The sequence below is a fragment of the Toxotes jaculatrix genome, chromosome 8 (genome assembly GCF_017976425.1).
Source record: "Toxotes jaculatrix isolate fToxJac2 chromosome 8, fToxJac2.pri, whole genome shotgun sequence".
NCBI lineage: Eukaryota > Metazoa > Chordata > Actinopteri > Toxotidae > Toxotes > Toxotes jaculatrix.
The window spans coordinates 5025160-5079538 of NC_054401.1; the positions used below are offsets into that span (position 1 = coordinate 5025160).

The 54379-nt window shown below is 40.8% G+C and overlaps 5 protein-coding genes and 1 long non-coding RNA gene across 15 annotated transcripts; 5 read left to right on the forward strand and 1 right to left on the reverse strand.

Annotated features, from left to right (window-relative positions):
• The first annotated feature begins 2354 nt into the window (after positions 1–2354).
• LOC121185374 lies at positions 2355–5619 on the forward strand. Of its 2 annotated transcripts, none has more exons than XM_041043420.1 (4): positions 2355–2988; positions 3439–3738; positions 4113–4203; positions 4631–5619. In XM_041043420.1, the coding sequence occupies exons 1-4, from the start codon at positions 2601–2603 to the stop codon at positions 5013–5015; spliced, it is 1164 nt and encodes a 387-aa protein (XP_040899354.1). In that variant the 5' UTR covers positions 2355–2600; the 3' UTR covers positions 5016–5619. The 2 variants fall into 2 exon arrangements, with proteins under 2 accessions (XP_040899354.1, XP_040899355.1); XM_041043421.1 differs by having other exon boundaries at positions 3442–3738.
• A 278-nt stretch (positions 5620–5897) lies between these two features.
• Positions 5898–15986, reverse strand: LOC121186110. Its single transcript, XR_005894405.1, has 5 exons — positions 15768–15986; positions 15030–15144; positions 9237–9304; positions 8271–8397; positions 5898–6024 (listed from the first exon to the last, which is right to left on the reverse strand). It is a non-coding gene; the product is annotated as an uncharacterized LOC121186110 (long non-coding RNA).
• On the forward strand, positions 6674–13493 carry LOC121186109 (protein rapunzel-like). 2 transcript variants are annotated; one of them, XM_041044741.1, is made up of 3 exons: positions 6674–6692; positions 7915–7992; positions 10885–13493. In XM_041044741.1, exon 3 carries the CDS (start codon positions 10924–10926, stop codon positions 11635–11637), a length of 714 nt encoding a protein of 237 aa, XP_040900675.1. In that variant the 5' UTR covers positions 6674–6692; positions 7915–7992; positions 10885–10923; the 3' UTR covers positions 11638–13493. The 2 variants fall into 2 exon arrangements, with proteins under 2 accessions (XP_040900675.1, XP_040900674.1); XM_041044740.1 differs by lacking the exon at positions 6674–6692 and adding an exon at positions 7011–7029.
• A 208-nt stretch (positions 15987–16194) lies between the features above and the next one.
• Positions 16195–18505, forward strand: LOC121186355 (protein rapunzel-like). Its single transcript, XM_041045046.1, has 3 exons — positions 16195–16246; positions 17138–17634; positions 17815–18505. The coding sequence occupies exons 2-3, from the start codon at positions 17141–17143 to the stop codon at positions 18503–18505; spliced, it is 1185 nt and encodes a 394-aa protein (XP_040900980.1). The 5' UTR covers positions 16195–16246; positions 17138–17140.
• A 13146-nt stretch (positions 18506–31651) lies between these two features.
• On the forward strand, positions 31652–53161 carry LOC121185427 (protein rapunzel-like). 7 transcript variants are annotated; one of them, XM_041043501.1, is made up of 4 exons: positions 34653–35662; positions 38743–38806; positions 38908–39542; positions 52285–53161. In XM_041043501.1, exons 3-4 carry the CDS (start codon positions 38934–38936, stop codon positions 52672–52674), a joined length of 999 nt encoding a protein of 332 aa, XP_040899435.1. In that variant the 5' UTR covers positions 34653–35662; positions 38743–38806; positions 38908–38933; the 3' UTR covers positions 52675–53161. The 7 variants fall into 7 exon arrangements, with proteins under 7 accessions (XP_040899432.1, XP_040899428.1, XP_040899434.1 ...); XM_041043498.1 differs by lacking the exons at positions 38743–38806; positions 38908–39542; positions 52285–53161 and adding exons at positions 31652–31761; positions 47055–47630 and having other exon boundaries at positions 33407–34690; XM_041043500.1 differs by lacking the exons at positions 34653–35662; positions 52285–53161 and adding an exon at positions 31655–31761 and having other exon boundaries at positions 38908–41572.
• LOC121185428 (protein rapunzel-like) lies at positions 50108–52346 on the forward strand. 2 transcript variants are annotated; one of them, XM_041043502.1, is made up of 2 exons: positions 50108–50229; positions 50331–52346. In XM_041043502.1, exon 2 carries the CDS (start codon positions 50357–50359, stop codon positions 51530–51532), a length of 1176 nt encoding a protein of 391 aa, XP_040899436.1. In that variant the 5' UTR covers positions 50108–50229; positions 50331–50356; the 3' UTR covers positions 51533–52346. The 2 variants fall into 2 exon arrangements, with proteins under 2 accessions (XP_040899436.1, XP_040899437.1); XM_041043503.1 differs by having other exon boundaries at positions 50156–50234; positions 50328–52346.
• Positions 53162–54379: the final 1218 nt, after the last annotated feature.

Below are 54379 nucleotides of genomic sequence, written 5' to 3' on the forward strand. Positions count from 1 at the left end.
ATCCTTCAGTGTAGAAACATTGAGCAGTATTGGCCAACATGCATCCTCATGGTTCTCTGGATCAGCAGCTCCTCCATCCTGCACAACACACAAAGAAAAAGTCAACATTAGCCATAGGTACTAGACAAGTCAAAAATCTTGTGTAGTATCATGTTGAATCTTACAATTCAACATGCAGCAAGTGGCCTACCTAGGCTTATGTGCTTTCTCTTACCCTCTGATGATCCTCTGCAGCAGCTCATCCTTCCTGCAGAGAAGGAACCCACCCACACACAGGCTTTGGATATTAAACCTGGAATTTTAAAACTTCAAACAACAACAACTCCCACAATTACACCTGACAACAGACACACAACTCAACCCATGCTGCCAACAGGCTTCCACATATACACAGTTGTGTCCGGATCACAACTGCATATATGTTTCCACCGACAACACTGACAAAACGGCCCAGCAACAGCGCGCTCCAAATCGATGCAGGCCCGAGTGCCTTCCACACACTGAACCCATCCACAACTAAGCCATGCCAACACTCGGCCAGTCCCAAATTACAAGGCGGCTATACTGGTTACAAAGCCCATCTCAACCGAGCTAAAGACACAAGCCTGCACCTCCAACACTCAGCGCTCTGGCGCGCTCTCTCGCTCGCCCTCTCTCTCTATCCGCTGCTCCGCTGAATCCCTTCCACTGTCCTGCGGAAACCCGCCACTTAATCGAGCACGTTAGCCTCTGGTCACAAATCAACTCAAGCGTTGCATTTTAAGCGTTCTGCGTGGGCCTTACCTGGCCTCCATGTCGGCTATTTTTCCTCTGGATTGCTCCGGATACGTGAACCGCCTGTCTCCAGCAAACGCCGCGGTTCCAGCGCCACTCGGCCTGAATCGTCTCTCTGCTCTCAGCCACAGCTTTCACTGTACACCAGAAAGTACAATGACAAATAACCCGTTAAACATGAACACACAGGCTTCATCTGTCTACAGGTAACGACTTCAGTTCAATCCACTTACCAGAAAAAGAGCTTGGACAAAGCAGAACGTTACCGACGAATCTCGTATTCCACGGGAGACTCGACGGAGCGTCCCCCGACGCCTTATAAACCGCGCCGGAAAATTTTGCCCTGCTATTGGCTGAGCCCCTCTCCTCCCCGGTCACATGGTTTTGATTAGCGCATGGGCAACAGGTGCGACTGATTTTTGGCGCGGCTCAAACTGGACTCTGATTGGACGGGACTCATGAATGAAGTGGTAGAAGGGACCTGCGGTGACTGCCCTCATAAAGCAGCAGTAACGTTTGAATAGGGGTGCAACACAGAACAGGTGTTTGAAATGATCACAAATTGCCAGGGGTTCACTTTCAGTCTGACTCCATGGCTTTATGCATTAAAGACTTAAATCAGAATCAGTTTTATTGGCCAAATTTATGCATACAAACAAGGAATTTGACTTCGGTTTTCCTTTGCTCTCAGGCACTACAGAGCAACAACACAACCAAAAGAACATCTATTTTTTTTCCCACAAATACCAATAGTGCAGTGGTGCAATGGGTCAGTCTGAATCTGGATAATGCAAACTATATACATATATATTTATGTCATATATATATATGACATAAATATATATGTATATATATATATATATATATATATATATATATATATATATATATATATATTTATTTATGTCATATAAGGTGTGTTCAAAAGCAAACAAAGTCAACCAGTGAATCTGCTGTTGTCTTCCAACATATAGATGCACAAGCACACAGAACTACACTTACTCTTCTTTTCTTTTTTTTTTTAATCAATTTTGACTCTTGGATGTAAAGTAGGTACAGACTGACACAAACAAAACCCTAATATATGTACAGTTCATTTCCAAAATATAATTAATTGCAAGGGTTGCACGATTTCTATGATTGCTGTTGTTTTCATTGTTCATTATTCAATGGACTTGACTTTAATCTTTAATCATATTTTAATATTAGTTTATAATGCTTTTGTCAGTCGTATTTATTTTTAGTCCAGGGAATGTATTAATTGGATTCACTGATGAATTGCAGGCAGTTTGTTGTAAGAGCTGTTAAATTGGTGGTGCCAATAAAATCACCTTTGTCATTTTTTTTATCCATTGTCCCCTTTTTTTTATTATTTTATCTTTCTTTAGTGTAGATTACAGGTCTGAAAATAATAGGGATAATAGGGGTCTTTTAAAAGCCAGTATGAACAGAGGAATCATTCCCTCTGTTCATCAGAAGTAAGAAAAAAATGGTTTTGTGTAAGTGGTCCTATTAGCCACCAGGTGGCGCTGTGGCCACCAAACAAACATCCGCTGACAACCGGCTGTACCGAAGAAGTCGGCGACGCAGGAAGCTAACCTGCAACTCCTGTGTAGTAGATCAAGCGTCCGTTAAATGTCTCACTACGTTTTGTTTGGAGTTGTTCTATTTTACGGGAAAGCGTTGGATTCGTGTGCTAAATGCGACTTTTATTTTTGACGAGCGTGTGCGCGGGTTGGTGTCTTCAGTGAGCCGCAGCGTCCGATAGCCTAGCGTCCTTAGCTAGTCCGTTAGCTTGCTTGCATCACAATAGGTCCATTTCAAAGATGAATTTGGCCAAAAACAGAACTTTGCACCCTCACCTGCGCGACGAGGAAACTCTGCTGGTGGAAAACGCCATCCGACTGGCGATAGACTCGATAATAAACGTGCTGTACGGTGTCAACAGCTCCAGGACCTACGAGTACCAGCGGATGGTGACGGACAGGGACAAAGAGATCCAGCGGCTGGAGTGCAGGCTGAGGGAGATAGAGCACGAACTGCAGGTGCTCCGTCGACAGGGATGCACCTGCGGGTTGTTTGGAAACGACCACAGCCTCGCCGGGTCACAGGCTTCCAGTGACCGGCAGAAGGGAGAGCAGGGTGGGTTTGAACCAGCTTGCATGGACGCTGAGATGACAGCAGGGCAGCCAGAGAGTGAAATGAGCATTCCCTGTAAGTAAGCATGACTTCTTTTGACTCTTTCTTTACATCGTTGTTATTTTGAGCCTCACAGTTAAGTTGACTAAGTATAAGTCACTTCAAGAGAATAAGTGTGTGAATGATGGATGAATGACAAACCTAAGTAGTTGTTATTTCTGGAGCTGAAGCTGAAGTGGCCCATCAATACTATCCTCAGACAAATTTGATGGACATTCACATTTTTAGAGTTTATATCTGCTGATGTAGTCTATGATTATTTGTACATTTATTTATTGGCCTGGACTGATGACAGTGAGGCACCTGAACTCTGTCATTCATCTGAAATTGTCTGTTTTTGCACAATCACAAAGTAGTACTCAAAATTTACAAGTACACAAAAAGCAGCTTTATTAACAGTAATGAGAGTAGATTTAATTTACTTTTGCCCCTGAGAATGCTGTTTGTTCTCTCATTCCTCCACAGTAGATCTTTTTGCAAGACCCCCCTCGCATGTCTCCTCCCAAAGCCAGGAGTCAGTTCTTCCATCATCCCCCAGCAGAATGTGCCTGGACCAGACCTGCGCCTCCCACTCCTCAGAGACTTCAGGTGTATCAGAGGCAGCCAGAAATCTGCCTACGTCTCCCAGCAGCCTCGTAGTCAAAGAAGAGCCGTGTGATATCGACGCAGTCTTAATCAAGTGGGAAATGAGCGAGGAGAGATTTGGAGAGCATCAGGAGAGCACATGCAGTCCATGTCAGGACAAAGAGAGCCTCAGTGTACAAAGTAATGTATCCTACTTTTAATTCCTGCTTTACAAAAATATTAACAACCGTAAAGGAACATAAGGATCTAGTTATTTAAGTGTATTCTTCTGTTGCACAGGTGGCTTGTCTTGGTCGTATTATTGGGCTTGTTTACTAATTCTTTGATCAGATATTTCCTGATTCAAATCATAAATTTGCACATTTTTGCGCATCTTGTTAAACAGCAAAATCATGTTCATTTCTGTTTTGGCTCCAGTGTCAAACACTTCCAGACTAGCCCAGTGCAGTCTTAGGAGAAGAGCCTTAGCTCAACATCATTGCTGTAAAAATGTGTGAGCATGGTTTGTGGGATTGCATAACCAAGACACTGTTCATCCCTTTTGATCCCTTTAGAAAAACAGGAGAACAGAGAGAGAAAAAAGCTCAGGGAGAAACCTGAAGCCGACCCGGGTGGACACCAAATCACAGAGGGAGAACAGCTGAGGTGAGTCATTGCATAGATACAGATACTGTGTCAGATAGCTATGGTCTACAGTTACCTCTTTTGGATTGCTAGCTGTTTATTAGAGGGGAAAATCCACAGTACAACCCTACATTTATTTTTCTGTGAATATTTAGTCAAATGTTGACAACACACTGTCGTTGAATGTTACGGCTGCAAGCTGAAGAGTATTGTGCTAATCCAGTTTTCCTCTTGGTGCCCACTAGACTTGGAAAGTTGGTATATTTTACCCTGACAGTGAAGAATATGTCTGTTCATTTGTCAGTTATTTTAGTGGACTTAATTAAGAATCAAGTATTGTCCCACACATGCTTAAATCCCTTTAAAACACTTTAAAAAAAAAGGAAGAAGTGCTGTGTGAACTGCATACCTATTTATGTGTGATCACCTCACCTCTTGACCTCCTCAGGAACAAGAAAAGGAGCGTGCCGATGTCCGAGCTGCCGGAGGAGGCTCAGAGACTGAAGAGAGCAGCCTGGAGAGCTGCCTCCAGGCGGTATTACGCCCGAAAAATAGCCCGCCAACAGGCAAACCCCTCACGCTCCGGAACCTTTCCCCACATTTCAGCGTCTCCATATTCACAACCCATCTCTTTTGAGGATAAGAGGAGGAGGACGCTGATATCCGAGTTACCTGAAGAGTCTCAGACGCTGCAGAGGGAGGCGTGGAGAGCTGCGTCCAGGAGGTACTACGCTCGAAAAATTGCTCGCCACCAGACCGACCCATCTGGAGAAACTCAGGGACCTAACAGAGCTGGATCCCACACCAACAGTGGAGGAATAATGTGCAGCTGATAGATAGTAGTTACGCTTTTTGAGATTCTGCATATTTAAAACTTTTCATTACATTTCGTTATGTTACGTAGAACACTGGACTATGTGAATGTTTGTATTTTGTTCATAGTTTCTGGTTGATTTGTTCTGATAATGTTGAGGTTTGTCTCAGGTCTAATGAAATTGTGTTTTTCACTTTAAGTGTTTTTTGTGTTTCTTAGTTGACTTATGCAACTAATATTCCTGAGAACAACAACACTGCATTTACATCACATAGGCTGTAATTTTTCACTGATTAACTCTGTCCTCATTACAGTCTTCTTTGGCACACTGCATGCCTGTACAAAATGCTAACTGCATAAATGTATTCTGAGGAAATATAAGGCTTACCCCTGTAACAGCCACTGTATCCATGCAGTGCCCCTGGAGTTCAACGTCTGTAACTACAATCAAGACATCTATAATGGTCAAATTATAAGCTCAACATCTTTGTCTTAATAACAGGTGAAGAATTATAATTAATTCATTTGAGTTTTGAGTTGTTTTTTTTGTTTTCGTTTTTTACTGGTAAAACCTAAATGTATTTTGTTCTTTTTTGGACGTGTTCAGTAATAAAAACATTTAACATAAACAGCTGTGGTATTGTCTTTTCATTTTTGTAATCAAAGTTTAGTTCTCATCCATCCTTAGTCTGTCTGTTTCTTTTTTTTTTTTTTTTAGTAAGTAGTATACGCTCAAATATTCGAGCAAAATGAACTCACTGATCCCTGAGTGAACAAAGCTTTCAATGACCCAAAATGCGTGTGTTTTTTTCCTGGAAATTATGCACAGTAAAAGTATAAAAACAATTCCATTTCTTTTTGTTTATTTTTTAAATATTCGTGCACTGAATGAAATCAGACACCCAGCATCATAAAAGATTGTTTGGTGGTACATCAGACGACGTATGCATTCATGTGATACAGTGAACCGTGTGTTTTATCCAAATACATAGGCTTACCTGCTGAATGAGAGAAAAGGGTAACCGGACCTGCGAAGAAATAATAAATACGAAATATTACTAATAATAACAGGGAGTCTAGAGTGTATTACGGTTGATTTGTACAAATATGTGGCTCATGTCTTTGTGTTTTTAGCCACTGCCTCCACACCTCGTTATGGTGGTTTTCAAACCGTCAACAGAGCGCTCCTCCTGCCCCCCCCAGCTAAAAAAAACAAAACACAAGGACGTCTTGCGACAGAGGCTGTTTGTAACCCTGGAGCCTAATATTACGCATTTTGACCGCAGCCCGACGCACAGCTGATGTTGCACAAGTGTGGATACTACGGTATCATTCAGGACTGTGAGTGTCCATCGCTCTGTGACTTCAGTCTGAAATGTGATCTGTCTGACAGCTGCTGCGGCAAATGCACAATGACAACAGGCGTGCGCCCGGCTGGCACAGAATAAACGCTACACATGCGCATTTTTTTTTTCTCACCACCACGATGCTCTGAGCGTCGATGTGTGAGACTCGTGTTTGAGCAGATAACGAAGGCTTTGTCCTTTTAAACCGTCAGTCGGCTTTTTAGTTGTATTTTTCCCCACAGTTTCCATTACAAGCCGCTGGAAGGACAGGGCTTCTCTTGTGCTGCTGTTGCCTGAGGCCGGATGTTTCAGAGAGGGGATACGGGGTCTTTAACCTGCTAGAGGCTCAGGTCTGGACACGCAGGGAGGCGAACGCCCATCCTGTTTTTGCCACCGTAAAATACGACGTAAACATCACAGACATCAGACAGGCTGAGGAGGGAACAGGATTGTTCTTTAACGCTTTACTGACAGCAGCCGACAGAATTTGCATAGGGGTTTGTTTTGGGGGAAACAGCTTCAACCGCCGGCGCAGTCATCCCTCCACCTAAAAATTCACTGGATTGGTCTGAATGGTTTTTCTAATGTATAGGTCATATATCTTTGTGCTGCAGGACTGAATTATTCGAGTCTGGATTAAGGACCAGACTGTGGCTCATTGCAGGAGTACTTTTGCGCGCTGAATGGGTGCGTTTACCGCTCAGGGTTTTGCTTGCTTGATGGCTACTGCTGGTCAGACAGACGGCAATTTTGATTTGTGATCTGTGCTACAGCGTTGCCAGTGCTAGCACATAAATATTTAAGAAAAATTACATATTTAAATACGCGAAATTAATAACTTTATGGTCTGCAGCGCCACTGCGCCATTTGGAACATTTTTTTTCTCGTTGCACTTTGCTTTAGTAGACTTTAAATTCGGCATTTTTGGAATGTGACTTTTAATTTTTGAGTACAATCGGTAACATTTAGACAGAATTATAATTATAATTATCTTGTGCGCTGGATAAACTTCTCTTTTTTCCTCCTGGAGCCTTTGGAGAGCTCTCTGTGCCTTTGGATCCACCTGTGCACTTTTGGAGAGGCCCGTTTGGATGCACAACTATCTCTTTGCGTTATTGGATTCTACTCTCACGAAAATATTTTCCTTCGAGTTTTTTTGCTCCAGCCCAAAAGAAAAGGGTCTCTTTGACCCATAAATGCATCAAATGGACTACTTGCAGCCTCCCAAAGATGCTCCAGGGCTTGGCAAAGGCACAAAAGGCAGCTTTAAGTCTCTGAGAGCTCGGTTGCGCACTGACTGAACATTGTTCATCAGTATCAACTGTATGACTACTGGATGGGCCAAAATAAGTTGAAAGCATAGGGGTAGACCACGGTGTATTTGAGGAGTGGGCTTTACTGTTTAAGGCCATTGAAATGTCATTTTAAAATGGCGTTTTGGAGCTTAAGTGTGTTGGAGGCCAAAAGGGCCATTTTTGGGTTTTGGGGGCTTTTTGGGCTCTTTGTAAATGGTTTAGTCCAATTTGATCACCCCTACATATTCAACATACATGGAAGTGTCCTTTTTTGCAGGGATTGCTGGGAAGAAGAAGGAGGCTGTCGAGGTTGGGACTTTGGAGAGAGAGGTATAGGCAGAGACACTCTCAAAAGGTAAGAAATCCTCTATCCTACTGAGGCCAATGGGGCCCAATGTTGACTGGGAGACAGGCTGAGACTGTATAGTCCACATTTAGACAGAGAAATTGAGGTTTTCAGGTGTATTTTGGTGGCTTTACAGTGTAATTCAGCAGGGAGGGTCAGGGCATTATGGTGTGCATTAACAAGGAAATATGGAGGCACGGCTAGGGGGAGCCATAGCTAGGCATGTAGGCAGCTGACTGGCCCTGAGCTGTTAGCAAAGGGGGTGTCTTGTTTGTTATAGTACTTACAAACATTGAAGAACTCCGGATGATTCTTGTATGTTAGTCTTCATTTGTTAAGTTATTGTTTGAACTGTATTAGCCTCACGGGCGTACTTCCTTAGAGAAGACTCCCTGCTGCCACACAGGCTGTGATCTGCAAAGACAAGAGAGCAAACCGTCATGTTGCATGAAGAGGAGGCAAAAAATCATTCACGCAAGATATGAAAATGTAACTCATGTGCTTTAGGAACAATTTTAATAAAGTTTAATATGTATATGTGGATTAGCCTACAACTGCTCTGATCACAGAAAACATTCAAGATGGCCACTCCACTGCAGGGAAACAGGTGAGAGCAGCTTCACACTTCCTGATCAGAAAAACAGAGCTGCTTTATTAACAATCAAGTCATGGTCAAATCATGCTTCCTTGCAGTGGCTAAAACTTTACATCCTCTTATGGCTAGTTTCTGTATAGATGCCCAATAATGTAGCAATAATGCAATGAGTCACAACTTTAGACCAAGACTTTCTGACTGACATTTGGGAATGTTGCGTCCTCCGCCGTCTCTAAAGGCCATGCTGTCGCAGAGAAGCGATTGGTTAATCCACAGAGCAGAGTTGAATTGTAATTGGTTTAATTTATTGGCCATTAATTAGCATTTTTATTGATATATAACACCCATACATTGAAAAAAATCAATCCATGTTTCTCAAAATTATTCAAAGAAATTTCAAAATCATCAAGCTCACCAGTTAAGAAATGTCACTCAAGGTGGAGAGTCGATTTAAGGATAATTCTTTGCGCAAAGGGTTAATTTATTATTGCATATTGAAATGCAGCTACAGGAAGCTGCCAAATTCACCAAAATTATCTAATTTGGGATTAAAAATAGCTCAGATTATTCCCTACAATTTATTATTAGTTTTTTTTTAATAGTGGTAATGTTTCAGAGAAGCAATGTGTCAAAAAACAGCAATTAACCCTTTCATTACCTGCATCTCGTCTTGCTGATTGCCATGGTGTGCTGACACATAGAGGGTTTTCTCTTGTGGGACATCATCTGTGGAAACAAGGGCACAAAAACAGGAACATAACACATATGAATGTAATTTTGTAAATAATGTGGTTGCTATTATGTACCACCTATGACAGCAAAGAACTCTTTATCAGCACTTATACTAGGAAAAAACAAAAAAGTGACATTTGTGGGCAGAGCAGATCGCCTTCGGTGCAAAAGTTGAAAAAACATGATGAAGAATTGATTTTAAAAATTCTCCTAAACTGACATTTCAGAAACATCTTTAGGGATTTCATCTCATTTTCCAAGATTTTTCAAGCATAGGCTTCACAATTATAAAGATAAGTTAAACATTTTCTTAAGCTGTTGTTGATCACAGGAATTTAAATACATCATCTAAAGTTAACCTGAAGGTAAAGGGTTAAATCCTACTCCTGAGCGTCACAGCTTTCAGTCCACAGTGGTGGTGCTGAAATCAGATGGTGGATGTTATGGGTGTCTCTGTCATCATAGGTAAATTACCGCCCCCTCTGGTGGACGCAAGTATTCAAAAAGAAAAGAGAGAAAACAAAACAGAAACCATTGTGTGTTACAGTTGTGTGTCTCAGAGGCCTGTTTTAACTTGCTCAGACTTGTGGTCATTAGATGTGTAGAACACAGGTGTTGTGATCATCTATGTGCAATCTCAGAGTGGTATGTGTCTGAAGTACCACTGCAGGCATACAGTGGTACTTACAACACACACACACACACACACACACACACACACACACACACAGAAACTCTTTCTTCCTTTTTTGTTAGAAGTGCTCTGAGTGTCTGAACCAAATTTAGCTTTGTGGCTAATGCCACTGTACCATATCATGCTTCTGCTTGTGGAAAAAACCTGTTTTAACATTTAGGTGTTGACAAATTTTCTTGTAGCCATCATCAGTCAGTCAGCTCACACAGTTTTATCTTTTAATATCTAAATTCGTCCTCTAAGGTAACTTGAAATTGTATTATATTTGTGATAGTAGCTCCTGTTATGTAATAAACACGTCTTACAGCTCAGTCACCCGTGGAATTTTTGTTTTCCCTCTGAACTGCAGCTAAAGCATTTCACTGTCCCTCCCATTAGCTGCTGCTAGTGTCTCAACATGCCTTCCTCATTGAGCTCACTGCGGTGGCGGCGGCTGCTGCTGGTGCTGAGGAGCTATCATCTCAGTCCATAGAAACACACAGAAAACGGTCTGGTGCTGAAAGGAGCTGTGTCACTGAGAGGGAGAGGCTATTAACTCCTTCACTGCTGAAACCTGCAGTGTAATGGGTTTGAAGAAAAAAAAAATCCCCCAGTTTTCCCTGATATTTATGTAAACCAATAAAAACAAACAAAACAATCTGTAACTATATTTAGAAATGTTTAATGAATATTTAGGCCTTCACCCCAGCCTGTTTGTTTCAGTGCTTTGACTGTAAAATTAGCCAGTTGTTGTTTTACTATGACTCTATGTCCTGAGAGCAAATTTGCACCTAGAATTCTTTGTTTAATTAAATGCAGCTGCAGCATTCTAAAGACCATCAGTTAAACAGTAAACTGATTTTCTTCTCCCTCCCTCTCCTCCTCTCTCTTTCTCTCACAGACGTCCACATCGTCACACAGTGACTTCAGCATCTGAGCCATGATGGAAGAAGAGATCATTGAGGACCAGGCCAAGCTGAAGCAGGGCCTGGTCAATGTGCTTAAGTGTGTGGCCACCATCTCCTCAGCAGCAGCCGTAGTTAATCCCATCTTTGGCGTGGCTGGCTCTCTGATCCGGGTGGTGCTGCACCACATTGATGACGAGGACATCCGCACCCTGAAACGGGAGTTCGGCTCGGTCAACCGATCCCTGGACCAGCTGTCCCAGCAGAATCGCAACACGCTGGTACAGATCAAGAAGGAAACGCTGGATGGCCAGTACTGTCAGGTGGAGGAGAATCTGAAGAACCAGTTCAGAAAGTTCATGGAGATGGTGGAGGCAAGGCCGGAGCACCGCGAGCGCAAGAAGGACGACTTTGAAGAGAGCTATGCCAATGACTTGGGCGATCAGAACCTGCACACCCTCTACGATGGGGTGGTGGGTAAACCGAAGCTCTTCAGCAAGCCCATCCTGGAGGTCTACCTGAAGCACTCGCAGGGCGACCGTGGCACCATGGAGCGACTCTGCACACGCCTCACCTACCTGTTCTGCATCGGGCTCATCGCCCTCATGGGCTACTCTGCCATCATAGGGGACGATGAAGAGAGTATCAGCGAGGAGTGGGCCAAGAAGATGGAGCACGTGCAAAAGAAGATGCAGGAAGCTCTTCGCAGGTGCGAAGAAGAAGCACCAAGAACTGAAGAAGAAGCATGAGGAGCTTTTTTCTCTACCGCGGCTTTGCCTTCATTTTCAGGACTCACAAGTCCACATTCCCACACTAACCGCTTCCTCTTGGCTTCTTCTCGTCCTATAAGCAATTTGTATGCATCTCGTTTCACTGGCTGAGGACCTGGTGATTAAAATGAACATGTCTCATTTTAAAAATCACATAATTTGTCTAAAACTCGCTGTATACACAAGTGGTCTCTGAGCGGTCTTTATGCAGAGGTTCTGTCCAGGTTGGGGTAAAGACAACAAAATTATTGTAAAATATTTGACTGTTTTGTATTTGCTTCAAATCACAAATATACACTAAGAGCTACATTTTGGGCAGTGTCTGTAAAATGCCAGATATCACATCAAATTAGGCTTTGACAGAAATGTACCTGGCCTGAGTGACGTCCCATCCCATAATGCACTTTTGGAAAACATCTGCCAATTAGGAATTCATTTTAGATTTTGTGAAACACATGTATTACACTACAAGGGAAAAGTACGTTGGAATGAGCAAATATCCTACACTAACAAGCTTAGGCTGCTGTCATATGAACATAACACCAATACAGGGGCTTCCTATGAATCATTTAAATTATACAAGTCAGTATCATATTTCTTATCTCATGCTATTGATGAAATACCTTCTATTAGACAGAGAGAGTTGTGAGTCAAGTTATAACTATGAAACAAGGAACAAGTATGCCAAAGGTTCTGAGCTATGAATGTAACTGCAGCGATACAATCATATAATCATATATGATGTGGTCATACTGCCATGATACACAATGCATACTTGTTGTTGTCAAAGCACTAAATTGATCTTTTCTACACTAATTTCAGATGCTGCTGAGTTCTTTATTTTTCTTTGTTTTTAGTGAACATTTTCAGTTAAAAAATTGAAAACACTAGCAGAAATCGGATCTGTTGTAACACTAACATCTGGCAAAATAAACACTTCACTGCAGGATATTCTAAATGTAATCTAAAAATACTGTATGTGCTTCCATGTTCACTACCCTGAATTGTGCTATTTGACTTTGAAATGTGGTATTCTGAGAAACCTTCCCCTCTCAACTTGTGTCATTCTGTTACTATATGTGCTACAGCCTTTTAGCAATGCAGGAGGTGCACCAAGTGTTGCTGTAATACATAGATGAAATTATCTGTGGGTTTCTTTGGGTTATGGTCATTTAGAGCCTAAAAACATTTAATGTCTATTATTGATTTTTTATTTTTCCTTTTACAGTTTAGCCTCAACTTCAAGATAACAATGCTAGCTCTTCACGGTCTTGTTATGTACTTCATCATCTGACCAACAGTGCCTAAATGTTTGATTTGTTTTGTATAATTGTGTATTCTTTAAAGTTCTTTTTTTTGGCTTAAATCTTATTAGGGCAGTTTATCCTGGGAGATTCAACTCATAAAATCTGAAACATACAAAATATGTTAAAAATATGTGAAAATTTTACTTAGGTGCAAATGAGAGAAATAGTAATGATGAATTATTTTTGTGGGTTAATCTGATTGTCATTAATGTCTTTCAGACCTCGCAGTCTGTGTATTTTTAAAAATGTTTTGCAGGGGTCTAGTCGATACTGCTCTCATCCTGTCAATACCTAACTCTGTGTTAAATTGGTTTGTTGAGGCCATGGCAGTGTGCCATATCTCTTATTGTTACAACGGATTCAGTATACGCTACATAAATATAGCCAAAATGCTGCTGACACGCAGGAAATGTATATGAACGTCTTAAGGCTGTTTTGAAATGTTATATATATGTGATTATCTTGCCTTTTTTGCTATGGATCTTTGGGTGTATATGCACTACTACAAATAAACATGAGTGAATAATACAGCTGGAGTCGTTAATTCTTACGATGATAAAAACAGCAATGTGGAGAAATACTCCATTTAAAGGAACAGAATTACAGGGGATTTTTAAATGGTATTTTACACAATAGTGCACAGTTTGGTGAAGGTCCTTTGCTGTATAGACATATCAATAACCCCGTGCATGAAAACCGTGCCCATCAATAAGTGTTTACCCCAGTTTGATGAGGCCTGATCTCAACCCCACGCAACACTTTTGGGATGAAACTGGAACGGTGACTGTGAGCCAAGCCTTATCGCCCAGCGCCAATGCTCTTGTAGCTGAATGGCAAAAATTCGGGCAGCCAGGTTCCAAAATCTGCTGGACAAGCTTCTCAAAAGACTGATGGCTTTTAGAGCAGCATATTAATGCTCATGATTTTTGGAAAGAGATTTTCAACAATCACACCATGGTATAATGTTTGGCTGTCCACATACTTATGGCCTTATAATTTTTAGGCCATATAACTAATAAATTAAACTAATTAATCTTCTTGAAAGCACAATTGAGGCACAAACCAAGTGTCAAAATACATTGCAAATATGTTCAGAAATATACAATACATATAAATACATATTTTCTATTACTTTAGTATTTAAAAACTGCAAAATCTTTCACTATAGCAAAATAAAAGAAACAATATTGTATGTGCTTTCTCCTCTCAGACTTCTCCTCCTCTGTTACTCTACCAAAAGTAATGTTAAATGGCAGGCATGCACAGAGGAGAAAAAACAACAACAGAGAAATCCCAATGAGTGAAATGCTGTGGTTGTAATGAAACGGGAACATTTCTATAGTTTTAAGGCAGGGTCGTTGTTTTTTTCCTATTTTAAAAATGTTTTTATTAATTCTCAATTTAATGTGTTTTCTTTAATTCTTTGAAGATGTTCAATAATTACAAGGCAAATTGAATTCCATACACTTACAGCAGAATATTTACGTTGGAAAATAAGCATCTTAACCTGATCACAGTTTGACAACATCACTATAGACATTTTGTACATTATTCTGTTTGCCCCAAATACACTACTGGTGTGTTTGGGAAAGTGGAAAATGGTTTGAGATGATGCACTCTAGGAGGCCAAAGATCCAAGATGTGAAGTTGCAATTAACCGATGTGAACACAAGGGGGCGGGAGAACTTCACTCGCTTCACCATCACACCTGTTTTCACCGAGCTCCGTGAGGGCCCACAACACTGAAGCGTCACATCTGCGTTTCTACACTGACCAGCTATCACAACCTGCTTCTTCTATATAGGTTATAGCTCCTATGTGGCCGTGGCCTGCACGGAAACAATCGAAACTGGGAGGGGAGTTAGCTGAAGTGAAGTTAGGTAACCTAGGTTCGGTTTGGGTACATGGCCGGGGGTTAAGTACCTCTGGTATGGCCCTCAAGCATCACTATCCAGCTGAACGGGTTTGACTTTGAGCTTTGAGTGGGGGAACCAAAACAGGAAAATGTGCATTGCAGGCGTTTGAAATGCAGATTACGGAGACACAAAGATTTGAGGCGCTTACCTGTTCTGCAGACTGATGCGCGTCTCCGAGCCACTGACGCACGTCGTCCGTCATATGATGGTCCTCGTTTTTCTCTTCATGACACATGAGCTCGTTTCGGAGAATCCATTTCCACCTGAAGAAAATGGGTATAATTTCAGAAATTCAAGAGAAAGTGCTAAGCATATGTCGAAGTGAAATGTTCATACATGAGGTGAGGTCCTTAAGCGGTTGAAGGAGAAACGATTTGCGTAATGATTTTTTTTTCCCTCCTCTGGTGAGGGAGGCTCAGCTTTGGCTCTCTAAGGGCGCGTCGTGTGCGCACAGATGAAGGGGATGTGAGGTTTAATGTGATCATCATCAAGTCCTCTGACTGATAAAAATACTACATTTGGTGTATAATTCATTTTTCAGTGGGTGTTTCAGTACGATTTATTTATATTTGTGACAAATCAGACTGGAGATGGGTGACGCACGTCGGTGCTGTAGGTATAAATAAGCACAGTTTGCCGCCATAATGCAAAAATCTCTATTAATATAATTAAGATCAACCTATTCTGAACCTTATTACAGACCTAAATGTTTAGGGTATAAGGTATTTCACGCCGCAGCTGTGTTTAAGTTTCAGAGCATCTTTTTATGATTTGAGGAGCGTTTATGGTAAAAAAAAAAAACAAACATATATGACAGTGTTTTATCAAGTTATCACACAAATATTAAAATAACAAAAAACAACAGTTTCCCAATCGATCGTCTTACCTCAAGTTTGGAGCCTTTCACATCCACAACAGCTAAAGAGCATTATGGTGATGAGGCATCTGCTCAGACCTCGCTCAGAAGAAAACACGAGGGAAATATTTTACACCAAAAAATAGATCCGTTGAAAACGCACTGAATCCTGCTTTCATTGTGACACGAAGACTGGGAACAAAGTGGAACCGACCACATATTCACCTCTTGCAGTTTGCGCCGTTTCTGTTTGTCGGTCTCTCCCCCCTCTCTTTAGCCCCCGCTTTCTCTCTCTCTCTCTCTTTCTCTCTATCTCTCTCTCTCCTTTGCAGACATTAAGTGCGCATCTCCTTTCCTTCTCTGGATCCTGTTTTTGGACCCTTCCTCAGTTCCAGTGTGAATGAGAGAACCGTGGGAATTTTGTTAAAACTCGAAGGGAAAAAAAAAAACTTGTTTGCAGCTGTTGGAGCTCATCAGGCGTGAAGGACCAGCGGGGCCATTTATTTGAGGTACAGAAAAACGCAGTTATTATAGGAATCTGATGAATGTTCTTATGTAAGGTGTGTCCGATGCTCTCATTTGTGCGTAAAAAGCCTACCGTTGCGCATTTCTTCTGGGTGCGCATGACAGTTAAACACGGCGCAGTTTGGACACATGACAAATCTTGTCTTCATTTATTTCTTTTCTTTTTTCTTTTTTTTTTGGTGACAATAGACTGTATTTCATACGGTTAGATTTTGCTTCTTTCTCCTTCTGCTCTATAAATAAATCAAATCAGAGGGCATCTCCAGACACGAATAAACAAAACAAAATTACTGTCAGCCTTAATTTGTCGAGAAGTTGGGTGACGCAGCATCTGGGGTCCATCCACAGACAAACGTCTGAACAGAGAAGACACGGTAATTTATGTATGTCAGGTTGCAAGGATGAAAGGGGATTTTAAAACATGGTTTGGCCTTGGTTTGCTCTGCTCTGAAGTGAGTCATGTGCAGACCCAAGGGCATTTGTGTCATTTTCTCAGGCCCCCATTTTGTTGACATGACATCATTACCTGATTCCTTTTGGCTGTGTAGAGTTTTTCTGCAGCAGGACTGAATACTTAAAATTTGATTCTGACAAATTATTTATTATTTATCAATTTAAACTCTGTCATATATTTTAGGTAAAAAAAAAACCATTTAGTAATGTAGTTTATAACCTGCTGGGAATCTGGATGTGTCTTCACATGTTAACAATAGTGCACTGTCCTAGAGACAATGGTCCTTTTTTGAGGAAGAAGAAACCAAGGTGCTTTAAAAAGTCTTTAAAAGTATAAATTCTGTAATCTGTAAATTAACTGTGGAGATTTGCTAAACACATTAGCAAACTTGCCAAACAGATTTTGTCCCTCTGTGTCTCAGAACATGTCCAGTTCATTGGAGAGGGTTGTGGCCCAGAAGAAGAAGGCCATCGAGGCAGTGATGGAAATGTTTGAGAGGGGGGCCGAGGTGTTGGCCAGCACTGTAGGTGAGCTCTTCCCCCTCTGCGAGGCCGCTGCTCCAGTCCTCCGCCTGGCGTTAGATAACGTCCAGAGCAAAGAGGTCTTCTATGTCAAAGAGCAATTCTTGACGGTGAAGAACAAGCTGGACGTGCTCTCCACACAACTGGAAGACATTGACTGCGAGATCAAGAAGGGGAGATTGGACTCCCAGTACTTCTCCGTGGAAGAGAACATTAGGAACCAGTTTAGGAAATATATGGACATCTTGGAGGCAAAACAACAGTTCAGGGAGGTGAAGACCAGGCTTTTTCTGGAGCACTTTGCTAAAACTGGAGGAGAGAAGAACCTATTTGTGCTGTATGATGCGCTGATGGGCACTAACACCTTTGGAGAGTCAGTTTTAGAGCTGGTAGAAAGGTAAATTGTTATTTTTTGCTACATATACACTAAGTATGTACTGCAACTCTTTTGCATGACTTTAACACCTGTACAAACTTAAATAATAGGGATTCAGTTGCACCTATTTCAAATTTCTCTTAATAGAAACACCAGATAAATACCTTAAATGCAGGAGTAAATGCTTCCTCTGTTTTGCAGGTATGTGGCGAGGAACCGACGTCTCCTGGAAGATTTCTGTGTCCGGATGAAGGAACTCTTGTGTTTGGGCCTGATTGCTCTGCTGGGCCACTGTGCCTTAACACGAGGCCAGGAGGAAGAAGAGGACAAAGTCCAAGAGTGGAGCAGCAAAATTGAAGAAGTAGAGTCCAGGATGAAGGCAACCATTGAGTCCTGCATTGCTTCCTTCCCAGAGCAAGCAAAGTTAGACGCCCAGCGACTCCTGCAAGAAAAATCAGAAGACACCCTGCAAGATACGACTCAGCAGCTTCTGGAGTTCTTAGTGAAAAAGTATGATTGGGTCAGCTGGTCAGTGAGGCTAATCAACCATTCAGGCAGCACCTACCGGAACTGGCGAGCAGGGGAGCACTTTCATCACGTGGCGGGGCAGAACTGGTTCGAGGTGCTCCAAGTGAACAACATAAACCTGGTGGTGTCGTACAGCACCAAACCCCAGCCGGTGCCCCGCGACTGCATCCGACAGGTGATGGATGGTCAGGGGAAGAAGGGAAATGCCCCGGCAGTGGTAGAGGTGTTGGAGAAGCAGCTGTGCGGGTTTGTTGTTCACGCCGTCAGTCGCCACAAGGAGTCTGCAGCTGCATGGAGCTTTCCAGAAGAATGTCACTACTGGGAGAGACACAAGAATGTGGCAGTGTGTGTGCACTCTGAGTAAAGCTGTTATGTTTCATATTTTAGCATTTTACAGCAGAGGGGTGAATTCAGATTTAGATATTATAGATTTATGCTGCTCCTCCATCTGGAAGAATGAGATTAGAATCTGTATTTAAGTTTATCATAAAAAATTTAAAATACTAAATCTCGTAAGCTAGGGATGCACCGATCTGATACAGTGAATTGGTATCAGCGTCAGATCCTGACCTTATTAAGTAAACTGGGTATTGGTCCGAGATAACCAGTCAATATTAAAACCATTTCTTCAGTGGGGGGTTGGGGGGCTGCACGGGTTAAATCTTGAACAGTACATTTATTTTAAAAGCTTATCAGATGTTCTTTTATTTTTTAATCTTAATCTGAAGACGAAATATTAACTGTAACTGTCAGATAAATGCAGTGGAAAGCATTAAGTAGCATAAAATGGAAATAGTAAAGAACAAATACCTTAAATTTGGGCTTAAATTTGATTATTGTTTTAGTTACAACCCACCACTGTGTATAGTTCAATCCTCATTTCACTTCACACAGAGTCAGAAGAATGACTCCCATCGATCGATCACTATCAGGGTGTATCCCTCTCAGAAACGTAGAATTTCAGATCTTTTATTAAAAGAATTTCAATAACAAATGCACTTTTATTAGCTTTCAGCTTTAAAGTCTTGATAAAAAAATGGTATTTGAATCATAGATATTTGATGTAAATTTATTTATTTATGTTGCAGCTGTTTAAATATTAACTGCTTGCATATTATGTCACCATATATCTGTATTTGTAATTTATGAGTTACTAACCAGTTTGTTTATAACCACAAGAGTTTTCTTTTATACTAACACTGTACTGTATATAAGAATGGGAAGTGTCTAGGCCTTTACTGTACTGTAATAATCCAGTCCCCTGTGAGAAATAGCTTCTGCACCCACAGCTCTAAAGACATGGTTTTGCTGAGGCTGCATCTACAGAGCTGTGCTCCCATTTTGTCTCTGCTCAGCGGGCTGGCCTACATAACTCTGACAGGGAGCGCGCAGAGGTTACATTTGCAGGCATGAAAAACAAGAGGCTCGGAGTTTGGCACTGGAGACGTGACAATGTGCCTTGTGTTTCAAACACATTCAAACCTCCTGATGCTGAACCAAAAGTACTGCACCCCAGCGATATCAGCGCTGTGCCTATAATTACGTACTGGTTTGTGTTAACTGTTTCAGCCTGGATGAGAAGTGATTTTGTCTGTGCATCTTATCAGTAGTAATATTTTATCTTTTGGTGATAAATGAAAATTGCTGTGTTTTTGTCTTCCAGCAAAATGTGATGTTTTTTTTAATGATTTATGAGTGATTTTCTGCTTATGTGTTTGGGTGGAATTTTACTTGTTATTATGTCCACGCTCACACTAAACACTCACACTTATTTATTTGTTTATTTATCTCTCTATTTTCATACTTCAAACAAAACACTGTGATTTGTATCAGAAATTTAAAATCACTTCTCTCCCTGGCCATTTATCAAAAGAAACATCATTTCTATGAACTGCGGAGGATTAAATCTCCTCTGTTATGCCAATTGGTGATACGGAGTAGAGACATTTATATATATCAAAATGTCATGTACCATTATTTATCTCATATTAGCTTCTATGTTCATACCAAATCTCAATAAAAATCAGTGCATGAGCAATGGTCAGCATTGTTTTTATGCTTTGTGACAGTTAATGACCAAATACAATAGTTAATGGATGTGTAAACAACTATAATCTAATATCTGCCTCTCTTTTCTTGTACAAATGTGATTTACGCGGCACTGTTAGTGTCTGTGGCCATTAAAACGAAGCAGTGCACCCTCAGCAACAGGGACTCCAACTAATTTAATTGATATTTACACATAAGTCAGCATTTCCTGACCGCAGCTCTAGTTTGATAGTCTATGAATAACCTTTGGCTGAGCTAATATCCTGCAGACGAGCCGCAAAGTGCTTGGCTTAGCAGGATGGTATCAGTCATAATGCCTGGTGTAAGGTGCAGATCGGGTGGAGACGGCCATCATTTCACATCTCAGTGGATCTGGAGGGTCTTTAGCTGCTCTGTCATAAATCAGGCCTGTCAAAATCCATCAAGTGTTATCTGCAGCATACATCACAGTGCAGGAGGAAGTGGACTGTGTTGAATCACCATGAGGTTTCTTTGTGTGCAGTGGAAATAGCTGCTGCTAAAGATATGAGGTTGTTGTTAGGTTCAGGGGCACTGTCTATGAAAAGGATGTCAAAGATCAAATGTGTGCATATGATTCATTTTAAGCCAAAATGATTCATTTTAATAATTCATCTGATTTCTATGAATATCCACATTTTTAATGCAACATAAGTAATAGACGTAATTCATGAGTTTGATCCAATTTTTAGTGATCACATGATTACATTTTAGTAATGAGGGCTGTTACACATTTGTTGTCCTTTAGCTTTAAAGAAATGGTTTTGGTCTTTTTGAGTGAGATGAGAATGATATCGACCTCATATCGATGCTTCAAATATGATAAATTTATTATTTAAGAAAAAGAAAAACATTAGCAGAAAATATAAGAGAATACAGGAAAAAGGGAGAGGAATAAAACAACATCTTTGTTTGTATCTTTGCGCTTAGCTATCTGGCTGCTAGCTATAGCTTCTTAATTACTGTACAGTCATGAGAGTGGTATCAGTCTAACTCTAGACAAGAAAACAAACAGCAGACTTCCCCAAATATAAAACTATTCCTTTAACTGGTGAAGTTTCATTCCAAAACAAATACACTGGAGAACAAAACCAAAACAATGTGTCACTGCCCAAATGCGTATGACCTGCACTGTAAAACACGACACTGCACCTGTTACCTTGTTGGCACAAAGCCTTTTTATAATGAGAAACCTCAGACAGGTGACTAACATCCTTTGATATATCAGTACTTTAATCCTATGCTGAAAAAACAGAAAATACGGAGCAGACAGACAGACAGGTGTGCCAGACAACAGCTCAGTCTGAAAAAACACACCACAGAACCAGTCCCAGAAAACAGAGCACTGAAATGTCGCAACACACTTCGACAAACAAAACCGGAAATTCACACGTTGTGACACCTGCTCCAGATGTTGGACAACAGGCCTGTTCGCATTTTATAATAGTTTTCTAGTTTAGGGTTAATTTAAATTACACTCTCTCGTCAAAGCCAGTGCGTTGGATGTATTTGGATGTTCTTTTTTGCATTGTTTTACTAGGAGCACTGGGTGCTTTCTCTGTTTTGCTCCTGTGCAGACATGGAGAGTAGTGGCAGCCTGTACTGTAAGCCAGTGGATTCATTAGTGGTTGTGTGGGCTTTGCCTAGGTAACAACTATTGATCCGGGAGGCTCTTCCCCTGCATAAAAGGCTCTGGCTGCGGTAGCCTGTCAATCCTGACTGTCATTATGGGAAGACTAAAGCATCTGTTTACTGACAAGATCTACTGCATCCATCTCATGCCACAGGAGCTAGACTTAGCTTGTTTTGCGGTTGAGGGAAGGTTAAAGTAAGGTTTTCTTAATGGAAGAGTGAAATCTGGTGAGGAAATGGTGCCACAGGTGGTTTACAGACAGAGGGCGCTATCAACATACAGATCTACTGGTCAGTCTGTGGGCTTTCTTGACAGTTATTTATACTTGCATCTTGGAGCATTTGTTGCCAAGATGAGGGATTAAAAAATGTAAATCTATGTTGTTTTTTTCTTCCTTTTCTTTTTTTTTGACTGGTTATGTTTTTGGCCCTTTGTTCATAGTAAGATTCCCTCACACTTGGGAACTTATACACACTTCACTACACATTGAAAATGCAAGTGGTGGCAGTATGTGAGTGTCACATGAGATTTTTGATCCTCCCAGATCCTGTTTTTTTCCATTTATTAGAAAATCAGTCAGGAAGCAGGTACAGTGTATGTTGCCCTTTTCCTTGACTTTTGGTTGTGGCTTAATTCAGTAACGCGAGTTTCAAAAGACGAAATATGGTGCAATAAACAAAAGCTGGCATGATGTAATTCTGGAAATATTAAATGGATTATATTCCCCAAGAAAATACAACTTTCAGCTCACAAAATCTCTTTTTCCAGCATCCCTAAACGCTCTCCTTTCCATCAAGCTGAAACTCCTCGTCTCCAAGAGGAGATAGCAGCCAATATCAATATTTCATAAACAAATGAAAGACTGGATGGAGGCTAGCATCAGAGAAGCCCTGGAGGGGAGAGTCGATCAATGGTAGGATAGCTCTGTCCGCTGGTGTCTGCCAATCCCGGCCCACGCAGGATAATGCTATTACCCATCAGTCCGAGTGAACCATCGACCAGCCTGCTGCTCTTTGAGTGGACTAATCCAATAAAAAGCATTAAAACATTTGTTCAGTGACACACTGGCTGCAGGTCCGAGCCCAGAACTAAGGACTGACGTTTTTTTTAAGGTCCTGCCTATAGTTGGAGATTTCTACTGTTAAAGTTTTAGACACACAGCACATATAGTTTTGTAGTTTTATTCTTTTTTTATGGTACAAATGTATTCAAGAGTCGACTAAATACAACAACAAAACATACTGCACCTGATAAAGGCCGACTTAATGTGGAGTTTAGTCCAGTGGTTCTCACTCTAGGGGTCTGGCCGCTCCAAAGAGTCACAAGATAAATCTGAGGGGTCCTGAGAGCATTAATGGGAGAGGAAAAGAGTAAAAACAAAGCTCTAATACACAAATTTGTATTCATATTTTATCTTTTCTCTAATTTTCGGTTTTGTGTGTGCGTGTATGAAAAGTTTTTAAAAAATGATTTAGATTAAACCACCTGAGAAGTTAAGTGGAAGAATCTCTCTTTGGTGGAACTGCTAACATTTTCTAGATATCTGAAACAGGGCAAGAGGCCCCACTGCTTTATTCTAAAAAGTCAAAAAAACAACAACAAAAAAGGTTTAATCTTTATGAGTGTTTTTGAAAACATTCGCTCCATATTGTAATGGATGTTGCATACAGTGTTAGGTCCAACAGTTATAACATTTTGAGCTACAGTACACTCTAGCCTGACAAAAAGAATTTGGCATGTCTGATAACAAACCTGTGGCTTAAAAAAGTCCCATGTATGTGTCATTAATTAATACGTCTTGGGAACAAAATATCATGTGGAGACACTGCTTCTGCCAATTCAGTTAATATACAACTACTAGTCACCATTAGTGTTTCTGCAGTTCAGTCATAGATCCTGAACAACTAGCAGGGTTAGCTAACCATAACCATAGTAAGGGTTAGCTTACCATAATAAGCTAACCCTTACTATGGTTAGCTTACATGCTAACATTGTCAGATGTGACCTATCAGTTTTGAAACAATTAGTTTTCAGTCAAAAACAGGACAGGAAGAGTTCATGCCAGCTGCTTAGTGTGGAGATAACTGGGTTTTACCTTTAGAATTGTAATTAGCTGTTCAGATGGGGTCTTTCAGTGTTGTCACCACATGGTCAGACTTTGAGAGTGCTTTAGTAACAAAAGACCTAAACATGGCAAAGTCTGCCCTTCAGTCTGTGATTGAGAAAAAGAAAAACAAAAAAAAAAAAAACAGCCTTTATATACAAAACAAGATGGCTGCTTCTTTGCCAATTATCCAATGAGAACTTGACACATCAAAGGCCAGCCTCTAAAGGATGCTACACCCCCAAGCACTGACATTTCAAATTAAAAGCGTACAACAACATGTTAGATGAAGACTAAAACGTACAACACAGTCACAAAATACAAGTAGTGGAAACCAGAAAAGTGTTCAGACTTTAATAAATATCAAGCACTGTTAGGGAAGTGCCAAAACTTCAAAGCTCTCTTTTTTATATATTAAATAATTAATGCTTTCCAGAAAGAGTTTAAAAGGAAGGAGTTTAAAAGTGGGCTTCGTAGTTTTTGCATATTATTGGATGTTTTTGATATTTTAATTTCAATATTTAGTTAGATCTTAAATAATATCCTTACTGGCTCTTACTGTTTATGTAACATTTAGTCATAGTCTTGTTTTAGTTTAAATTTCTGTTTGGGCATTTAGTATCCTTTAGAGCCTGGACTTTCATATGCCAGGTTCAGATTGTGCAATTGATAAATGTTCAGTCATGTTTTCTTTTAAATCTGCCTCCTACCCATTCTGAAACAACTCATCCACTACATCATCTGTTTTGCACATGGTCACTTATCATCTGATTGCCAAAAAAAGTACTGATTTGCACAACATGCTTGCTGTTGTTTTACTACTATGAGTGGAATGGATACATATGTTTTCTCTTCCTAGTGGGAATGTTAAAGCCGATTTCTGTGTATTTCTGCATGTTCTAACTAAAAACTCATATTAAAATCATCATTATTTGCCTGAAGCAATCATGAGTAGTCCTGGAGATGGACTGTGGAGATGTAGATCTGCTTAAATGTCCGTTTTACCCGCTGTATGTATCTTTAAAGGACCCTGAATGCAACTGGAATGTCTGGGGGTGTCTGGGGGATCTATCTGTCAGTGAAGCTTTTAAGTGGAAATCCACTGGGTGGTAAACACATGTCTCGGCCATCTGCAGTGCCTCAAAGTTTCCGTCATGTTTTCCAACACTTCCTTTTTGTCCCTCACTGTCTGCCTATATCCTCTTCAAGGTACCATGTACTTTTACCCAAAACTCCCACCACCACCAGACACACACAAAGAATCTCAGAATATTACTCTTTGTTCTTGTTTTCCCTGACCTTTACATACTTCACACTCTGCATTTCTGCAGCAAGCCCATTTGTCTTTTCTCACTTGTCTGCATCTCTCTTTTATCTTTCTCTCTGTCTTCTCTCATCCAGACATGCTATCTTTAAGGTAACCTAAAAGCCTAACAACTCCTCTATGTTCAGGAAGAGAAAGAAAAACATGTAGCACATATTGTAGTAATCAGGAAATAATAAACAAAAGTTGCCAGACTGTCAGTTAATCGGAGCATTGTTTTTGTTATTTTATGCTGCTGGTTTCAATCTTGAAAATTATTAGAGGAATGCTTTTTTAGAAATGTGTACAACCATTAAGTGAAAAAATACACTTTCTATGGCTTCACAAGTAACAGCCACCATTGAGTTAGGTGAGTTTGGTTGTGCAACATGAACATAACTCATTCCCTTGCGGATAATGGCCACAAGGGAATGAGTAAAAGCATGAGAAAGAGGAAATGAAAAGGAGGAGAATCAGGAAATGCCACGTCACAGAGAGTCATTTCTTTCAGTGGGTTAATCGCTCACATCAACAAACACAGAGGATCAGATGCAGGAGCGGGCAAAGTATCAGCATGGACTTCTCCCCCGGTGCCTCAATTCTCAGCCAATTTCAGCAAAGTGTTTGTCTTTGTCTAGCAAAGACAAAGGTTGATGCTGGAGCTGATTGGTCCTGATTAAAGTGCAGCCTTGTTATCAAGAAATTACAATTGCGCAGTTACATTGGTCATTTACATTTGACCTTCAGCAGCAGATCAAACAGAGCTACTGTTAGTTTAATGGTTTTAGCAACAGATGTTCAACAGTGGATTCATCGATGAAGAGAAATTTTAATGTAATCAGGGTGAAAAGAGTGATCTTCAGGTCAAAGGGTAATCTCGTGCTCAGAGTAGTGGCTTGACTGCAACAAAAAGGTGTAAAGTTCTTTGACACTGATGAAAGAAATTATGTTTAGCTTGTTTCCCATGTTATGTTGTAACATATCACTGCGTTTACTGAAGACAGTTAAACGTCTTGGCCTCATTGGAAGACTGCTTGTGATGAAATACAGTATGTTTATATTCAGAGTCAGGACTGAGATATGGCTTGGATGTGAGACAGAAGGGAGACTAGTTTAAGCCAGAATTTAGTTTTGAAGGAGCAACTCCTGTATGAGTTTTTTTTTTTTTTTGTGAGTTTTTGTGTAGGAGTCCACTCTGTAACTAACACAGTGCGGTTTTGTGAGGAAGCAACGCTATAATTTCAGGAGTAGGCCGGGGGGATGACGATGTGTAACCTCAACATTTGGTGAGGCTCTGGGAGTTTCCCCCCCGGCGAGAGTATAAATAGTCCCCCAGGCTGTTTTGTCTGTCCACAAAACCATTAGTGAATTACAGTTGTAACTGCAATATTGATCTGCTTTTAAAACATGATGTATCCCCTGAATTGGTTTCTCTATTGGTCCCAGTAATCTCCACATGCTAAAATATATATATATTTTTTCCCAGAGATTCATGAATGTATATTCTTGTGAGTACTTATCGTTACTGCACACCATTTCTGAGTTTAGTGCTGTGATATGCCTTATCTCTGAGAATAGCTAGCTGGCTTCCTGTACATGAAAGACAAAATGGGAGCATGTAACACAAACTGTAAACCAACTAATATTACTGTGGAAATAAGGTGATCTAGAAGATCCAAGATTCAAGAAGAAGAAATAATCTTTCATTACATTTTTTATATAATTAGTTTCATTTTTGTAATATCGATGTGCAGTCTGAGATTAAATTAGAAGATACAAGACTTACTTGGAGGCTTTTGGTAAATCAGGAGTACAACAATATGATTAAACAAAATGCCTGCCAGAAGGAGTAATTGGATTTCCAATTTAAATGGAGGTTGAAGGTGGTTTGACTCACTTGTGTAAGGGCAAAGATGGCCTCGGGTGAATTTGCCTGCAATCAATAAGCTGCATTCTCCCAGCCTCTGAACCTTTATCTATTTCCTCAGATCTAACTCGAGTTTGTATTGATCTTTGTAAGTGACAGATGGGCTTGTATCGAGGCGGACTGTCAACCGGCAAAGAAGAACTGATAATAGCTCTGTCACTTTTGTTTTCCATAAAACTGCCATTGAAACTAACTGAGGAAACTCTTCCCTTATGTCCCTGTCTCTTGACTTCTTTAGAGAGGTGCTTTAGTCTGTCACCGACTGCCCCGTTCTCTATGACCTGGAAACATCTGGAGAGGGGAGGGGGAAGCCCAGTGTTACTCATAATGGAAACACCACCTTCAAACCAGAACCAGAGGCATTCCTATGAAAATGTATATGCTGACTTTCTGGGTTGTGTTATTTCATCATTGAAAATTCCTGAAGGACAAATTTAGAGACAAAGCAGAACTGATAGTGCTGAAACTCCTGTCTCTATGTGAAGAGCACATGTGTGTAATTAGTGTATTTTAGATGAGTGGATCTGGGGATGACAATGATTGTCCACCATATATATTTCAACACCTATAGGATGGATTGGTGTGACATTTTGTACAGACATTCAAGTTCCCGTGGTGATGTTAGCATGCTGACATTAGCATTTCACTTTTGCACAGCTTCACATGGCTGTATACTCTTGGCCATGTATTAACCTGATCTGTATCTGGATACGTTATTTGTATAATTATGGGTCTTTTACAGCTGTTTTTTTTTACAGTGCTCTTGTCGCTCCATTGTGATCAGACCTCAATATGCAAAATAGTCTGACAGGGTTGGCAGACTTGTCATTACATTACATGAAATTAGTTTTTCAGATGTTTTTGTCCAACTTACAATAAGTGCATTTAAACCATGCTGGAGTGTGAGCTAGATATCAACCAAAATTGATTCTTGTGAAAACAATGATTAAAATCATGTTCAGTACTGCAGTACAGGTGCTTTGAAGTCTTTTTAAACAAGTGCTTGCAAGAGCTGCTGACAGACGGACAGACAGTGACTCTGATTATAGAACAAGTGAAGTCACAGCACAGCTAATAAAAACTATTCAAAAGAGAATCTGCTCAACCAGCACAAGGTGAAGTCTAGGAACACTGACCATCCAGATGTTCAGCATGTTGCACCCTGACCGTGTGGTAAACCTGAACTGATTTGCAACCTGAAGATGTCCAGGCCCCTTTCAGAAATCAGCAAAACAAAGGCTTAGCAGTGACAGAAATTTAAAAATTAAAAAAAAAAGACTTTTTTTCTTTAGGATGTGATTGCACCTGGCTGAAATCTGATCACAACGTGAGCGGGATCACTTCCAAACGTGGTCTCTTTGATCCAGTTCTGCAGGTTTTTCCTTATCAAGATATAAGTCACATCCTATTGCCAAGTGTAAGCAGGATACAACACAGTTCATTCTTCATGTGATGTTCACATTTTTTCAGTTCCTCTGAAACTGATACTATGTTATTTTAATATATTTTGTGATAATCTGGACACAGACCAACTTTCTGTCTCCTGTTTGAGGCCTCTGGCAATATCCCACAATCATCCTCCCATTACACCAGTAAAACGGTTTAATTTTTACAGTCCAGGTGTATTCAAAGGACCTGCCCACATTTATTTTCCCATGGAAGACAGACAAATCCAGCATGACTGGTACTAAATCCCACCTTTCCCACTAACAACTTTCTATTTGTGAAGCAATCATTTGACATACTTATGCAATGGTGCGGCGTGGATTTATAGAACATGAAAGGAACTGTCTGTAAGCATGTATTACTCATGAGCAAAACAGTAAACAAAACCATTTAGGTTGTACAGTTTGTGCAACAATAAGTACAGTGAATTGGTACTGAAACCTGTCTAAGCAGATTCATCAACATTTTGCATGACTCTGTTTAAATCTCTGCCAAAATTAATCCTCGTATTTCAGGCTTAGCATCTTTATTTTCCTCTGTTAAATTCTGTCTCGGGTGTCTTCATCTCTGTTTAGTGCTCCCGGTCATGTTCTCAAACATCATCCCTTTCCAGAAAAGGTGTATCTTCTGCCATGGGCTGAGACACTAGGGTTTTTTTGTGAGCTGAGGAGACATCTTGTGGTGAGGAGGAAACGCCAGCCATTGGCCAAGGTCAAAAAGATAAAAGGTGGTCAATAGCCTCCGTGAACAAGGAAGTCATTTATCATTTCAGCTCCCAGACACAAATAACAAAAACAGCACAACCTCTGTTACCGTCATGAGAGAAAACAGTTCTGAGCTTTGCATAAACTTAAATAAATGCATGAAACAAGTAATTAAAAAGCTTTGGTTCATCATTTGCAATGAATAGAATACAGATATACATTCACAATGCAGCTACAAAAATGGGTAAACCAATCCAGTGACTTTCACCTTCCTGTTTTGTTAATGCAAATATTGATCAACAGCAAAGAATGAAAGTTACCTTACATTAAGAACCTCTGATCATCGTACAATGGGTGCATGTTTTTATACTTCTCGCTATATTCTCAGAATCAAAGGTCCTGATAGTGGAAATATTAGTGTTAGCTACATACTAATGAATTCTAGAGACGCCTTATTGTACAAAATCATGAAAGAGATTCCCTTTAATCAGCCCGTCCTACATGCTGAGTAAAACCAAACAAAACTACACCTAGTTGCACACAAAGCCTTCTGCCCCTCTCCCCTCAGCTGGTTATCATTATCTCAAATATTTCACCCATGTTTCCACCTGGTGAGCTTGAAACCACAAACAACAAAGGCAGAACAAAGCCAACACTTTCCACTGATGCTGCAGCCAAAACTTGTTTAATAGGCCATGTTGTTTGTTTAGTTACGGGCTCCAAATGTTGGGACACTGTATGTCTGTGTGTTTTACTGATCATTTTCTTGGGAAAGATAAAAGAAATTCAGTTATTTGTCTGGAAAACAAACATGAGGCACAACACCCACAGAGAGCATGTGGGGCCTTCCAGCTCAGGTCTCTACAGTGTGTATACCAGCATCAGCCTTTACCACCCATCACGCCACATACTGTTGAGTCCATGTGAAGGCTAGTTTCTGCTTTCTGATGGCAACCAGCGAGTCAAGTGTGAGATCTGACAGAGGGATGACACAGGAACAAGGCGGTGGCGGACGTGTTCGTCTAACCCTCCTATGCTCGGCTGACAGCATCAATTTACTGCAGACATCCTTCCCTCCTCTTCCTGTTCCCACCTATCTGTGATCCATTGAGCAGCAGAGCTGACAGTGACATGTCGTGGAAGTTTTCTCTGCTGCTGCTGGTGAAGAATGAAATAGAGACTTCTGCTGGCCGACAAGGTTTTATTTTCTTTGCAAAGAAAAGATCAATCAGCACACAAGGAGGTCTGAGTGAAGAAAGACCCCAAACATGGGGAGACCTAAGCATTTATGCATGAGGAATGCCCCCTAAAGTGTGTTTCACATTCTTTTGTCTGCCGCAGACATTTGTCATGGACTCCCTGGAGTGTGTTTCACACCTGGGGTATCCTGCAGGATTTTGCATCCAGGCAATAGGTATTAAGAGGTCTCATGAAGAGAGCCAAATTGTGATTACAATAGGTATTAAGAGGTCTCATGAAGAGAGTCAAATTGTGATTACAATAGGTATGAAGAGGTCTAGACATCTCAATCAAATACTGATATCTTGGTGAGAAGGAAGAAAAGAACCAAACTGCAAATACAGACACCAGGCTGCGCATGTCATAGCCATCTTTATAAAGCACAAAGGCCATGAGTGAGCCGTTAGAAACACAGACTGTCTTTCACTGTTCGGCACTGTGACGGACTGATTCTGAAAGTGCTGCCGCTGCAGGCTGAATCTCATCCCCGTTTGCAATGCTTGAATCCAGCGACCAATCGCTTTCCATCACTAATTGTCAGACCCAGATTCAAGTAGGCCAGCATACAAGAAGTATTTTTCAGAAAACTAGCCTTGTACATTCCTGCATGACTGATTTTTTAAAATTTTGTTATTTGGGGTACTAACTTGCTGCAAACACAGGGGCTGAATTCTGATTTTGAACATGCACAGTCTCCTAGACGCTGGAAGAACCAGTGCAGTGGCCATAGAAACCGCGTTCAAGCCCAAACAAGAGGGGTTTTGTCCTGGTGGGCCACTTTGCTGAGCCCTACTGTGACTGGTCTCCTTTTTATTCTGGTTCTCTGTCTCTTTGTCTCTGTTCCTCAAACATGCACACACTCACACACAAATCAGTCTTTTTCCCAGGGTGCATGGTGTCCCTGCATGGGGAGTGTTTACAGGATCTTATCTGTGTCAGTGCCGGCCGTTGATCCCTCTGAGTGGGTTTTTGAGGAATGCTGGAACGGGATGGAGGAGTTCCAAAGGGGGAGTGACAAGAGAGAGAGAGAGACAGACAGATAGAAAGAGAGAGAGAGAGAGAGAGAGAGAGAGAGAGAGAGAGAGAGGGAGAGGGAGAGTGTCTCTATATATACATCCCAAAGAGGCTGGTGCTCACAGGCACAGCTGGACTACAACATAACTGGACTCTAACCCACTGGATTTTTTTACTAGAAAGGTGAGTTCTTTTTCTTTTACTCTGTTTATTAATTCAGCATCCCCATGATCTGCTTCACCACTTTATCATCATTTTTAATTTTCTGTATAATTGGGAGAAAAAAAAGAAAACAAAGACAGAAATAAATGAAGAAAGAAAGAAAGAAAGACTGAAAGAAAGAAAGGATAAAAGTAAAAGGAAAAAAGAAAAAAGAAAGAAAGCCTCAGTATTTAGTTTGGTCTGTTCAGCTTTTCTCACCGTTATTGAAGTTGACCTTTGTTAGAAGATTTGAGGAACTGAATTTTCTATTTTTTTCTATTTCCTTAAAAGTGTAATGTCTCTGCCATTGAAAGAAATCCCAGAGGTAGTGCTGAGTACTTTGGGGGATGTGGTCTTGGTGAGCACTTACGTATGTGGTCTCTATTACAGCTCTGTAGCTCTGTAGCAAAGCATATTACATTGAAAAGGGAGACCAGTGTTTGATCAAGTGCTGTGTGGGACTCGCCTTTTTTTTTTCTTCCTCTCACAAAAACATTTTTCACTTTTTGTGTTAAAAAGAAGACAGACTTTTTTTTGATTTTACAAGGCAAGAAATTTCCAAGCACAAATCAAGATAATTTCTCAGTAAGTATTTTCTTTCACTGTTATTTCTTTCCTTTTTAGAATAGAACTTCAGTTGGTTGTGTAATTACAAATTCAAATTTTAAATGGTGCACTTTTTGTTATTTTCATCAGGTGGTTCACATAGAAATATGGACAATTTCTAAAAACACTGATGGCATGTGACTAAAGTAGATCTAATTAGTGCAGTGATAGGAAAGGCTGTAAAATGACACCACTGACTTCATCACTGCAGCAATTATTGGTGAGCCTACGTTCTGTGGGTGAACATATAAACCTGGATTTGTATCTTTTTTTTTCATACCAAACCCTGAAAAAACAGGATAGTTGTATAATCTCTGGTTTCAATTATGTCAAGGCTGTAATGAGAAGGGAAGTGTGATTGCATTATTGAACAAGTGCAGTGGTGGGGATTTTCTTTTCTCAGCCCTGGGTGTGCCTTTTTCTGAAATGGATATGGACTCCAGGGAGCAAGAAATGAGTTAGGTCACCTCTCTTGAGGATTTTACATCGAAAACCATACCATCATTTCCAAAGTAAATCCTCCTTTTTTTTCCATGTTGTGAACATCTGTGTTTGCTTTGGTTCTTGGCTATTGTTAGAGCAATAAAAAATGACATCCCAAAGGGCCAGTACTGCAACATTGCACAATACCTCACATCATAACTCATGAGTAAACATACCATGTTTGATATTTGTTCTGGATTGCCATCAATGTGAGCATCGTCTGTGTATTTTCATGAGCTTCTTTGAAACGTGTCAGTGCCACTAAGGCTTAAAAACGAGTCCCTGTCATTGACTGAGGCTCTGAGGGTGCGGCATGAAACTGGATGCCCACATGTGCTAACATGACCTACTGTTTGCTTTATTGTAGTTTTGTTTGTCAGGAGAATGTCCTGTGAAAAAAATGACCTAATGTCAGCTGATTACATTTGCTTTGCCAAATCCACCTAAAAAAAAGAGAGAGAACCATATTTTTTCTGAAATGTCATAAAATCATGTTATAATGAACTTCACAAGGGTGTCATGTTTCTTCTTCTTTCAGGCACCAGCAAAGTCTCTGGCTGTGGAAAACAAATTAGCTTTTTTAGTGTGAAAAACAAAATACAAAGATGAATAGTGTGGCAGATTGGCTTGTGCAGAACAAGGACAAGATTGAGAAAGGTGTGGAGATCATGGGGCAAGCCTCTGAGGTGCTCGCTGCCACTGTGGGCCAACTTCACCCCGTGCTGGAGGCCGTGTTCAAGGCCTCAGCAGAGCTACTCAGCAACCCAGAAAGCAATGAGGCTCGCTACCTGACTCAACAATTCGAACTTGTCAACCGCGAGCTTGAGGGAATCCAAGATGAGATTAATCAAATTGCCCTGGCGCTGCAGAGGGCGTCAATGAACAAGCAGAACTTTGATCGAGAGGCGCAGATGCTGAGCCAGTATGAAAAGTTCCAGGAGTTTGTCAACGCCAAGCCAAAGTTCAGGGAGAAGAAGATGGAGAAGTTTCTCAACCATTACGAGCACACGGATGGCGACTTGAACTTGGATGCCCTCTACAATGCTGTCACCGGGAACAACATCACAGGAGACCCTATGCTGGAAACAGTAGTCGCCACAGAGCAAAGAAGCAGACGGGCAGTGGAGGACTTCTGTGCCCGGCTGAAGAAGCTCTTTGTGGTGGGCATCATCGCTGTCATGGGCCATGCTGCCCTCAAGGAAGGGGCAGTTGGTGAGGAGATGGTGAAGAAGTGGCAGGGACGGATGGAGGACGTGGAAAAACGAATGAAAGCAGCTGTGGATGACTGTACAGAGAACTTTTCAGAACAAGCCAAGCTGGACATTGAGCACCTGCTTCAGGAGAATCCCGGCACTGTTGATCATGTCTTTACCAAATCCCTTCTGGATTCACTTGTTAAAAAATACGACTGGGTGAACTGGTCCATCAGGGTCTTCCTCCATAGGGAGCGCATTTTCTTTTTCAACTGGCTGGCGGGAAAGAAGTACCAAGGAAGAGGGGGAGGCAACTGGTTTGACATTTTGACCAAGAACAACATCAGAGTGGTGGTCTCGTTCTGTGTCAACCCCAAACCCATTAACAAGAGTCAGATCCAGGAGCAGATAGAGGTGCAGAAGCTGAAGGGAGACATGATGGCAGTGGCTCTGTCTTTGCACAAGAGCTTCCCCAACTGCGTGGTCCATGCTGTCAGCCATTTCAAGGAGGTGTTGGAGACCAACAACTTCCATGAGGATTGTTACTACTACGGAAAACACAAGAGAGCCCACCTGTGCATCCACCCTGAGTAGGCTCACAGAAAAACAGAAACTGTAGCTGCACACAGGAAGAATCAAGCTACAAATGAATTCATGAATGTCTTTAGCAGAGACCTGGAAATATCTCTATCAGTTACAGAAAATTATTCATAAATAATGTCTCTGTTGATGCATAATCTGCTCTGTCTGTGCTCTGGCTTGAGATTCATTGTCTTACTTGTAATGCCTTTTATTCTTATAGATACAGTGTGTATCGTTCCTCTGTTTGATGATACGGCAGCTTCAGGGTGTTATAGAGCCATACATCTCCATGCCAGCTTCAACTTAGTGTAATGAAACGAATGATGATGCTGTCCCCTGTGGATGCAACTGGGGTCAGGCATAGCTGACGTTAGCTGACTTTACCATACATTTATGGTACCCTTTTCCTTTAATACCATAAATATCTCTGGGTGTATGAGACCATTGAGCACTCCTAGGTAAAACTGAGTATTTAAAAAAAAAAAAAAATCCAATATACAATATTTTTGCTGCTTTTGGTGCAATATAGTGCTGCGGGGAAAACTTCTAAACTCTTTAGCCCACAATCTTTTTCGAGACACTTATGTACACTATACTTTGATTTGTAATAAACAAAAAACATCAATGTTTTGTCATCATTGTTCATCATTACTCCGTTAGTTAAAACCAATTAGAGCTGCTGCAGATCCTGACGAAGCACAAAGCATAATGTTCTTCTGTCGGTATTTCAGCTCAAAACAAATTCATATTATCTTCTGCAACAGTTACAATGCTTTAATAGCATGTCATTGTTTATCAAATGGGTGGAGGTTACTCTAATAATATCGCCACAGCAACAACCTATTATGCTAACAACTTTTTTTTTTTTATTTCTTTCTCCACCACCCAAGTGTTTTTTTTTTTTTTTTTCTATGTTTGTCTGACTGGGTGTGTCCCTGCTCTGTAACACGAGAGCCACATGACCAATAGGAAGACAAACAGTCTTGAAGTTAGTGTGTTTCTTCCGCAAACTGTTGAAGGTGAGTTCATTTCTGATCAAAATGTTTCATAGTGGACAGGCATATTACGGTTAACTGCGTGGCAGTGACAGGGCACTTTAATAGGAAATGATCGATTCAACTTCATCCACTTCATTCCAGCGTGTCGTTACATAACCGAGAATTTTTTTCCTCTTTGACGCATCGAGTTGCTGTAAAATAAAATAATAAGAGAAAAATGTCAAGTACGCTCGAATGTTTAATCAACGCAGCTTCATTTAATAAAGTGAAGTGGGTGATTAGATGAATCTGCAACATTTAATGCAGTTTAAACGCAGAGTAGAAACTTTAATGGGCGTTGGTTGGCAGCTCTGGTGCCACCGCTTCGCTCTTTTTCCAGGAAGTGTCAAACTTTTTAAAGGCGTAATCCACTTGTGTTGCGTTGTAATAAAAACTTTATCTGTGGTGTTAACCTGCGGTGTTTGTTTGGCTTTCTGTCCCTCGACTGTAAAATGATACAATTAGAGCCCGTGTACACGGACTGATCAATAAGTTTTCCATTTAGAGGGAGCATTAACAGAGCGCTTAGTTTTTTTCTCCTCCCTCAGTGGCCAGACTGAGTGGTCAGCTGTCAGAGGGAAAGACGGAGGGTTTGGTCGTCTTGGTGTTGAGAGGAAGCTCTGTCACTGGAAACATGAAATTCTCTGTCAGAGAAATTATGCGCTTTCTTTTTTTAAATAAGTGGCAGCATGCGCCAGATTTAAGTGTATCTTGTGTTTAATCATAATCACAAATGCTGTTAAATGAACTTGACTTCATAAGAATGCCATGTTTCTGATGTGTTGTTTAAAATCAGCACATTTCATCAACCGGTACATTACCAGGGATTTTCTTAAGTTAAACTACCAGTATCACAATGTTTAAGTACTGCAGTACAAGTAAAAGTACAAAAGTAATATCACCAACATATAGTTTACAGTACAGATAAAAATGCCTCTAGATCTGACTGATATATTACTGTACAGTATATTGCATCATTATTAATCCTGGTGCATATGAGATTTCATTTTTTTGTGTAATTGCTGACAAATCAAGGACATCTCAAACTTGACAGGGGGCCTCAACTGGACACAGCTTTATTGTTGGGGGCCACAGGCCAAAATGGCTGGGAGTCACTATTTTAATATTTTACAATGGAATGTCTTTTATAAGATTAAGTACAAAATTGTACTGAAGCACAGTACTTGGTTAAATGTACATAGTTACTTTCCACGACTGTATATAACTGAATATTAGAGGAAGTGTAAGTAAAAACTTGACGTGCTATGCTTGTTGATAGCCCGACATTCATATCTCTGTTACACGAGCTCCAGCAGCTCTTTGGCTCTGAAAATGTGATTTCTTTTAACACTTTTATGTTTGAATTCACTGCGTAAAGGTGCTTCACATGCACTCAGACTACAGTTACACAACCCAAGGGACAATGAGAAAGAGAAATGGAGAGCGAACATCAGTGGAAAACAGGAATCACCGTTTTAGCATGGTCAAATTAAATAAGATACAGTAACTGTAAATGCTCTCAACACCCTGCTGGAATCTTCTGTGCTTTGTTGTTTTTGTTCTCAAAGCTTACATGGAAATTATGCAGACATTACATATTTTATAACACAGGTATTGTAGTTTTAGAGCTTTGTGGTGGGCATTCAAGGGATCATTAAAAGGAACAGTTTAACATTTTGGGTAATGTGCTTTTTTTGCTTTCTTGTTGAAAGTTAGATGAGACATAAGACACGAGAGAGATATCAGTCTCTTCTAATTCTTGCCAAGAGGATGCACAATCACATTCCCCAAAATATCAAACTATTCCTTTGATTTTAAGACATAAGACAATATATGTAAGACAAATCTTTGGTCTGATCTGATATCCATGTTGGATGTTTGAATACAATTACAGTGGAGTGATCCGCTGTAATTGAAATCTGCATCTGCAGATGCCTGCAGAAGTGTCTGAGAGCTTGTATCAGACTGAGAAATAGGTGCTATCTTCTCACTGCAATCTTCTGCACTCCAACTAGATAAACTCCTCTGAGACAAAGCAGAGCTCAGCAGAGAGACGAACAAGCTGACAGATTATTTTCCATTGTCTTGTTGCCGTGGTAACATGCTGAGTTTCTCTGGAAAATGCACCCTTGCCCAGCAAGTTTAACCTCTTCCACTTAATCACGTCCCACGCCTGCTGCCTCACTATTGACTGGGCTGGCTGAGGGAGAAACACAGTACTGCTTAAACCGGTATATTCTGCATTGCTTCTCCTTCAGCCCCCATTTAAAAAGTTGACACGAGGGCAAGAATCCTAAATAAAAACATGTGACAACAGGTTCATTACCAAGGACTGCTACACATAAATGCTACAGACAATGAATGCGAGATTGAGTTTGTGAAGCTGGTGAATATTTGTACCATAATTTTTGTACTAAAATGGGATTTCCACCCAAATTACGTTTCCAGCTTTGCAAAAGGACTTGTCTGAACATGCCCACAAACTCAGTCTGCTCCTGCACTCAGCTATGCCTCTGTTCCTGGCCTTTGAGGGGAGTTGTTTGTATTAGCTTAAGATTTTCCAAGTCAAGTGGACATGTGGTTTTTAAGATGAAGTAGTGCAAGAGAGGAAGTCATTTCCTTCATTTCAGTAATCACTTAGCACCCCTGAATACTTGCTATAACCTTTGGTGTACATTGTTATTACTATTGAGCTAAATAATTCATGTGGAAATGTAACAGATGCATTTACAGACAGAATAACAACAGATTGTTTAACAATCCCAACTCAAGGTCTGCTTATAGCTTTAAGTCTGTCTTGATCCACAGATGATGTTTACTTCACTTGACATCTGAGCTCAGTTTCTGTTATGACTTTACCCATAGCATTTATAGGACTTTTCATTTGTGCTGACTCAAAGGTAAAGGAATAGTTTGGCGTTTTGGGAATGCACTATGCCTGAACAGGAGGTTAAACATCCATCACCGCTGAATTCCCTTTGAATTGTTTACTTATTTCTCACTGGGTGTGACCAGCTGCCAGTAGTAAAGCTCACTTGGCTGTTTCTCTCTTTCCTTATCAGTTCTTGCTGTGTGGTAAGAGGAGCGTGACAGCAGGCCACAGCCCAACAACACTGCAACAGAACTGTAAGTACAAACTTTTTGCCTTGTGTTTGTGTATTTATTTAGCTCAGGTTGTTTTTAACTTGAAGACTTCTCTAACCATGTCATTATTTTTTTCTTGTTAGAATCTGTCTGAGCCACATTAACAAACATGGCAGAGCAGCTACAGAAGCTTGTAGCAGAGAAGAAGGATATGGTGGAGACTGTGATGGAAGTGTTTGAACAGGGAGCTGAAGTAGTGGCCAGTATCGCTGGTGACCTCTTCCCCGTTTTCTCCATCGCCGCTCCGATTGTGAAACTGGCTCTGGACAATGTGGAGAGCAAAGAGGCCACATTCATGAAGGAGCAGTTTCAGAAGGTACGAGAGCGTCTGGAGGTGGTGTCAGAGGAGATTCAGCGGATCAACGATGAGATCAAGAAAAGTGGAATGGATGCTATGTATTTCTCAGTGGAGGAGAACATCACAAACCAGTTCAGGAAGTACATGGACATCCTTAATGCCAAGCCCAAGGTCAGGGAAGTCAAAAAGAAGCTTTTCCTGGACCATTTTGCCAGGACGGGTGGTGACAAAAACCTTTACACCCTCTACAATGCTGTGACAGGAGACAACTTCTCTGGAGAACCTGTGCTAGAGATCACCCTCAACTACGAGGAGAAAAGTCGCCGGGCGATGGAGGAGTTCTGCGCCAGGCTGAAGAAACTTTTCTGCATCGGACTCATCGCACTGTTGGGCCATGCTGCTCTGAAGGGATATGATGAAGAGGACGCACTTCTGAAAGACTGGAGTGAGAAAATGAACACCGTCCAGGCTAAAATGAACACTGTGATTGAAGACTGCATCGTCAGCTTCCCCACACAGGCCGAACTGGATTCCCGTCGTCTGGTGAGAGACCAGTCGGGCTTGACCAGCCAGCAGTTAGCTGATGCTCTCATAGACAAACTAAAGAAGAAATATGACTGGGTGGGCTGGTCCGTGCGTATATTCTGGTCCCCCTCAGGCTGGTTTGTCGACAAGAAGAATTACCACTGCCCGACAGGGAAGAGTCGCTTCCAGGTCTCTTCATCGGACGAGAAACTTAACGTCTGGGTGTCCTACAGCTCCTCCCCTGAGCCTGTGGATAAGAATCACATCCAGCAGCTGATCCTGAGTCTAAAGAAACCCACGGTGGTGAATGTAGCAGAGACCCTGTTTGAGAAGTTGCCCGGCGACTGTGTGGTCCACACGGTCAAAACCAGCAAAGACCTGGCCTGCGCCTGGAGTTTCACCGATGAGCTCCACTACTGGGAAGAGCAGAAAAACTTCTACGTCTGCGTTCACTCCGCTTGAATTTTGAGATACTCAAAAGGCCCTTACTCCAGATTTGTAGGCTTTTCCATGTTAATCACAGATTCAATTGCTGCCTCTCTGCTCAGCCTTAGCAGTGAAATATTACAGTATGTGCCTTAATTCCATCTCCCTGTCTTTTTTAAGCGACTTATTCTCTTTTTCTAAGAATGTTTACTGTTAGTTTCTTTCAGACATGAGGTGCAACCACTAGAAACCAAGATAAAATAGATTTTTTTCGCTAAGAGTAATGATCTTTCTGATCTCACACAGCTGTGCAAACCTCTCGGTTCAGCCTGTATTATATTCTAGTCTCTTTTTGTTATGTTTTGTTTGTAAGTATTAGATTGTGAAATTTAACAATATCCAAGCTGATCATTTCTGACAAATTCTGTCGTAAGCTCTACCACTGTATTTTACTTTTTACTGTAGTCATAAAGTTCTGGAGGATGTGGTAGTTTTGTTACAGTGGGGCATGCTGGGAAATATGTTGAATTAGAGAATCCAGCTGTCATACAGAGATTATGTTTTGCTGTGTAGTGATAAGCAATGACCTCGCCCTGTTGAGGGCGTATTAACCAAAGCCATGAGAGAAAATGGCTCCAGACATTTACAGAGATTGTAACAAAAGCCTTAAAGCCTTCTTTTTGATTTCATGTCTGCTGATCTGACAGACACAGTAGACCTTGCTACTGGCTGCTGTACAGCACAAGCAAAACACAAAAAGCAGAAGAGACAAGGCCTCAGACGACATTTGCTGGGTGGGACTGGTACACATGAAACTTTATTTACACAAGCTGCCATGATCATGCCGAAGCGTAGTGACGGCAACACTTTGTTTACATACAGATGCCTAGCATATCTCTTCCAGTGTCATAGCTTTACCTGTGTGATTGTGCAGCACAAACTGGAAACTTGTACCTGCTCAAAACTCTCAACTTCAGTTATTTTATACTTTGACAGAGGATTTACTTTCATATAGCAATAAAGGGTTGGTTGGATTTTGGAAATGGGAAACTTTGGGAATTTAAGGTATTTTCAAGAGATTTTCATCTTACGTTTGTGTAATCTGACAATGCCATTGACACTACGTTGTGAGAACTTAAATATGTCATGCAGACACAGAGACACTGCAGAAATTTTCTTCACACCTTGTACATCACTGACCTGACCTGATTGTTTTAGATATTTTGTGGGTCATTGTACACCACTATGTGTAATCTGTGTTTCTTCTTTCTTTCTGTATTGTTAAAATTGTCTTTATGAGTTTATCACGTCTTTGAACATTTTGATATCTGACCAAAACATGCCCTATAAGAATTGTAAAAGTACTGATAGAAATGTGTGTTGCACCTTTATTACACATACAGTGAGTGTGGGTTGGCAGTATCTCAGATTAAAAATCCTGTTGGTACACCAAAGCAATGAATGTAATGAATATTCCAAATAAACTCAGTTATACATGATCTGTTTTGTTTTTGCGAATGGCTTACATTTGCAGTTTGTCACAGATCCTCATTGATCCCAGATGTCAGCATCAGGACCAGAGCAGCTCTGGCTGGAGTTGTCACAGTCTCAAAACACTACAGCGAAGGTCAGTGCACACAGTCACAAAGACTTGAGTGTGGCACCAGCTGGTTCTAGGATGTCTCTTTACCTGTTAGCCCCTGTGCTGCCTGTAGTTTCACCACAGTAGTTAAAGTCAAATGTCATATGATTTAAAAAGTACCTGATCAAATTAAATTCCTCTGAAGTATCACAGAGGGAGGGATCTCACACCCAGCTGTTCTGTGGAGAAATCTTACAGCTTAGAAAAAAAGAGAAAAGAGAAAACGGATATTCTGGTTAGCTAGTTTGGAAACACCCATACTGCTCTGTAATTATGTGGTTGTGGCTTTTCTATCTTCGGCACATAAAGAATCACGTCCCTGCAGTGCATTACACTGATGGGTCAAGTGACCTGACAGAAATGAGCAAGTGCAAAGAAAAACAAGTGGCTCAAATATTCTTGCCTAAATGGTATTTATTTATTTATTTGTTAGTTATTTATACTAAAGAAAAATCTGTAAAAACTCTGAATGTCACTGAATGATACAAGGTTTACATGTCAAACTGCACTGAAAGCGTCCTCTACTTGTGTGTAGATTGGGTCATTTAACCCTCAGTAAAGGCCAACACAGTCAACACAGGCTACATTTGACCTCTGACCGTTCACAATAGCATGAAAACAAAAGCCAAATAAATCAAATTTTCCATTATTTATAGAGCTTCATAACAAAATTTGCACGACAAAGAGGAAACTAATATTATCTTTCAGGGTGATGATCTCCCCTGTTCAGTTGAGATAACTGGAAAAATTATGCAATGACATGCTGAAGAGATGTGCGGAGGGGCGGTCCGCACCCCTCCGAGTCTCCAGAAATAAATCTGAGGGGTCACAAGACAAGTAACAAGGAAGTAAAGAAAAATAAAATGAGTAGGTTTCGCTTTTCTTTTTGCTCTTTTCCTGTGAAATACTGGACAGTTTCACTTCTCCACTCCTCTGGTAAACATTCAAACCAACCACTCTAAAAAGGTCAAGCTTACTCTTTGCTTGAAATGCCCACAGCTCATAGGAATATGTAACCTTTCGCAAGGGCTTGTGAGATGACTTTGTTTAGTTTATGACTGGTGTTGTGCCATAAAGGTTGAGAACTTCTGGTCTTGTGCCACAGTCCTGTCCGTGTCTGCATGTACGTCTAATCGAATTCATGTTCAAGGTCAGTCACTTTATTTTTACAGCTCTTTATCACAGCCAGTCTAAACAGACTCAAGAGAAGAACTAAAACAGAAAGTGAAAATCCCTGAAGTCAATACAATAGCTGCATGATAACATGGATAGTGACATGGAATTAACACATATATGACAGGAGAAAAACAAACCTAAAAGAGAGATGGGATTTTGGCCAGTGCCAGAATAAGAAATACAGAAAATTCTGTAATAAGATCAGAGATTTTGTCATAAATTCTGGGGGACTCAGACTGTCGGATGTCAGGAAAAATACGCCAATCCCCAACCCTGGCTTAGAGAGGAGCCAGGCCTTGTTGTCTGGATATCTGTTAGTCAATGGAACAAGACCTAGACAGAAGGAATTCAAAAGTTCCCTTCACTTCTTAACGAACCAAATCTCTCACAAGTGCTTTCCAAATTTCCACTGGCAAGTCACCCACTTACATCAATGTTCAGTGAGCTGAGGCCCACACACTGCTTCATCAGCAAGTCTGAGAGAAAAAAAAAAGCTTACACACAATAAACCTGAAAATGATCAACACTGACAAACGGCTGCGCTTTTGAGAACAGTGTGGATTTTACAAACCTGCAGTAACTGATTTTTCTGGCCATTAGGGGGCAGTGGAAACAAGCTGTGGACACAACTCTGACAGATCCTCACTTCATCAATTTATATGGTGAACCTAAAGGCAAATGGAAAAGACAAATTACACAAAGACTAATGGTTACAAACAGTATCAAATGACAATGTGAAAGGAGCTATTTGTAGTGATGAACCTACAGAGAATTATCACTAAACCTGCTGCTCACTTGACCTTGACTTTGACCTTGAACTAGACCTTGATCTTGAAGGAATGGTATTGGAGTCAAAAGGAAAATAATGTACAGCAATAAGACTTTTAACTTGTTTGAAAGAAGCAGCAAATAAAAGCAAGCATAACGACGCACAGATACGAGGAAAAAAACTCAACAGCACTACTAAAGAGCCAGTGAGGTTTTTGTAAAAACCCATATTTATCGAAATTCAAGCAGTTGCACAATTGCAAAGCTAAATATTATCTCTGTGACTGAGTTAGAAGATGTAATAAGAAACACACAACAATGAGAATTAAACATATTTAGTAGCAAAGGCTTTTGGTAGCGTAGCTCCTTTCTCCCTCTGGAAAGGCTACTACAGGCCGGTTTCTGTCTACGCTCAGGTGGGTTTAAGGGGCTGCTGACACAAAACAGCTGAATAAGCGAAGTGATGCTTTTAATCAGACCAGAATTACTCTTCCATGAATATTATTTGGCCACACAGCCCTGCATTCAACCCGGCCCATCAGGTGACCTCAGGAACGCAGAAAAACATCACGTGGCAACGAAAAGATTCGCCCGCTTTGCAGGAATACATTGTGTTACTTCAGTCTCAATGGACATAGCACTCAATTTGGTTAAAAAAAAAAAAAAAAAAGGGAAAAAAAAGATGTGACCGCATATTTTAATCAGATGGTGCGGGACAGACGGTTTGTGGGAGGGGCCAGGTTTCTGAAGTGCATTAGCAGTTCAGGGCTCTGAATGCAGCTCAGTTTAACATTGGGAAAAAATATGTTGGGTTTCTGTCATGAGGAACTTGTGAAGGAAACTTCAAAGAAAACCCAATGAAGTTAGTCAGTTAGTTATATGCTCCCATATAAAGTCTATGTCCGAGTCCTTTATCCACATTTGAAGGACTTCTCTGTGGGTGAGATACTGTTACAGCTTCCAGTTAAGCTTTTGAGCAGTGGTAGTGTTTTAGAGTTAATTATTCTACTTCAAATAGTTTTATGCTGTGTCCAAATCTAATTGGTTGTATTTCATGATCTTGAAGAGTTTGCAGGGTAAAAGAGGTAAACTACTCATCGCAAGTCTTGGATTAAAGTTTGCTGTACTGCCACCATGTGGCCACAAAAACCACTTCATTCAGGTTTAAAGTTCTTTCCTGGAGAACTTATCCTATAATTAATGCCAGCAAGCTTAGGCGTCTGCATTGAGTAAACGGACAGCCATGAAGAATGTGTGGAGGAAAAGAACTTCTCACTTTTACTCTCTGTGACCAAGCACCATGTTTTCACCCTTGTTGCTGTTATCTTCTGCCCACATTCCTTACATACAAGTGCCTGGGCAAGACGCAGCAAGCTTATGCTTATGCTGATATCTGACTATGTGTCTCCACTGTGGAGCTTTAGATGTGGTATCATTGTATTATTTTCAGAATGTCGCCTGAGCTTGTGGTCCTCTCATACTAACTGTATAATGGAAGACTTGATTGTTGTTTTTTCTCCCTTAAACAAATCAGAAATCATTACTAACTTGTTTGTTGTCATTGCTTGGGGTTGGTCTGTGGACCTGTCAAACAATTCTGAATTATAAGGGCTTCCAGTCTTGTGTTTCGAATATTGGCACTGGGAGCTGTACCTTTAACTACAGATGATGTAGACATCTGAATCATCACTGCTGAGGATTCTTAATGCACGAAAAACACAGACATACCTTTGGTTTTGCCTTAAGCCAAACAGTGTTTGTTACTGCATTGAGCAACAGGAATTCAACATGACTCAACAAGCACATTCAAGGCACCTACTGTAATTTTAATGAGAACTAAACTTTGTTGGCTTCATAAGGATAAGACAGGTGCATCTGTGATGTTCACATAGTATTAAAGAATGTATAAAAATAAAAATAACTGTTTAAAAAAGTCAGTTGCTTAAATCAAATCTGTTTTTTTCAATGTCATTTTTTAAAGTTTATTTAGTGTTCTATATGATTTTCCCACACTTAAAGTTCTTGCTTGTCCTATTATAATACAAACAGAAGAAACACCTTTATGTTCTTGTCATTGTTCCAAGTTTATCTTTAAAGGCTAAAAGGTGAAAATTTGGAAATTGATCAGTAAAAAGGGAAAAAAAAGGCTTTTAATATTTCGCTACAACAAAATATCAAATATATCAAATGCATACCATCTATTTTGGGGGGATTAAGACATAAATCACTGATATTCACAGACCCAGTCTTCATACTGCATAATGTCAAGCTTGGGGATGCTGTTAAATATGTTTGTTCAATCACTGCTTTCTTCTCAAAATAATGAAATAGTGTCCGAGGTGAACAAGGAAAAACAGTTCAGCAGGTGCCGTCTGTGTGAATTTATAAGAATGAACACCACCTAGTGGAGAACGGTGTCATGACAGGCTGAAAAGGGTCTTCTGGACTGGCTCTGTTCTGACCTTTATGCACAGGGCACATCAGGCACAGATCTGCACCATGCCACTGATTATACTGCTACAGATCTGCAACCCTGGAGACAGAAAACACAGAACAACAACCAGGCAAACAAGGCCTGTCACAACAGTCTGTCCCTTTTCAAAATCAAAGACAGCTTCAGGACACATTTCATCTAACAACATGTCATTTTCTGCTGCTTGGGATCTGTCAATCAACACAGGAAAACATCAAATAAAATAGCCTGGTAGTTAAACAGACATTATTGCCCTACAGTTTTCTCTCTCTCTCTCACACACACACACACACAGGACAGAGGCACACAAACACACAGACAGACACTCACAAACACATACACACACACGCACAGTCAATATTGGAAAAACGAATGAAAGCAGCTGTGGATGACTGTACAGAGAACTTTTCAGAGCAAGCCAAGCTGGACATTGAGCACCTGCTTCAGGAGAATCCCGGCACTGTTGATCATGTCTTTACCAAATCCCTTCTGGATTCATTTGTTAAAAAATACGACTGGGTGAACTGGTCCATCAGGGTCTTCCTCCATAGGGAGCGCATTTTCTTTTTCAACTGGCTGGCGGGAAAGAAGTACCAAGGAAGAGGGGGAGGCAACTGGTTTGACATTTTGACCAAGAACAACATCAGAGTGGTGGTCTCGTTCTGTGTCAACCCCAAACCCATTAACAAGAGTCAGATCCAGGAGCAGATAGAGGTGCAGAAGCTGAAGGGAGACATGATGGCAGTGGCTCTGTCTTTGCACAAGAGCTTCCCCAACTGCGTGGTCCATGCTGTCAGCCATTTCAAGGAGGTGGTGGAGACCAACAACTTCCATGAGGATTGTTACTACTACGGAAGAGAGCCCACCTGTGCATCCACCCTGAGTAGGCTCACAGAAAAACAGAAACTGTAGCTGCACACAGGAAGAATCAAGCTACAAATGAATTCATGAATGTCTTTAGCAGAGACCTGGAAATATCTCTATCAGTTACAGAAAATTATTCATAAATAATGTCTCTGTTGATGCATAATCTGCTCTGTCTGTGCTCTGGCTTGAGATTCATTGTCTTACTTGTAATGATTTTTATTGTTATAGATATAGTGTGTATCGTTCCTCTGTTTGATGATACGGCAGCTTCAGGGTGTTATAGAGCCATACATCTCCATGCCAGCTTCAACTTAGTGTAATGAAACGAATGATTATGCTGTCCCCTGTGGATGCAACTGGGGTCAGGCATAGCTGACGTTAGCTGACTTTACCATACATTTATGGTACCCTTTTCCTTTAATACCATAAATATCTCTGGGTGTATGAGACCATTGAGTACTCCTAGGTAAAACTGAGTATTAAAAAAAAAAAAAAAAATCCAATATACAATATTTTTGCTGCTTTTGGTGCAATATAGTGCTGCGGGGAAAACTTCTAAACTCTTTAGCCCACAATCTTTATCGAGACACTTATGTACACTATACTTTAATTTGTAATAAACAAAAAACATTAATGTTTTGTCGTTCATCATTACTCCTTTAATAATCCATAATCACGTCCCACGCCTGCTGCGTGGGACGTGCACAGTACTGCTTAAACCGGTATATTCTGCATTGCTTCTCCTTCAGCCCCCATTCAAAAACTTGGCACGAGGGCAAGAATCCTACATAAAAACATGTGACAACAGGTTCATTACCAAGGACTGCTACACATAAATGCTACAGACAATGTATGCGAGATTGAGTTTGTGAAGCTGGTGAATATTTGTACCATAATTTTTGTACTAAAATGGGATTTCCACCCAAATTACGTTTTCAGTTTTGCAAAAGGACATGTCTGAACATGCCCACAAACTCAGTCTGCTCCTGCACTCAGCTATGCCTCTGTTCCTGGCCTTTGAGGGGAGTTGTTTGTCTTTTATAAGATTAAGTACAAAATTGTACTGAAGCACAGTACTTGGTTAAATGAACATAGTTACTTTCCATGACTGTATATAACTGAATATTAGAGGAGTGAAAACTTGACGTGCTATGCTTGTTGATAGCCCGACATTCATATCTCTGTTACACGAGCTCCAGCACCTCTTTGGCTCTGAAAATGTGATTTCTTTTAACACTTTTATGTTTGAATTCACTGCGTAAAGGTGCTTCATGCACGTAGACTAGAGTTACACAACCCGAGGGACAACGAGAAAGAGAAATGGAGAGCGAACATCAGTGGAAAACAGGAATCACCGTTTTAGCATGGTCAAATTAAATAAGATACAGTAACTGTAAATGCTCTCAACACCCTGCTGGAATCTTCTGTGCTTTGTTGTTTTTGTTCTCAAAGCTTACATGGAAATTATGCAGACATTACATATTTTATAACACAGGTATTGTAGTTTTAGAGCTTTGTGGTGGGCATTCAAAGGATGTTCATTAAAAGGAACAGCTTAACATTTTGGGCAATATGCTTTTTTTGCTTTCTTGTTGAAAATTAGATGAGACATAAGACACAAGAGAGATATCAGTCTCATCTAACTCTTGCCAAGAGGGTGCACAATCACATTCCCCAAAATATCAAACTATTCCTTTGATTTTGAGACATAAGACAATATACGTAAGACAAATCTTTGGTCTGATCTGATATCCATGTTGGATGTTTGAATTCAATTACAGTGGAGTGACAATTACATCTGCAGGCATCCGTCTTGCAGTGATCTGCAAGACGGATGCCTGCAGATGTGTCTGAGAGCTGCAGACTGTGTGCGTTGTATCAGACTGAGAAATAGGTGCTATCTTCTCACTGCAATCTTCTGCACTCCAGCTAGATAAACTCCTCTGAGACAAAGCAGACCTCAGCAGAGAGACGAACAAGCTGACAGATTATTTTCCATTGTGTGCCGTGGTAACATGCTGAGTTTCTCTGGAAAATGCACCCTTGCCCAGCAAGTTTAACCTCTTCCACTTGCACAGTTGCACAGTACTGCTTAAACCGGTATATTCTGCATTGCTTCTCCTTCAGCCCCCATTAAAAACTTGGCACGAGGGCAAGAATCCTACATAAAAACATGTGACAACAGGTTCATTACCAAGGACTGCTACACATAAATGCAACAGACAATGTATGCGAGATTGAGTTTGTGAAGCTGGTGAATATTTGTACCATAATTTTTGTACTAAAATGGGATTTCCACCCAAATTACGTTTTCAGTTTTGCAAAAGGACATGTCTGAACATGCCCACAAACTCAGTCTGCTCCTGCTATGCCTCTGTTCCTGGCCTTTGAGGGGAGTTGTTTGTATTAGCTTAAGATTTTCCAAGTCAAGTGGACATGTGGTTTTTAAGATGAAGTAGTGCAAGAGAGGAAGTCATTTCCTTCATTTCAGTAATCACTTAGCACCCCTGAATACTTGCTTTATAACTATTATTTTAATATATTATTTTTTAATATTTTGGTGTTCATTGTTATTACTATTGAGATAAATAATTCATGTGGAAATGTAACAGATGCATTTACAGACAGAATAACAACAGATTGTTTAACAATCCCAACTCAAGGTCTGCCTATAGCTTTAAGTCTGTCTTGATCCACAGATGATGTTTACTTCACTTGACATCTGAGCTCAGTTTCTGTTATGACTTCACCCATAGCATTTATAGGACTTTTCATTTGTGCTGACTCAAAGGTAAAGGAATAGTTTGGCGTTTTGGGAATGCACTATGCCTGAACAGGGGCTTAAACAAGCAAGATATAATGTGGTAGGCAGATTTTCTTACCATTGGAGCCAAGTTACCTGTTTGTCCCTGTTTCCAGTATTCATGCTACTATCTGGCTGCAGCTTCATATTCATTGCTTATATGAGATAAATAATAGCTGCTCTCCTTTTGCCATTTTCACTGAGTCCAAAACGTAAACTTCAAATTTTCAGTGAGTGGAGTTCAACCTTTACTGCTCATCCATCACTGCTGAATTCCCTTTGCATTGTTTACTTATTTCAAACTGGGTGTGACCAGCTGCCAGTAGTAAAGCTCACTTGGCTGTTTCTCTCTTTCCTTATCAGTTCTTGCTGTGTGGTAAGAGGAGCGTGACAGCAGGCCACAGCCCAACAACACTGCAACAGAACTGTAAGTACAAACTTTTTGCCTTGTGTTTGTGTATTTATTTAGCTCAGGTTGTTTTTAACTTGAAGACTTCTCTAACCATGTCATTATTTTTTTCTTGTTAGAATCTGTCTGAGCCACATTAACAAACATGGCAGAGCAGCTACAGAAGCTTGTAGCAGAGAAGAAGGATATGGTGGAGACTGTGATGGAAGTGTTTGAACAGGGAGCTGAAGTAGTGGCCAGTATCGCTGGTGACCTCTTCTCCATTTTCTCCATCGCCGCTCCGATTGTGAAACTGGCTCTGAAAAATGTGGAGAGCAAAGAGGCCACATTCATGACGGAGCAGTTTCAGAAGGTACAAGAGCGTCTGGAGGTGGTGTCAGAGGAGATTCAGCGGATCAACGATGAGATCAAGAAAAGTGGAATGGATGCTATGTATTTCTCAGTGGAGGAGAACATCACAAACCAGTTCAGGAAGTACATGGACATCCTTAATGCCAAGCCCAAGATCAGGGAAGTCAAGAAGAAGCTTTTCCTGGACCATTTTGCCAGGACGGGTGGTGACAAAAACCTTTACACCCTCTACAATGCTGTGACAGGAGACAACTTCCCTGGAGAACCTGTGCTAGAGATCGCCCTCAACTACGAGGAGAAAAGTCGCCGGGCGATGGAGGAGTTCTGCGCCAGGCTGAAGAAACTTTTCTGCATCGGACTCATCGCACTGTTGGGCCATGCTGCTCTGAAGGGATATGATGAAGAGGACGCACTTCTGAAAGACTGGAGTGAGAAAATGAACACCGTCCAGGCTAAAATGAACACTGTGATTGAAGACTGCATCGTCAGCTTCCCCACACAGGCCGAACTGGATTCCCGTCGTCTGGTGAAAGACCAGTTGGGCTTAACCAGCCAGCAGTTAGCTGACGCTCTCATAGACACACTAAAGAAGAAATATGACTGGGTGGGCTGGTCCGTGCGTATATTCTGGTCCCCCTCAGGCTGGTTTGTCGACAAGAAGGATAACCACTGCCCGACAGAGAAGAGTCACTTCCAGGTCTCTTCATCGGAAGAGAAACTTAACATCTGGGTGTCCTACAGCTCCTCCCCTGAGCCTGTGGATAAGAATCACATCCAGCAGCTGATCCTGAGTCTAAAGAAACCCACGGTGGTGAATGCAGCAGAGACCCTGTTTGAGAAGTTGCCCGGCGACTGTGTGGTCCACACGGTCAAAACCAGCAAAGACCTGGCCTGCTCCTGGAGTTTCACCGATGAGCTCCACTACTGGGAAGAACAGAATGACTTCTACGTCTGCGTTCACTCCGCTTGAATTTTGAGATACTCAAAAGGCCCTTATTCCAGATTTGTAGGCTTTTCTATGTTAATCACAGATTCAATTGCTGCCTCTCTGCTCAGCCTTAGCAGTGAAATATTACAGTATGTGCCTTAATTCCATCTCCCTGTCTTTTTTAAGCAACTTATTCTCTTTTTCTAAGAATGTTTACTGTTAGTTTCTTTCAGACATGAGGTGCAACCACTAGAAACCAAGATAAAATAGATTTTTTTTCGCTAAGAGTAATGATCGTTCTGATCTCACACAGCTGTGCAAACCTCTCGGTTCAGCCTGTATTATATTCTAGTCTCTTTTTGTTATGTTTTGTTTGTAAGTATTAGATTGTGAAATTTAACAATATCCAAGCTGATCGTTTCTGACAAATTCTGTCGTAAGCTCTACCACTGTATTTTACTTTTTACTGTAGTCATAAAGTTCTGGAGGATGTGGTAGTTTTGTTACAGTGGGGCATGCTGGGAAATATGTTGAATTAGAGAATCCAGCTGTCATACAGAGATTATGTTTTGCAGGTAGTGATAAGCAATGACCTCGCCCTGTTGAGGGTGTATTAACCAAAGCCATGAGAGAAAATGGCTCCAGACATTTACAGAGATTGTAACAAAAGCCTTAAAGCCTTCTTTTTGATTTCATGTCTTATGCTGATCTGACAGAAACAGTAGACCTTGCTACTGGCTGCTGTACAGCACAAGCAAAACACAAAAAGCAGAAGAGACAAGGGATATGATGAGGAGGACGCACTTCTGAAAGACTGGAGTGAGAAAATGAACACCGTCCAGGCTAAAATGAACACTGTGATTGAAGACTGCATCGTCAGCTTCCCCACACAGGCCGAACTTGCTACTGGCTGCTGTACAGCACAAGCAAAACACAAAAAGCAGAAGAGACAAGGCCTCAGACGACATTTGCTGGGTGGGACTGGTACACATGAAACTTTATTTACACAAGCTGCCATGATCATGCCGAAGCGTAGTGACGGCAACACTTTGTTTACATACAGATGCCTAGCATATCTCTTCCAGTGTCATAGCTTTACCTGTGTGATTGTGCAGCACAAACTGGAAACTTGTACCTGCTCAAAACTTATTTTATACTTTGACAGAGGATTTACTTTCATATAGCAATAAAGGGTTGGCTGGATTTTGGAAATGGGAAACTTTGGGAATTTAAGGCATTTTCAAGAGATTTTCATCTTACGTTTGTGTAATCTGACAATGCCATTGACACTACGTTGTGAGAACTTAAATATGTCATGCAGACACAGAGACACTGCAGAAATTTTCTTCACACCTTGTACATCACTGACCTGACCTGATTGTTTTAGATATTTTGTGGGTCATTGTAAACCACTATGTGTAATCTGTGTGTTTCTTCTTTCTTTCTGTATTGTTAAAATTGTCTTTATGAGTTATATCACGTCTTTGAACATTTTGATATCTGACCAAAACATGCCCTATAATAACTGTAAAAGTACTGATAGAAATGTGTGTTGCAACTTTATTATACATACAGTGAGTGTGGGTTGGCAGTATCTCAGATTAAAAATCCTGTTGGTACACCAAAGCAATGAATGTAATGAATATTCCAAATAAACTCAGTTATACATGATCTGTTTTGTTTTTGCGAATGGCTTACATTTGCAGTTTGTCACAGATCGTCATTGATCATTGATCCCAGATGTCAGCATCAGGACCAGAGCAGCTCTGGCTGGAGTTGTCACAGTCTCAAAACACTAAAGCAAAGGTCAGTGCACACAGTCACAAAGACTTGAGTGTGGCACCTACTGGTTCTAGGATGTCTCTTTACCTGTTAGCCCCTGTGCTGCCTGGTAAAGCCAGCATTGTACCAAGGCCACTGTATTCTGTAAGTTGCTACAGGGTGGTTTTACCACAGTAGTTAAAGTCAAATGTCACATGTTCAGATAAACAGCCAAGATTTAAAAAGTACCTGATCAAATTAAATTCCTCTGAAGTATCACCGAGGGAGGGATCTCACACCCAGCTGTTCTGTGGAGAAATCTTACAGCTTAGAAAAAAAGAGAAAAGAGAAAACGAATATTCTGGTTAGCTAGTTTGGAAACACTCATACTGCTCTGTAATTATGTGGTTGTGGCTTTTCTATCTTCAGCACATAAAGAATCACGTCCCTGCAGTGCATTACACTGATGGGTCAAGTGCCCTGACAGAAATGAGCAAGTGCAAAGAAAAACAAGTGGCTCAAATATTCTTGCCTAAATGGTATTTATTTATTTATTTGTTAGTTATTTTTATGATAAAAAATTCTAACTAAAGAAAAATCTGTAAAAACTCTGAATGTCACTGAATGATACAAGGTTTACATGTCAAACTGCACTGAAAGCGTCCTCTACTTGTGTGTAGATTGGGTCATTTAACCCTCAGTAAAGGCCAACACAGTCAACACAGGCTACATTTGACCTCTGACCGTTCACAATAGCATGAAAACAAAAGCCAAATAAATCACACACTCATATAGATACACACTCAGATATACTTATACAAGAATGCATTGGCATCAATACTAGCAGTGCAAAGACACACAATAGTACTAGCAATGCACCACTCTCGCGATTTCCCAAAGGGAAATTGTCTAGTTCAGGTTTAAAGTTCTTTCCTGGAGAACTTATCCTATAATTAATGCCAGCAAGCTTAGGCGTCTGCATTGAGTAAACGGACAGCCATGAAGAATGTGTGGAGGAAAAGAACTTCTCACTTTTACTCTCTGTGACCAAGCACCATGTTTTCACCCTTGTTGCTGTTATCTTCTGCCCACATTCCTTACATACAAGTGCCTGGGCAAGACGCAGCA

Coding starts and splice junctions, on each gene's coding strand:
- LOC121185374 (XM_041043420.1), top strand. CDS start 2,601: ATGAATTTGGCCAAAAACAGAACTTTGCACCCTCACCTGCGCGACGAG. Junction 3,739..4,112: donor AGAGAGCCTCAGTGTACAAA/GTAATGTATCCT, acceptor TGATCCCTTTAG/AAAAACAGGAGAACAGAGAG. Junction 4,204..4,630: donor ACAGAGGGAGAACAGCTGAG/GTGAGTCATTGC, acceptor TGACCTCCTCAG/GAACAAGAAAAGGAGCGTGC.
- LOC121186109 (XM_041044741.1), top strand. CDS start 10,924: ATGATGGAAGAAGAGATCATTGAGGACCAGGCCAAGCTGAAGCAGGGC.
- LOC121186355 (XM_041045046.1), top strand. CDS start 17,141: ATGTCCAGTTCATTGGAGAGGGTTGTGGCCCAGAAGAAGAAGGCCATC. Junction 17,635..17,814: donor GTTTTAGAGCTGGTAGAAAG/GTAAATTGTTAT, acceptor TCTGTTTTGCAG/GTATGTGGCGAGGAACCGAC.
- LOC121185427 (XM_041043498.1), top strand. CDS start 33,474: ATGAATAGTGTGGCAGATTGGCTTGTGCAGAACAAGGACAAGATTGAG.
- LOC121185428 (XM_041043502.1), top strand. CDS start 50,357: ATGGCAGAGCAGCTACAGAAGCTTGTAGCAGAGAAGAAGGATATGGTG.